The sequence below is a fragment of the Limanda limanda genome, chromosome 6 (assembly GCF_963576545.1).
Source record: "Limanda limanda chromosome 6, fLimLim1.1, whole genome shotgun sequence".
NCBI classification, from domain to species: domain Eukaryota; kingdom Metazoa; phylum Chordata; class Actinopteri; order Pleuronectiformes; family Pleuronectidae; genus Limanda; species Limanda limanda.
In genome coordinates, this window is record NC_083641.1 from 13,089,940 (window position 1) to 13,162,028 (window position 72,089).

At 41.7% G+C, this 72,089-nt stretch overlaps 3 protein-coding genes across 8 annotated transcripts in view; 2 read left to right on the forward strand and 1 right to left on the reverse strand.

The window, feature by feature from the left end:
- Window positions 1-5,011, forward strand: part of stard10 (StAR related lipid transfer domain containing 10) — a 17,471-nt gene extending 12,460 nt beyond the window's left edge. The window contains exons 4-6 of the mRNA XM_061073359.1: window positions 1,921-2,038; window positions 2,865-2,917; window positions 4,146-5,011. Coding sequence (XP_060929342.1) covers window positions 1,921-2,038; window positions 2,865-2,917; window positions 4,146-4,352 — 378 coding nt within the window. The 3' untranslated portion in view covers window positions 4,353-5,011. The remainder of the gene's footprint in view (window positions 1-1,920; window positions 2,039-2,864; window positions 2,918-4,145) is intronic.
- Window positions 5,012-9,232: 4,221 nt separating this feature from the next.
- Window positions 9,233-59,156, forward strand: LOC133002866 (arf-GAP with Rho-GAP domain, ANK repeat and PH domain-containing protein 1-like). 5 transcript variants are annotated; one of them, XM_061072447.1, is made up of 34 exons: window positions 9,233-9,294; window positions 16,751-17,873; window positions 23,027-23,181; window positions 24,922-25,010; window positions 25,095-25,186; window positions 25,771-25,911; window positions 26,531-26,600; window positions 26,708-26,828; window positions 26,962-27,146; window positions 27,398-27,504; window positions 28,348-28,547; window positions 28,644-28,729; window positions 29,186-29,368; window positions 40,818-40,992; window positions 41,297-41,431; window positions 41,526-41,661; window positions 41,766-41,868; window positions 42,402-42,594; window positions 42,795-42,840; window positions 42,997-43,160; window positions 44,286-44,498; window positions 45,542-45,647; window positions 45,741-45,888; window positions 46,640-46,723; window positions 47,240-47,317; window positions 47,490-47,607; window positions 48,292-48,405; window positions 48,494-48,639; window positions 48,735-48,817; window positions 49,474-49,533; window positions 52,896-52,959; window positions 53,491-53,649; window positions 55,617-55,654; window positions 57,092-59,156. In XM_061072447.1, exons 2-33 carry the CDS (start codon window positions 16,840-16,842, stop codon window positions 55,635-55,637), a joined length of 4,809 nt encoding a protein of 1,602 aa, XP_060928430.1. In that variant the 5' UTR covers window positions 9,233-9,294; window positions 16,751-16,839; the 3' UTR covers window positions 55,638-55,654; window positions 57,092-59,156. The 5 variants fall into 5 exon arrangements, with proteins under 5 accessions (XP_060928430.1, XP_060928431.1, XP_060928432.1 ...); XM_061072448.1 differs by having other exon boundaries at window positions 57,097-59,156; XM_061072449.1 differs by having other exon boundaries at window positions 53,491-53,566.
- On the reverse strand, window positions 33,921-36,915 carry LOC133002867 (uncharacterized). 2 transcript variants are annotated; one of them, XM_061072453.1, is made up of 2 exons: window positions 35,030-36,915; window positions 33,921-34,650 (listed from the first exon to the last, which is right to left on the reverse strand). In XM_061072453.1, the coding sequence occupies exons 1-2, from the start codon at window positions 35,528-35,530 to the stop codon at window positions 34,600-34,602; spliced, it is 552 nt and encodes a 183-aa protein (XP_060928436.1). In that variant the 5' UTR covers window positions 35,531-36,915; the 3' UTR covers window positions 33,921-34,599. Both variants share the same exon structure in this region; 1 of them encodes a protein (XP_060928436.1).
- Window positions 59,157-72,089: the final 12,933 nt, after the last annotated feature.

The following is a 72,089-nucleotide window of genomic DNA, read 5'->3' on the forward strand; positions in this document are numbered from 1 at the left end:
TTTCTTGGTTTTCCTTCTTTTTTTCCTCCTTTTCCGTCTCTGTTCCTCAATCCCATTTTCCTTCACTATTATCGTGTTTACAGAAGGATAAGACCTCTCATGTGACTGCTGGCTGTTGACTTCCGTCTCGCCTTCCGCATTCCTGCATCAATAAGTAGTTAGAAACATAATAGAGTGTGTGTGCGTGTGTGAGTGCGTATGTGTGTGTAAACTGGGTTCCATACGAGTGTGCATGACTGTGTGATTAGCCAAGGTCACTTTCGATAGTCAGTAGTATCTGAGAGCTTGACTTGTGAAGCGCAGCTTAAGGGGATACTCAGTGGAGTGTTGAGTTTGTGCATCCACTGCCAGGAGTCAGCCCACTTGTCCTGTATTGGACTTTACATTCTATAAGCTCTCGTCCAGGATTATTTATGTTTGACAGGTTCTAAAAAGCCCCTTTATGACCCAGCTGCCATTGTATCTGGTTACTTTAGTTTGCTCCACTGCTAAATCTCCCATTGGACAATGGGCATATTGTTATAGTCTAATTAATTCTTGCATGGGAGGCTTATATGTTTATGTAAGGGATACAGCTAACCACTGTTCTATCAGCTGATCTGTTGAGTACTTTTCTTTAAGCCACAGTGACAGCATGGCTACAGAGATGCAATGCCACCACTGGCCCACCACTTTGTTCCTTTCTCAAAGTATTACAACCACTAGTGGGTCGATAATTACATTTTGTATAGCCAATTATGGTCAGCAGAGGCCTGTTGACTTTGGTGAACTTTCCCTCTAGAGACAAAATCAAGTCTAAATTTAAGTAATTTTTGTATGATCAAATACTACAAAATACCTGCCAAAATGCATGCTAACATGCTTAACTATGTTGAAGATGGTAAACATAAGATTAAGTCAGCATGCTAACACTCTAATCAACGGGTTAAATATCATAACAGCTAAACAGCATCACGCTAGCAGTGTCGTTGTGAGCATCTTGGCATGTGAGCATGCTAAGCTATGGTAAACGGCATAAACATTACAAAACATCTTCATGCTAGCATTGTCATTCCCGCGCATGCTAGCATGACTTATACTTCAACTTTCCCTCAGTCATGCCGACAAACAAATCCTCTGCTTTAGCTCAGCCAAGTCAAATACAAAGTTTCCAGAAAGCCGCGAAAGATTTTACAAAAACTATCAGGAGAAATTCCTATAATGGAACCTATTGGTTAAGAAATGGACTGTACCTCATCTGTGAGTCAAATAGCAGGAAAAGATACGTTATCTGATGTTCTCCTCTGATAGCAGGTCGTTAGCTGACTGCTACTCTGTGGGATTTGTGCCTGTCCCAATTAGCACAGGCTAACCAGTACTGCAATTTACCATCATAAATAAAATTCTTAGATATGTAGTCAAATGAGCCGGCTGCTGGGAATAGAAGGCTAACGCTGGCCTGTGCTGCTGTGTAATTCACAGGGTTTAGGTTGGACTGGATTTGCATTAAAAATATGATTGTGAAGCAGAAAATCAGCTTGACCAGCAGCTTAAAAACAGCACCAAAAGCTCCCTTGAATTCCAGTGCTGACTCTGCACACCCTTTATATGTTATTTGATAAATGTTCACAAAGAGCTCAAGACAAAGTTCTGAAGATTGTGTCGGCTACATAAAGCAGATATTAAAATAAGGCTATTGTTATGCAGCAGGGGTTTCGTAGTATTTGTGCTTGAGGTTGAATATGTGTATTATTTGCATTAACTGATGGATTACTTTAGCTGTAGTGTATGAAAGCCAATAAATAAATTGAATAGGAAAATGTGCAGAAATGAAGATTTTCCAGTGTTCTTTGTTCCGATCGAGGACGCGTTTGAGAGATAACCAAGTTGCCGGTAGATGCAATGCGCAAGGATGATGAATTATGTGTGTTGTCTTTCCAGAAATACCCTTCGAAAAAGGACATGGTGCGAGCTGTGTCCATTCAGACTGGCTACATGATCCAGAGCCAGGGGCCCAAGGCCTGTACCCTTACGTACATGGCCAACATAGATCCACGAGGTAACGAATACACACACACACACACACACACACACACACAAACACACACACACTTTTCTCTCAATGGCATGATGCATTCCCCATCCCCTTATCCTAACCTTAATGATCACACCTACAGTAAATGACTAACCCTTCTCCTAAACCCCATTCTAACCAAAACCCTAACCCTTAAACCGAGTCCTCAAACAGCCCTTTGAATTTATGAAGACCAGCCAAAATATCCTCACAAAGTCACAATGTCCTCACAATGAATTGGCCCTCATAACTGTAGACACGCGCACACACACAGCAATCAGCACACAAGGACAAACTCAGACTACAATCACAGAAAGACCGAAACACACACATTCAGGTGCTTGACACATGATCAAACTTCTAATGAATGATTCATTCCCCTGCCTTTATGTCAAAATGAGTTGTCATAGTAACCATATGAAGGACTCTCTCGATCAGTCCCTTTTCCTCCTCTTCTCTCTCCCTTCTTTCTTTTTGGTCTCATTTTCTATTCATTACTCCATGTATCTGGTTCTCCCTTTAATTCACTTCTTCACTGTCATTCTTTTGCATGCGAGTGCTTATTGGGCAAATTTCCTTAATCACTATGAGGTGCGTGTATTATTGTGCGTTTCTGTGTGTGTTTGAGTGTGAAGTTTGTTCAGAGCTTCACTTTGATCCTGGATGACATGACATACAGTAAAGCAGCCTTTAAATCCTTTTTTTTTTATCTCCCCATCCTCCTCTTCCTTTTTTCTTCTTCCTGTCTTCTAATCTCTCTCAATTTGTCTCTCTCTCTCTCTTCTTCTGCTCACTCTGTCTCCTTTTGCAGGTTCATTACCCAAGTGGGTTGTCAACAAGTCTTCTCACTACCTTGCTCCTCGCGTAAGTAATTTGCAGATCGACGCAGATTCTGAGCCTTTTGTGTGTTTGTCGATGTGTTAATCCACAGACACTGCGTTGAGGTTAAACACAGCACAGAGGATGCTAAACATGCAGAGCTTATCTATATGTTAAATATGCACTCACACATTCCACACATACAGGTTATTGCAGTTGTTTGCTGTAACCTGTGTGTGCACATTTGTGGAAATAGGGCAAAGACTCTCCTGAGAAAGGCAGACGGCATCCTGGGAGAAATCCCTTTACGATGGAGTGAAAAATAGAAGCTCAGTGAGACGTATAAATCCCACTGAACATAACCGAGCTGATGACTTCAATACATAGACTGTATATTAGGACAAATTTAAACCCTGCCTCCTCCATGTCAGTGGAAATGACAAAGAAATCTAAGTACACGTAAAATAATTTTAAATAAAGATTGTTTTTGTCATAGGTAGTTCCTACGACACTGCTGTTGGTTCCAGTGTTCATTTTTAACTAGTACGTTTGGTTTTGATTAGCTATTTGATGCCCCCCCTCAAAAAACCACGGTGAAACGTCACGATTGACAGCTGAGTCTGACTTGTGATTGGTTGAGCCTGTGTATCGAGGGGACGTCCACACCAAGGACCCATCCCCCGATTGCTACTGTCCTGACTTTTGGTCCAAATGTGCAAAACGGCCGCATGCTTATACAGGATATTTATCTTCATTTCTGTATTGCGGGATGAAGTGGGATGCATCTTCCATCCTGATACAGAGTCTGTACTGGAATATAATAAATATTGGAAGAATTTTTTTTCTAGGTCTTTTTTTATTATTCACAATTCATATATAGTAATTGCTCCTGCACCTTTTATGCTATGATGAATATGTGAAGGGCTCTGTATGGCCATGTAGCTCTTCCCAATTTCCCAACCCAATATTTTATTCATTTTTCTATATGTGACATTTTATAACTTTAGGATTATGTAATTGTCCTTTTTATCTCCTGTGACCCTGTCGCCCATCCATCTCCTATCAACTATTAAGATTAAGATTAAGATACTATGTTGAGTTTTTAGTTCAATCCCCCTCAAGACAGTGTTGACCAAAAATGAAAATTCGAAAAACATTTAAGTACTAATTATTCCTGGTGATCCCTGACATTATTTATTTTTCTGTTTCTCTGTTGAACTTGTTAAAGATCATTGCAAATCTGTAATAAAATTTTAAAAAAATGTCATTCTAGGCAATGAAGAAGATCAACAAAGCCGGTTTGAAGTATTCGGAGTGGAAGCAGAAACACAACCCTGGGTATAAGCCGTGGCTCTACCCTGAGCAGACTACATTACCCAGCATCCCACTCTCTGAGCTCAGCATCCAGCGTGCAGAGAGCCTGGAGAATATTGATGAAAGCTCACTGGCCGAGACTCAGGAGAGAGACGACAGCGACTAACGCACACGCGCACACACACGCGCACACACACACACACACACACACACATATATTTGCATACGCCGATATACTGACAGTCACATGTATGTAAGCACTCATGCACACAAACCAAATCATACTTCACCTTCTTGATCCCATGCTTTCATACATAATATATAAACACACACATATACAGTCATGCATCATAGATGCACTTACATCTACAAACCCACCCACCCACTCAAAAGGGGCTGCAAGACTTATGTGATTTCTCTATCAACATTTTCTAATCACGGCCTATGAAGATTATAAGAGTAAAAGTACTGTATAGTATTTTCACTGAGAGTCACTGATATGAACTATGAACAATATGAAAAAATATGAACAATGGATTTCAAAATTCGACTTCTCTCCTGGGAAAACACTGGTGCAACCCCTAATGGTGATGTACACAGTTAGAACATACTCATATAGACAAATGGACACACACACAAGCACATACACACACTGTTCATTGAAACTACATTCATGCTCTCAGACATGCCCATGTTGCCTCCCTGGCACTCATGTTTCTCTGTCACATTTTGTAAGCACATGATAAATATGCAGGTGTGAAGAAGGCAGCTGGAACAACAAACCCTAACCTGCAACACCCCTATCTCACACACACACACGCTCACACACACACACACACACACACACACACACACACACACACACACACACACACACACACACACACACATATACAAATATACAGATTTTACACTCACAAGTACTGTCTGCTCCCCTATTTGAGAGATGTATGAATGTATGTAGAGTTTAAAAATTAAATACAGATTCCTACAAAAGTTTTCAAATTTCAGTGTTGGTCTGAGTATTTTTTTTCTGTTTGTGTGTGTTTCACTTGTGTGTCTGACGGACGGCAGGTTCGCATGGTTGTGATTTTGCTGATGCTAAAATAAGTGTGATGGTTACTCTACCTGATTAATGGTCAATCTCTCATTCACACACACATTCATGGATAGTGAGGTACAGCACAAAACCATTGAATTTAAATCCATACTGCAGAACAGCGAAAAACAACTATGACGTGCAACCTATTGATTGGATGGTTTTTCACTCCCTGGAACGTCTGCATGTGTGTTTGCTTGATTTAAGTTCATGCATATATGTATGCTTATCATATGCGCACATGCAGGGGCCAGAATTTGGAATCCCCCAAACTGCTGGCATGGCAAGTTTGGGATCGACTCAGCACGGAAGAGAGAGACACAGAAATGAGATTGTGCATTTCACAGCGGACGTGACCTAATGCAATGTTTCCTCCACTACCTCCATATGTAGAATAAGAGTGAGAGAACATATATAGTTAACGCAGCATGTGCACAGCGAAGCTTTCAGTCTGCCTCAGTAAGAGGAGCTCTGGACAAATAACCTTATTGCTTGAAATGATTTTTCCATGTTGTCCTCTCTGCCTTTTCACTTCCGCCCCTGCCTTTGCACCAGCTAATAAAGAATGAATGAGGCAGGTGAGTTTCTGTGAGAGGTGCACAAAGGCTCTGGGGCTTCTTCCAGCTGTATTGACCGTTTGCGTCTTTGTCTTTGGATATAACCATCAATCCGTCCTCAGAGTCTTAATGAGGCTTCACTCTCGGCCGTCATCATTATGTGCAAGTGTGTGTGTGAGTGTGTGTCCCAGCGGCATCCCTATATTGTCTCCCACCTGCCCCCCCGCAGCAGGAGGAGACATGTACGCCACATGATGGCCAACATCCCTCGGTATGGGTTTCCTGCTTATGTGTCACACTGCCGCCCCCACAGCAACCGGGCCCACCAGGGCTGAGAGCCTGGTGATGACTCATCACCACCCCCACCTCCTCCACGCTTTCCTCCCCCCTCCCTCCTTCTTCTGTGTTCTCCCCCGTCTCTCCTTTTGCCCCTTTATTATCTGCTCTTCATCCTATCCTCGCTTTCTCTGCCTGCCTTCTGTCTTTACTTCTTCCTGTTCCAATCTCTTCATCAACATCCATTCTTCATCTGCTCCTCATCCAGGACCCATCCTCCTCTGTGCTTAATTGCTCTCTTCCCTTCCCCTCCATCTCCTCTCTTCCTCCTTTCCACTCTTCATTTTCCCTACTCTCAATCTAAAAAATGTATACTCCTGTACTCATTTGTTTTCACCCCGTCTCGGTTTGGTCTCCTCAGCAGTCTCGGCCTTGCTCATTTATTGCTCCTTTTGTTTTTCTTTGCTTTTCCACCAACCTTCCTTTAAACCCCATTCTTTCAACTATACCTTCTTCCCTGTAATAACTTTTAGCTCTGACTCTGTTCCTCCAGCTCCTTTCCCCAAACGAATCTCTGCGGCCCAGTTCCTGATCTTTACTCTAGGTCAGAAGTAAAATGGCTAACAGCACTGCCAAGTCCCAGAGACAGAGTATTGTTTGTACAGGCAGGCTGCCCATTTATTTACAGGACCCTTGACTGCAGCATTGAATCACATATGTGACACATACATATATGTTTTTTTTCATTCAATTCAAACCATAGCCTCAGTATTACTCTGAGGCTATGGCTGCTCTGCCTTATATCGACCTCGCAGACTCTCTGATGGTGAACAGTGCTCTCTTCTGGTTTCAATGGGACTCTACAACTAAGAAATCAGCAGCCGCTTCGAGGTGCCACATCACTGCCACCACAACAGAGAGGAAATTATCTATATTCATAGTCACAGTGATGACTAGATTGTTCTCAAGATTATACTTGTTCATACCATCTGTTGGGCTCACGGACTTGACAGGAAGCCATTCATTTCTTATGCAGCTTATATACTCCACTATTAAGAGGGCAACAACATGAGATTTATGAATGAGATTTTGTGATTTTATACATTTAGTTACTAATAAATGTACCCAGGGAGCTTTAAAAACTCTGTTCAAATCATAGAATATAAGTAAAATATTACATAGTGTCAGTGCACATATAGGTTTACACTGCTGGCCCTCCATTGGAAATTATAGATACATTTGTACATGTAATGTATATATTCATCATATGTACAGATTTTGTTGTTTCCTCAGGGTATGTTTAGGGCTTAACAAAATATCACACTCCACAAAACAAAAGGCCTCGGAAGTGCTGATTTTTATGAGAGATATTTATTGAATGTTTTTCTATTTTTAGAGTAACATTATGTGGTTGAGAGATAAGACTAATAATGATAATAATAATAATGATAATAATAATAATAATGATAATAATACACTTTATTTGTATAGCATCTTTCATTTAAGTGTTTAAGATACAATACAGATACAAGTAAAAACATGTTTATAAAAATAAAAACATGTTTATAAAAATATCAGCATGTTAAAATGTAGGTAAGACAAAAACATGTTACAATGACATTTTAAATAAAAGGAAATAAAAAATAAAAATAAATTTAATTCATTTAAAAAAATGCATAAAAACAGAAAAAAAAGAAAGTGATACAAATCGTAGATGCGCGGTAGTGCGGACATGTGCAAGATACATTTAAAGTCTGTTTCTTAATGTTTTACGTTTTCTTTTAATTACATTTACTGAATAGCTTCGTCAGTCTTGGGAGGTTTGTAAAAAGTGCTTACAGTAATCCAGTTAGCTAGAAATTAAGACATGAATCTACTTTTCAGCATCTTTCTGATTTATAAACGCCCAAACCTTTGCTATGTTTCTAAGGTGAAAAAATGTGGTTTTGGTCACCTTGTTAATGTGGGCCTTGAAACTCTGATCAGAGTACATGCTAACAACTGTTTTGCCTCATTAATTTAGGAAAAGGATTACTCATCCATTTGTTTATTGATGAAAGACATTTAGAGATGTTATCACCGTTTGGCTCAGCAGCAATGTATAGGTGTGTATCATTTGCATAACAATGGATCCAAACATTGTGCTCCCTGATGATGTCAACCAGTGGCAGCATGCACAGTGAGAATAATAAATGTCAGAGGAAGGTCCCCTGTGCAACCCCCAAACAGCTGTCATAGAACTTCCTCCCTCGAAATCAGACAGACCAACCAACTTCTCTACACGATTAATACAGATCAAAAGCAGAACTAGAACTAGAATTTAAAACCTTGTTTTTATCAGAGTTGAGTCTGAGGTCACTGATTAATTAACTATATATATAACTATATATATATATATTATATATACACATTGTAGTGTGATGGGGCACAAAGTCTTTTCAGTTCCTTTTAGCAGCATTTCAATCTGTGAAATCACATGAGGCAAACACTGTCAAGTTTGCGTTTGACAAAAAAAGTATGAAACTTGAATGAATAATTCTTCAAGTCCACCCTTCAGACTATTTTGATTGATACATTTATTTAGAAATTATTGTTCTATAGATCTGATAAGTATATGACAAAATGTGTGATAAATGTCAACAAATTCAAGTGTGCCAATAGAGATTTAATACTTTTTTATTTTTCTGCCCTAACCCTAAACATTTTAAAACATGATGGGAATGGAAAGTTTCCCCAGGCACGTGTCCTTTAAAGCCTTGGTGTGATGTGTCAGTGAGTCGGAGGGATCAGTCAGAGGAATAACAGGCAGTTAAAGGGCATTTTCACCAAAACACTCCAGTCTTTGCAGGGGTCACATGACGGCCGCACGGAAGCTTTTGCAAATTTTTCTCGCAACACTTTGGCCGCAGTCAACAGAAAACATCCGAAAAATTGCTGCACAATAAAACACCACGCAACTCAATATATCAATATGTATTTACATTGAAAGTCCAAACCGGAAGTGGTACTTCTCATTGTCTCGACTTTACCGGTGAAGCCTCTCCTGGATTTCAGCCGTGAGAAAAATGCTCTCCTCTGCTCGGCGTCGCAGTTGTCGCCTTTAAATTCCGCCCACAAACTCTAACCCACAGCCTCTCTCAGGCACCGGACATCAGTGCACACCGGAACACGGCAAGGTACGTGAACCACAACCATTACAAACTTTTCATTCCCGTAGAACTGTGACTAAAAAGCGTTAAAAGCCCCGGAGTGCCTCACACAGAGAGTGTGTTGTCCTGGTTACATGTCCGTTAGCTGGACGGAGTAACGGTAGTTTAGCGTAAAACCAACGAGAACAGGAAAACCGCATCGAGAACTCCCTTCAACCTGCTCAGTCCACTTCTGCTTTTTTGTAAAAGTCCACTAGAGAGGAGGAAACCAGTCCTGCTCCTCAGTCCCTGTGAACTTGTTGGATTGTTCTTCTCTGTGGCCGTTCTCTCTCTCCCTCTCTCTCTCTCTCCGGGGCTTGTTGTTTATCCCCAAGTGGAATTCATTCGTTTTTAAGCGGTTAACATTGGATGGATCTGACCATGGAATCAAGTGGTTAAGGTAATCATGGGGGTCATCCAGATGTTTCTCCCCCCCTCAACATCTGTCTGGTCAGCAGGTGCCAACAGGTGGTGTTCCAGATCTTTACTCCGGTTCTCCTTCAATCTGCAGCTACAGCAGATTACACAGAAACACTTTGCTTATTTCTGCTTTTTAAGACGGTACACACCCATATGTGCTATATTCTATAGTACGCAAATAGATATGGTGTGATTAATAGTGAAACTGTGACATTGTAATGGTCCCTGTCAGGGGAAACTGTTGTGTGCACAATTTTTTCCTTTTACATGTGCAATAATTATTTTTTGCGACACCCTTGTGTTCTGTGTAATGTACAGAGGAAGACACTTTGTGTGGGGGTTAAAAAGCCTTAAAACAGACCAGTGCCTGATCTAGGATTTTTCTAAACCGGGGGCCACATTCATGCACCACTCCCGATTCAGTAAGGTGCACATTGAGGTACCTTTATTGTTTACTGTTACCTCAACAGCTTTGAGAAAAGCCACACATCAGTGAGTAGACTTGTTCCTTGTTCAAGCATGTAGAGCACTTCCTTTAATTCTTAACACATTTTCACATTCATCGTTAATAAGTGACTAGTTTATTTGAATCTTGTCCTGTGTTCTAAAATGGGACAGTGTTTAGTTTAAAAAAGGCATAGAGCCACATGGCTATCCAAGTACTGCCATACAATCCAGTAGCCAGTCAGATTAACCTTTAGCCTCAACGTTCTCAAGTTCAGCCTCTACTGTCATTATAAGACCAAAACACTTGATGACGCTAAGGCACACAACTGAAGTTAGGCCCCTAACATCTGCTGGTGGCAGCTAATACCTACTAACACCCACTGGTAGCTGGTAATTTAAAGTATGCAGAAGATCTTCAAACGTACAAGGGACAGTCCCCAATTTGTCCTATATTCTAAAAAAGAAAAAACAACTACTGAAAGAACATGGGCACTTCAGCGGTCAATATGACTTCAGCTGGGGTCAGTGCCTCCCGAGTCCCGCCCCTGTATCCGCCCACGAAATGGACAAACTTCTCTACAACTAGATTTCTCATGCTCTTAAAATACAAGATGTAGTAAAGAGTTCAGTGTTCCCTAAAAAACAGAACCTTTCAACCAGGAAATCCATAAATAGCTGCCCCGAACACACAACGGTCCTGCATGGGTAATGAAACAGAAATGTTTTTTATCACTTCTGTATTAGATAATTTGGGCAAACATATGACTTATGAGGGTTATAAATATATGAACAGATGTAAATGCAGTTAAGAAATGATGTACAGTATGTGCCTTTTGGAAAAGCATTGCCAGTCACATAAAACATTAGAATGGCATTCAGTAGAGAGCATCAAGACCCCAAAATCCCATTAAATTTAATCTAGCCGCACTCAATTTCACACGCTCACAGATATCAGCCTACCAAGATCCATGCAATATTTGCAAGGAAATTAGAGAAAATGTAAAAAAAACCACCCCCCATCTTGCAACGATAAAGAAAGTACCAAAAAATTCCAGAATCTGCCCCTTTTTCCAGATCCACCTAAAAATTAAATGGTTTCTATCTATCCTGGCCCACCGCCCATCCTTCCACCACGTTTCATAGAAATAAGATCATTAGTTTTAGAGTAGTCTAACAAACTCACAAAAGACCAAATTGCACATACTACATCAATGTCCTAAATATGCCCAATACTTCTCATCAACAAAGTATTCCTTGGAAAAATCCGTGAAAATGTTAAAAAACATCCTGTTGACCAATGTTAAAGAAAGTGGAAAAAAAACACTGGGTCCCCCTTTCCAGAACCACCCCCAAATTTAATGAGCCCTCTCTTGGCCCATGTCCCATCCGTCCACATAGTTTTATTGAAATCTGTACAGTAGTGTTTGTGTAATCCATGCTGACAAATAAAGAGAGGGAGGGAGGGCGAGGTAATGACCCACTTAATGTTGTTTATGGAGAATGTGAAAGTAGCTATCAAAGAGCATCATGGACATAGTGACTTTGTGGAACCTGGTGATCGAGGAGCTTGACTGTTTGTTTTTTGTGTGTACTGATAGCCACATAATGTAGTGTTACAGGTTTTTTTTTATTAAAGAACAGAATTAACCTTTCCTTTTGTGTCTGTATAGAAGCTAATATATGATAAATTGACCTAATTCACGTTCATAATCTTAATTTAGATTGATTTTACTTTGACAGAGAATGCACATTACAATTTTTAAGCTACAGCGGACAGCTTTGTCTGTCTCTTTATCCTCCGTCCGTCTTTCTCCCTGTCTTTGTCTCCCTCTCTATTGTCTCACACACTCACATGATTACTTGCCACTGAATCACTCTGTAATGAGGTGCATGGGAGAGAGGACATATGGAGCAGACTGACCGTAAAATAACACAGGCACAGGATGAAGGTTGCGCAAGAAGTGAGTAACCGGAGCCTGTGACTAAGATTATGCTAAGACTGTTGTGACTAAAAATCTCGTGTAAATTAGATTAGCTTTATTTTTTTTAAAGTGAGCAGTTTCTGGAAGTAGAACATTAAAGATGTAGAGTTTGGTTTCTGCTTTATATTGTGAGGTATATTCTGCACTCTGCTGGAATTTGTAAGGTAAACAAGCTCTGAATAAATCCGACCTTCGTAAAGATCATAGATTAAACATTATTTAAACTGCTTAATACAGGAGTTGGTGGATGTAGTTTGTACTGAAGTTGTTCAGCAGTCAACTGAGAGGTGTTAACAAAATTTTGTCCACTCAGTTTTTAACCTTAAAGTTAGACTAAATATTTGAAGCACCCCTCAGTGTAGCTCAGTTTCATTGGTTGACAGTTTTTAGGATTATTTGTAATCTTGTTAAAGATTCAGCATCTGAGGTTTGACCCAGAACTTCAGGACTTGTGGATGATGACAAGAAGCAATTGACTCATGTAGGTAAATGTGGTACTCTATGGCGTACTGCCTTGGGAAACATCCTTCTGAGAGATGTCGAAGCCCCGAGAGTTAGAGGCATGTTCGTTTGACTGAGTAATGTTTATGTGTGGACACACATCGGCTTGTTCACATTGTGTGAATGTGGTTCTTTACTGGCAGGACTGAGTCACTACTCAGTCCTTATTGAAAGTGGACTGAAAGCAGCAGTGTGTTCGGGGGGTGGGTATGAGTCAGGACCTCATGACCTCTGTGAGTATGCACTGGTACTTCAATCATTGTCAGGACCAGTTACAGGCTTTATGGAGGGGGGACATTTTTGGGAAAGTGGGGATATTGTTTCGTTTGGTTCTCATAACCTCAAGCGTTTGTGGGTCCAGACCTGGTTTTTGGGTTCAGGTCCGTAGGGTTTGAGTACAGCCCCGACATGTACATGCTACATGCTAGCTTACTGTATGTATGTCCCAAAGTAGGCACACAGAGAGGACGGGTAAAGAGACACACAGGGCGGATGCTATGTTCATGTACCTGCCATTGTGTTCAAGCAATGTATTTTTTTGTCATGTTTGCCTTACAGTATTTGTTAAACAACAGAGAGAGAGAAGGGAACATGAGGAAAGAGATTTGAGCTGAACAGTTCCTGTGTGCCTGAATAATTCTTGACCTGACTTGCAAGAAATGAAGAGGTAGTTAAGACCTAACCGGTTAATCAAGTGTTTTACAACTGCCAAGGAAAGTTTGTGAGACACATCCTTTTACCTGATTTTACATTGTCTGAGAAGTCACCTATAGACTGCATTTAAAGACGGATGACATGTCAGCCTCCCAATAGTGAAGCCAAATCATCATAGCTGCGGTATAGGTCATAAGCCCCTCCTCCATGTTAGTGGTAGGGGCATGGGCCAAACTAAAATGTCAAAGTTCACGTCAAATAAATTATTCTTAAAGATGGTTTGTGTCATTTCAGATAGTTGTTATCACACTGATGTTTGTTGTTTTCTTTTTTCTAGTAAATTTGGTATAAATTAGTTATTTGATGCTATAAAGACGGGGTAAAGCATCATGATTGACAGCTGAGACTGACTCGTGATTGGTCTAGCACATATAATGGTGGAACATTGTTACTGCAGCTTCACACAATAATCACAAATGCGCAGACTCTGATTCCAAATCGTGAAATGGTGCCCCCTGTATCCGGGATATTTTATCTTAATTTTTGTACAATGGGGAGGATTCTAACCTGACGTTGGCAGCACTGATAATTGTAAAAGAGAGAAAATTTAACATGGCATAATAAAAAAAGGAATATGATGCCGTAAAAAACTATTTCTATAGAACCCGAATCTTTACACACACAATATTATAAGTTGCGCACTTGTTTTAGAGTTTGTGACCAGTCTTGAACAGTGAGCCCCCACCTTGTGTTTTCTTCTTGTCTGTGTGTGTGTGTATGTTTGTGCCGTGTACGTACGTGTGCACGTGTGCACTTGCCTGGGCAACAGAATGACCCATTGTGCAGGCAGCACAGAGACCCTGTTATTGGCACTTTTCTGAGTGGGAGGGAGGGACGGACCGAGAAGGAGAGAGTGGAGAAAAATAAATTAAAATGACCAGAGAGCAAAATGCTAGTTTCTACCACTTTTGTTTCCCAATGCCACACTCACGCACAGCTACACACACTCACACACACACACACACACATGCACACATTCAACTAGCTGGTCTCTGGATATTTGACCAAACACAGTTTTTATTTTTATTCTCAGCACTTTGGACCAGAAAAGCCCTTAATCAGCCTTTTTGTGTGAGTGGATGTTTGTTTGGTATTACTGACGTTGTGGGGACCTTAATCTGTTTACACAGCTACATTAAGAGGACTCGTCCCAACAACATAAATCACTAATTACCAAAAAATGTCAAAGTGAAGACAAGTTTTAAGGTTAAGTTTAGGTTAGCGTAAGGGTTAGGCAGGTACTAATAATGGTAAAGGCCAGAGTAATGCTGCAGGTAATGTATGTTAATCTGTGAAATACCCTGTGAAGTCATGGATGAGAGTTGTGAGTCTACTATGAAGTGTGTGTGTGTGTGTGGCAGCTGAAGACCAGACAGTTTCTTAGTTTTCTTAGTTCCTCAATTCAAAAATAGGAAGTGCAACTACTTGATCAGAAAGATTAGAGCAACTTCACACTGACCTCAAGCCTCTGCGGCCTTGCTCGAGCAAGTGTTTGACAGGAAATACTCTCATTTTAACACACTCACATACTGCTGAACAGTGTTTTTGTGTCTGGACATTTTGGGTTATTCTGTGCTCCCTCACATCCAAGTAGCAACTGTCTGTATTTTTCTCTTTGCATGTGCTGCTGCTTGTCAGGTAGCTAATGTGCATGTACTGTGTTTGAAACAGCCTGTCAGGTACAGTTAATTGTATCATAACTAAATACAATTACAAAAAAGTAATTTAACCGTGATCTTATTTTATTTTTCATTTGAAAGGAAAATAAAGATGACGTTTATTCTTTTAACAAAAGGAAGGTCCCCTTTACACAGTGTAAGCAGAAAGTATTATCCTGCTTAGAAACAAACAAATATTTGGCAGATTTAATGAGACTATAGTTTTAGTAATTACCTTCAAAACAGACCAGCTCCTGTACCCTGTGATACTTGAATGCTATGGTTAAAAAACCTAATGTTAGAATAGTAGTCTTCCAGTCAGGTGAGGAATTGTACTAGGGGACCTGGCATTTAGCTGATATTAAGAAGTTGCAACATCATCTACATGGATTCAATTGCAAATTTTTGTTCTGGCACTGACCCAATGCTGTGTATTAACAAAGATAGCTGTGTAAACTGATAAGTGTGTTTGTGTTTTGAAAACACTGTATTTATGGCTATGTCTGGGCAAGCAGCAGCTAAAGGCAGAGGGATAAAACACAGTGACTGCAGTAGGTGTTTAAATATTGTTTTTGACATCAGCAAATTGCTTGGAGGTGCAGTATAGTCTAAAGTTATTGCAGTGTCAAAATTCATTCATGTGATGGCTTCAGTTATTCATGACAGCTGTCCTCACTGAGCTGTTGCTTACTGTCAGGCAGGCTATCGTCATGTGAAGGCTCCGAGCTGGTACTGTCTGCTATTTGTGAATTAAAGCCTTGAGAGGGAAAATCGAGAGACGAGGACAGTTTGAGCGCTATCATGATACATTATTCATGTCCTAAGACATTCTGGATTTGAGAAATAAAACCTTGAGTGGATGGTATGTGAAGAGTGTTGATGGAGAGGGATGGGTAGGCTTTGTGGGAAGCTGGCCTGGATTCCACTTATGCAGCATTCAAGAGTATAGTAGAAACAAATGTGAAAAGGCAGTGTGTGCCAATACTTGTCAATGATGGCTGCTTAAAAGACATGCTTGAAGTAAAGTAATTGTAAAAAATGTTTGATTCATATATGTCCAGCCAGAAAAGGTAAGACATGTCTTCTGTTGAAGCTGTTGAAAATGACAGGGCTGATCAAAATGACTCGACTGCTCTGGGATCTTACTATCAAGGGGTTAACTTCCTCTATTACTTAGGTGAGAATCATCACCCTTTTTTCTCACACCCACACAAAAACACCCACACTGCTGTTTGCCTCTCTGTAAATTAAAAAGATTACGCAAAAATGTTTGGAAGAATAAACAAGAAACTTGGTGGACGAATGCGTTGGGTCAGAAAGAACCCATTCAGTTTTGGTGGAGATCCAATGAAATGGGCAGATCCAGGAGTTTTGTTTCAGTTACTCTGCAGCGTTTCCCACATGATTCATTCAATCTCTGGTGGTAGAGGGGGTGCATGTGCAATGACAGGGACAACACTTTCTAAGTGAAACCTGCACAGTCTATAGAGTGAAAGAGAGGTTCTTGCCTGATAAAGACTACAGTACATTGCAATCCACATACGGGTACGCTCACAGCTGCCAATGAAACTATGAGTTGTCTGCATGGACACTAAAAAACTTTATGGGCGAAAGCATAAGCATGTGAGAAATAGAGCTGAGTTTACACTCTCAGTGCTTTTTCTGTTGTTCCTCTCGGAAACCTCTTCTTATGTTGATGTGTTGTTTCCCCCCCCCTTACAGGTTCTGTGAACCATGATCTAAATCGGCAAAGTCTGCCTTTTCTCTGCGGATGTGGACTTGCCCTCACGCCTGCTTCACTCACACACATCATGTCTCAGTCAGAGTGCTGTGCAGATGTGTGGGACTGGTTATGTTTTCTTCATCTGGAGCAATACTCTGAGGCCTTTCGGAACGCCGGGCTGGCAACATTGCGGCAGTGTCGCAACCTCACTCCAGATCACCTGGAGGGAATGGGCATCACCCTGCCGGGTCACCAGAGACGCATCCTGGCTAGCTTGAACAAAACACATGGTAATCGTGACTCGCAATTTGACACGCACAGTCCGCCTCTAACGTCTGAGAGGGATCAGCGATCTGAGGAAACAGGACATGCTAAAGTGCTACACAGAGAGAGACCTGTACCTCTCCCGGTGGAGGAAAAACCTATCTTTAAGCAAACGGAGAAAGAAGATGGGGAGACATCGGAACCTACTCCCAGAGAAAGAGAGAAACCAGTCCCAAAGGAGAGACAAGTGTCCAGAATGAAAGAGGAGAATGAAGGAGGAGAGAAGAAGTCGGTTACTGAACAAAGACAAACAGCACCTGGACAAAGCAAAGAAGAAGAGGGGGACGGAGGGGTAGATAGAGAAAGGGAGAAACCTGTGCCTAAAGAGAGGACTAAGTTTCGCTCTAGTGCTCCAGTGGACTGTCCCCCCGGCCCTCATGTCTCCCCAATGTCTGACACCCCTTTACCCCCTGTCCCCCCACGAAGCACCCCCAACTGCCCTCCACAGTGCTTTATGTCCGCCCTGAGCCCCTCACCTCCTGCCCGTGCCCCAGTCTCCCCTAAACTACCCAGACGTGATGTTAAAGCTCCAGTTGCACCGAGCGTGTCCCACTGTTTAACCCCCCCCAGAACCCCTGCCCATCCTTCTACACAAGCCCGCCCACAGACTTTAGCCATTCAGCCGGCTTCCCAACATCTGGTAATCGATGGAGGGAGAAACATTTCACCGGTTTCTCCCGTTGCTTCTCAAAGCCACGACAGAAATGCTCCTCCTCTCCCTCCAAAAGCGGGAGGAGTACCTAAAGGCCCTCCACCAATCCCGCAGAGGTTTCCTGGACAGTCTCCCCGAGCTCACAGGTAAGACTGTTTTCTTAAATGGATGTTCAAGCAGCTTTTCTGGAGTGTTTTGAGTTTTCTGTTTGGCTGTCTGTTAACGTATTACACATACAATGTTTCACTTGTGGATCTTGTGACATCACTAGGAGCAGGTGCAGAGTGAAGGGGTGTTACAGCTCTTTTCCTATTTTTGTGGGTCAAAACTACTTCTTCTTTCCTCTCACATTGATCATATCTGTCATTTATCCAATTAAAGCATTGTAGAGAAAACTGCACAACAGAAAAACTTGAGATAGCTTAAATTTGGTGATGTTAGTATAGTATAGAAGCTTTATTTGTCAATTACTTTACATGTACAGACATACAAAGAAATCGATATATCGTTTCCCACTCTCTCCCACGGTGAAACATAAAGTGCAGAGGCACAACGGATAAGACAACAAAACATTTCCTAATTCTAAGTAAACAAACAGATTAACGTACAGCAAGTATAGCAGCATAAGTTTATGTAAAGTAAAGTAAAATAAAGTACTAAAGTGATAAAAGTGCAAAAGACATTTTGTTTCAGAGTCCTGGGTGATTTGAGGAGGGGGGATTTCAGCGGAGAGAGTTCAGCTTCCTGACCGCTTGGTGAATGAAGCTGTTACTGAGTCTGGTTGTGCGGCACCGGAGGCTCCTGTACCTTCTGCCAGAGGGTAGGAGGCTGAAGAGACTGTGTGCAGGGTGGCTGGTGTCACTAGCAATCGATGTAGCTTTGCGGTTGAGGCGGGTGTTGTATGTGCCTTGCAGAGAAGGGAGTGAGGAACCAATGATCTTAGCAGCTGTGTTTATTATGCGTTGTAGTGCCTTCCTGCTGTCCCCCTCTGTCCTGGTGTAAATTAGACCAAACCTGTGCATGTGTGCTCCAACAGACTGAGGGTTCTCACCTCAGCAGTTTACTGGGTGCATTTACTTTTAAATGTATTGGTATTTAAAGAGTATCTCTAATATATACAAATATATTTTTAATTGAGGGTACAATATCTAAGCAACATGAAAGTGAGTAATGTGATTGATTGTCTGTAGTGTGTGTGTGTTTTACAATTTTTGAATCAAACCTTTTCCATTTCAGAGGATAGTGCTGCCCCCTATTGGTTAAGATGGTCAAATGCATCACTTCAAATTTAAGTTAAAGTTTTTTATAATAAATAATAATAAAACTTGATTTCTCTAGCACTTATATGAACAAGGTTACAGCATGCTTTACAAAATAAAACAAAACAATACAAAAAAAAGAAGATTGATAACATAAAAGAAAATATTATACCACCACAACACACAAAAAACAAAAGCCTGGTCATAATTACTAGCCCTGACTTAGGAACTATACTACCAAGTGTTGGTTGGAAGTTCTTAGAAACAGTTTAGACACAGATATTGTTATTAGTGACTTTTAAACACTTCCTGAAATCAAAAGTACACTTCCTGATACTGCAATACTGAATCACACTGACTGACTGAGTGGACCTAAAACTCAGTGGCCTAGTTGTAAATAGAAATATATATGAACGTGCTTGTAAGACTGAATGCAGTTTGTGTTGTAGTTGTGTATGTCTGACCACTTGAGGGTGTGCACGTGTGTATTTTTTCCACAGGCTTTGTTGTACCCTTCTCTTAACAATTGTGTAGGCACTTTTAGTATGTCACACCGGAGCATTGTGTCACCAGCGTTGCCTCAGGGGTTTGAATTCTGTTATGAGTAACATGAGCATGCGCTGTGCCTTCTTTTTTGAAGAGAAGCTGGCTGTAGAAAGAAGGGAAGTTACAATGGAGAACACAGGGTGGTTTAAAACCCCTCCTCCTCATCAGCCTCTGTGACACAGCCGATACAAGAGAGTAAGAGATAAAGAAAAACAGTGATTTATTAGCAGGAACTACCTTCAGATTATTTGTGACCAGCAAATAATCACATTCACTTGTTGCTGTTGTGTTTCCTCGCCTTTGCACTTGGTTGCCTCCTCCCATTTCTTGTTTAGCCTGTCATTTCCTCCTACCTCTTTTTTCTTTCTCCCCTCTCCCCTCTCTTCTGCGATGTGTGTCTGATCTATCATCACTGAAGTGGACTCCTTTTTGAATATGTTGAGACAGGTAATGCTGATAGAAAACATATCTCTACACGTCTCTTGCCTGTCTGTACTTGTTTTTTAGCAGGTGCTCCTCTTTCCCTCCTCACTCTGTTCTCTCCGTCAGTGTTTCAAAACAGGAAGCTTTGTTTTATCTGCTGTGATCATGATTTGTGCTCTTGCGGTGTGCTGCCCCAGTTTTCTATTCTCTGTGCCTTGTAGTGGGACTTGTGTTATGTTTACATGAGTTTATTTTACTTTTATCAGAGTAAGTGTAAGTTTGTTTTGTCCTGGGGCTGTACATGCTGGAGAACTGCCACCGGTATTGACATTGGTGAGTTATCTGTCTGTCTGTGAAGAATACTAAAGCAAGAGAATAAGATATGGTAAAGGCATCCTCGGTATGTTTAGTTGTCATGAAGGTCTTTACTGCTCTTTACTTTATTATTATATTTCCCTTTTGTTAATTACATACTGACTGTTTCTATAGACAAAAGTTATTAATTATGTGGACTAAATTGGTGTTTCTCTGACTTAGCAAACTGCAAACTCTAAACACATGGATGCTTTTGCAAGAAACACTCATGTGCCTCTTCGTGAATTAACACCATTGCTCATGGGAAGCTGTTGTCTGGTGATCTTGGGTTATAATGTCTTATATTTCCCCAGACTTTTAAGTTTACGTACACGTTGTGTGTGGGAGAGAAAGGAATAGTCATTGTTTCTTCAGCCTATACTGTCATCTGTTAGCTAGCAAGTTAAATATAGCATACCGCTCGCTCTCTTCCTCTGACAAGAAGGAACTGTGTCAATAGGTCAGTTTCCTGCCTTTGTGGGTTTTCTGTATCATTTTATAATGTATTATTGAACAGAACTAAGAAATAACTCGTATTTATTCATAAATTACAGTCTAAATTAGTCTACATCAGTCCTCAGTTTATTTCATATGGTGGAGCCTCATTTGAAAAGATTTGTTTGAATGCTGCTTTACAGCCAGTATGTCAAATCTAGGCAATCTACAACCGGCTACAACAATAACAACTTCATTAGGTTATTAAAGTCATGAAGTAAAGTACTTTAATGGACTGAACTGCCTTCGTGAGGGATTCCACATACACTCTGAATTGTATAAAATAAAATAATATTTTTTCAACTACAATTGACTCCGAATTGGCGCATATAATAACTCTCACATTTTGTCAAGCTAAAAAGACTGTTAAGCATTGTTCTGTTACCGATATCTTTTATTTTCAAAATGTAAACGGTTTTAATGAGAAAGAAAAAAACATAGGAAGAAGGAATTAAGAGGAAGTTTCTCAATTCTGGATGGGCGGGAACCGGTTTGCTCACTCTGGACTTTCCCGTCAACTATGGTTATCCTGTCGTCCATCTTTCTCATTCTGATCAATGCGTTATCTCGGGAGCGCTTCAGAGGAATTCCTTCAAATTTACCACAAATGTTTACTTGGCCTGTTCAACAGAAAATCTCAGGAAAACCAAAGGGAATTCCTTAAAATTTGCTCCATGGATGTTTTATCCTCTATATGTGAGACGTTAGGATCCTATGTGAGGGTGTTGCATTGAGGAAGACCTGATCATACTGTTGAATGTTAGTGTGCAGCAGGTTTGATTCATTGTTTATCCATGTACTGAGATTAACCGAACTTCCTCGCTACTATCAAATGTTAGGCCTCGCCTCCTTCACGCTCACCTGGTAACATTTAATTCACCCCCTGCGGTGTGTGTGCATCTTGAATAGCACTTGAACTTGAATAGCATGACCTAATTATTACCTATGTGCAGGCTGACTAGGGAGGTTATGGATCACTCACACTTTTCAGCCTAATTCCTGACTGCTTCCACCCAAAAGCCCATGAAACATGGCATGGTCGGTTCGGCGTCCCCTCTAGCCATGCCTGGGGATGCGGAAGAGTCCCCATGCATAGTGAAGTAGAGAAAAGTGGGTTAGGGTTAGGGTTACTTTACCCGCCATCAGCATCCGTTGCACTCCTTGGTCAAAGCCACCACTAAGTGTTTCAAGTTGTACACGAAAAAGGGAGTTAACCCCACCCCCCTGTGTGGAGAGTCAGTGTTTCCCTATCAACTCGCTCTACACCTCAACCCAGAAATAAACCATCACCTCAATCGCGTTTCAGTCTGACTCTCTTGAGTGCGAGAACTTTATAGTAAGTGTTACCTTTTCAGTGTTAACTTCTGAAATGGGTTCACTTGACAATAAATCATACAAGTTTTGCTCTTTCACTCTAAATGTTATGACTTTGAAACCACAAACCAACACATAATAAGTAGGATTTAATTAAACGTATTGGCAAGCGTAGTTAGATGTTAGATAATTACTCTGTAAAACCGGTTCCCATAAGGCCTAGCCTGTCCCTCTACTGTGAAAGCTCTTCTGTCTTGGCATGGTGATCATCCCAGTCATAAAGATTCTTGGCACTCTCGCCAACAGAATATTTCTGCACAGAATATTGTATGATTGGTATGCTGTAACACCTGTAGTGCACCCACTGTGTGTGTGTGTGTGTTCATGGGGGAACCAGAGGTATGCTGTGTTTACATGGGGATGGTATCTTACAAAGTGGTGCAGGTTCAGACTTGCTGCTGGAGCCATAGGTTTAGAGAGAACAGTCCGGAGAGGAGCAGAGGGACGCCAGTTTGCCACATTTCTGGGATCAATTCTCGGACCAATGACGAAAGTTCAGGCTCCGAACCACCAGTCAATAATGTGAACTCTGGTTACTGGAAATGATAACCAGAATGATTCAATTATTCTATTTTTATTCATGCATTTCATAGAGAGATGATCTATTTGTAACTGTGCTGCTTGCTCATGGATTTTTTTGGATGCCTCAAGTAGTAGTTTTTACCTTGGAATGAGAGAAAAGACGGGCTGGTGGTGTGTTGAAGGGGCTGTCCGCCCAGCAGAGGATTGTATAGAATTACTCGTCTGTGTGGAATTTTCACCAGAACTTCAATCGACATGCTGTCTGAGGACTCGTCTCCTGATGTCCAGATCTCTGCTGACCTGTCTTCTACGCCTTTATCCCTCAGTGCGTCTCCTACCAAGACAGTTACAGATGAGATGCAGAAAGACCAATCTCCACAGGTCCCCCCTCGAATAAGGACACCCCAAACTCAAGAAAACGCACAGCATTCAACTCAACCTGACGCTCAGCTGAGTGTCTCCAGACCTTCCTGTGAATTCAGTAAGTAGAATAATCAGCATTAAGTTATTTTTTAGTCTTATTTTTGGTATTTTATCTTTAAGAAATGGACAATAACACACTTATACGACTGAATTACATTCCAGGTCATACTGTACTTAAACGCCCCTAATTCCTTATATATACACAGGCAACTGTACAAAAGAAGCTTATCAATACATTAGCTATATACAGAAGGGAACACAAACACAAACAACTGTCTCTCAAGACATAACTACACTTATACTGCTTTGATTACATTCAGCGTTTCTCTGCGAAAAACGCACAGTGTTTCCAACCTAACCTTTTGAATTTTTTTACCTGCTGCTGAGGATATTTCATAAAATCAATTGATGTAAAGCAGTTTTAAATAAGACTCAAGTTCCTATGCAAACCCGGCCTTCTAGATGAGATTGTTAACAATCATTTCTAAGCTTTGTCAACTTAACAGTTCATCCTTAACTCCGGTAAACGAATAGGTAGTTAGTTGGGTATTACTAAGTCTGTGCTAGCCTCACAGTGAAAAAACCTTTTTCATTTAAAATGAAAGAGCAACAGACAAAATCTTTCTCTAAAACTAGAAGCGGGACAGACAACCAGAGGTATTTAAAAGGTATTTAAACCATAATGTCCCTTGACTTAATGTTTCCTGTCAGTTTTTCAAGATCATGAATATGGATTTATTTAACAAGAATTAGATGAGTGTGATTATGTTGGCTCGATGTTAGCATTATGCAACAGGTGGTACAGTGTTTAAGCTCATTGAAAAGTAGATTTTCACGATAAGTTACTATGCATTTATACATTTCATATTCATATCAGCCTCTTTAATTTGAAAATGTGATACTCTATTATGTTTCGTATCATTCACAGGCAGTTTCTTTCTGTATTCATGTCAGCTTGAAATTATCTATTTAATAGTATATTTATCTATTATCTGGTAAACCTATAGCAACTACTCAGGTCTGATAATGTCACATATAGGGAAAGGTTGAATTATAGAGACATGCATAGTTGCACCAGCCACACTGCATATACCTGAAAACATTAAGCACAAAAATATTTTTAACCCTTCCCACTTGCCAGTGGAAATACTGACGATTGACATTGACTGATACCACACTGACAAACTAATACTTATATATGCCCATTAACATGTGCAAAGACACAGATCAACTATTAAGGCCATTTTATTATGTTTCGAACTTATGCTAGAACACTCTAAATTAATAGATTTGATAATTAAAATTTCGTAATTAAAACTAAACTAAAAAGGTTTGTTGCTTTATTAGAACAAAAACTGAAAAATGCCATCGTTTGGCCGAGCAGCAAACTCCAGGAAGACTATTTTTTCCCAGACTCTTTCATGGAATAACTTTTCAGCGGAATTGTTTGTAGCCTCTAATCAGTCCTGTGTCTATGCTCTGTAGTTCCTTTGTCATCATAGCTTGGTTTGGCTCTGATCATGTCCAACCAGTTGACTGGACTGCAATTAAATTGTAGACAATTCTAAAAGATGTATTGCTGGTTATGATTAATTAATTATGATTAGATGAAGCAATTGCCACTGAAAAATGTTGTCTCAGCTCCTCACTTAAGTCTAAATGGGATTTTTGACAGCAGGAACATAATTACATGATTAAAAATATTCATCATTCAATTCTTGGATCATTGTGCAGGTTTACTGGAAAACCAAGCTCAAACTGCACAGCTTACTTCTCATCTTTTACTCCTTTCCCTTAGGTCAGAGCTCACTTGATGATAACTCTGATGACTATGAGGATCCAGACTTCATTAACCCCAGTGTTCATAGCATGAAAACACCAGGCAGGGTAAGAGTGTGAGAATATTTCTGCTTTTACACTTATCCTCCTCTTCTTCTGCGAAATGTGCCTGACATCTGTCTCCTCCAATAGGATATGTCCCTGCAAGTACCTGGTGGAATAAAGGGGCGGTACAATTCTTTTTGCAGTGATGATGATGAATTGGATGATGATAATGATGATGAGTGAGTAATGCATGATCACACCGAGAGAAAAAGGCATTAACACAAACACAGAAACACAAAATACTTGTTCACTAGTTAAACAAAAGAGCAACCTCAGAGACTTGTGACTCTTGGTCATCAGAACACCACTGACCTTTATTGTGCAACAGACTATTATATTATAAGGTTTTTGACGTCACAAACCCTTTCTGTCTGAAACAGTTTTTTTGACTGGCAAATATTTACTGCAGTTTTCGGTCACGGTCAGACATACACTACTCTGAGAGAAGCAAACCTCAGTTACCTTCCAATCTTTGTGAGCAAGGTGTGAATAGAACATTCACTTCCTATGGCAAAAGAAGTCCGCAGGGTGGCTTTGTATGGAGCTCAATTTTGGTGAAGTTTGATCAGCGACATCTGCCTGCTTCCACCGATGTGTGACTGTGCCCTTAATGTTGAAATACTTAGCCATGGCAATGACAGCTTGTTTCACGAGAAATCTATCATATAAGAGGCTCAATGTGACATATTTCAAACTGTTGATTTTTAACATTGGATGACTTTAATAGTGTTTAAGACTGTGTGCAATGTTTGTTCTTCCAAAGTCCTACCAGTGGCCTCAGCACCGTACAAGGCAGTGTTTACCTGCCTGCAACTGGCAGACTGTCTTCAGCCTCTAAAGAAGACAGCTCCCAGCACGCTGCCGTCATCAAGATGGGCTGGCTGGACAAGAATCCACCTCAGGGGTATGAATGGCAACAAATACACACACGAACTGACGTTCTGCTAATGTTTAAGAGGTCAACTGCTATGCAGGCTTTTCACAGACCATAAACCCTTCAATTATGAATAACAATGAAACAATACTTTAACGAAAATGATGACCTACATTCACATACTACCTACTACCTATTAGCAGTGCTGCTATTCCAGTTCTGGTCTAACCAGTTTATTTAAAGAGCACATTTCAAAGCAACAAATATTTCGCATGGAAAATGTATTGTGCAATTATAAAGTAAACTGCAGACCGTTAAACCTGAAGTTAGCAAAACACCTAAATTTAAGTCCACACCACTGACACATTCTTCAAACAAAATCAGTCTTATGAACCTTTCATTGGGATGTCAGCAAAGCATTCAGCCATTTGCAAGAACCATTTTTAGATGTACATTTTCACCATGACTGATAAGTGTGACAAGTTTTGTGAGTTTACAAGTACATTTAGTCCCATTTGGGAGAAAAAAAGAGAACAATTATAATTGCATCACAATCAGATTATGTGCTAAAGTAAATGTGATATCCCAAAAATTATTTTGTGCTTTTTTCATGCATTTGTTTGTCTGTCCTCACATACATCCTATACAGAGCCCTTTATTACCAGCGACGATGGGTAAGACTGGATGTTGACTACCTGAGATACTTTGAAAATGACAAGGTAACAACACACACACACACGCAAATGCACACTCATTTCATGCTGAATGGTCGATATGGATCTGTTTAACAAAAAAATGCTGTTGCTGTGGGTATGGTGTGTTGTAGGATGTTTATTCCAAGGGGATCATCTCAACAGCCTACATTACTAATGTGACCAGTGTGGGAGAGCTCAAGTTTGAGGTCGCCACAAACAACCGAACATTTATCTTCAGGGCTGAAAGCGAAGGTCTGTCAGTTTTGTCTGATTTATTTACATCGTAATATATCATGTTCCTGTCTTTTACACATACAAATATACACGTTTCTAGGTCATATACGTTTTTGCATGTTTATTTTACAAACCGTGTTACTCCATTCAGCTGATAGAAACGACTGGGTGACTATACTACAGGACTGCAACAGGGGGCGCCATCCCCGCAGCACCATGAGCCCTGGCTTGCTTTTGAACCCAGACTATCATGGCTATTTGGAGCTCAAAGGGTTGCGCTCCAAACTTTACACTGTCGTCGCCTCAGATAAGGTCTACCTCTACAAAAACATGGATGTAAGGATCCCGCTGCGTTTTCTGTGTGCAGAAATGAGATGTGTGATCAAATCACAGTTTATTTTGTGATTTGATCTTTATTTAACTAAATAAAACACTTTTGATAAAAAAACCTTCAAATATCAAAGTTTTTAAGGAAAATCTTACTTTCTATAAAGATATAGGAAAAATTGTATACTTAAAATGTGTATGTTGATACATAATGGAAGACAACAACATAGTTGAAATGATGCACCTTGTTTTTCTTTCAGGACTATCGTATTGGAGTTGGTATCACATCCATTGAGATGAATGTAGGAAATGTTAAAGACTCTGAACGTCGTAACTTTGATCTCACGACACCCTACCGCATATTCAGGTACTATACACACAAATGCAACACACCCAAACACCTCAAACACTCGCACACTCACTCTGCTGTGTGTAAGCAGTAGACTCAAACTCTCATCCTAGATGTGTGTATCTCCCAGTTTTATGTGAACACTCCTCATGTTCAAAGAGCAACATTGTTCAATGCAAGTCAGTGGCTGAGTTGCTCTCGTTGCTTGTATAGTCATGGGAAATTAGATCATGATGTTTTACTGAGAATTCCCACCGTCCATCTGTCCTTAGAGACCTCAGCTGGACATGTTGGGAGAATGTGAAAAGCCCTTTGTATGAGTGTGTGTGTGTTTGTCTGTGAAGAAGAGCGAGGTTTGTGTGTTTGCACAAGTGCATGGGTTGTTGTGGTGTGTGTGGTCTCTTGGCCGACCACGCACAGCCTGCAGTGCAGTGGCTCAGCTTGACAGGATGGAGCAATCTGAAAAGGCTTGTGTGTTTGTATTTAGCTGGAACGTGTGTCAGTTAGTGTCTTGGTCGCGTGCGTGTCTGCGTGCGTGTGTGTGTGTGTCTGTGTGTGTCTGTATTTTAAGCACAAAGAGAAGCAAGGACGAGAAGAGGAAGGATTCAGACATGAGTGTCTGCGTCAAGCCACAAATCCGTCTCTGTGTGTGTGTATATGTGTGTATGTGCTTGTGTAGTTTCCAGTCTTTGACTCAAGTATATTTTTCAAAAGAGGAGCAGAGTGGAGCCTGTTCTCAGGGGACTCCTAAGGAAACGCTCACACACGGCTGGCACAGGCCTTCGCCTTTCTGTCTCTTGTTGGCTGGGACACCGTCATGTCGGCACTAACACTCGACCGTGTGTTTGTCTCTGTTCGTAGTTTCATAGCAGAGTCCGATCAGCTGAGGGAGCAGTGGGTGGACGCCATGCGAAATGCCATAGGTGAGGCGTTGTCCAATAGCGAGGTGGCGGACCGGATCTGGGCGGAGTCAAGCAACAGTGCCTGCGCTGACTGTGGGGCTCCCAAGCCGGAATGGGCTGCCATCAACTTGTGCGTGGTGATCTGCAAACGATGCGCAGGTTTGTGTGTTTGGATTTTTTGTTTTCATGTAGAATAGTAGTTTTACAAGGAGAGGATGTAATTGGTGTGCATGTGTGTTGATGTGTGTATTTCAGGAGAGCACAGAGGATTGGGTCCTAGCATCTCCAAGGTCCGTAGTCTAAAGATGGACAGGAAAGTCTGGACAGAGGAGCTTATACAGGTACACACACACACACACACACACACACGTACACACATCCAGGCACACTCAAATCCTAAAACCTGAAGGACCTGGTTAATGGGTTATTGCAGTTAGACTTCTTTTTCATATGACTACTTATTCATTTAGCTGTTTAAACTCTCATAGAGCTGCAGGCTAATTCATTAAGAGCTTCCTTTTAATGAGGATCACTTACACAACATAATACATAAATCCTGTAATATCAAGTTTTTGTTGACAATGTGTCACAGGTTTGGCTTCATCTGCGTGGTGTTATCTGAGGCAGTAGTTAGAGGTGGTGGCTTATTGATTTACACACAAGAGTGGAGGATATTATTGATTACACATACTTAATAAACTGCTCTGTGTATATTATTAGAACGTGCTACCGACCACACATGTCTCCTCCCATTCATAATGTGGAAGTACGCATCCTAAACCCTTCTTGTGATGCAGGTGTTCCTTTTGATTGGCAACGAGCGGGTGAACAGTTTCTGGGCAGCCAACATCCCACCGAGCGAGGCCTTGATGCCCTCGAGCTGCAGTGGAGAAAGGCGACGTTTCATCACCAACAAATACCGCCAGGGAAAATACAGAAAGTACCATCCCCTGTATGGAAACCAGAGAGAGCTCAACAATGTAAGTTGAAATCCGTTTTCGATTATTTGTTTCGGTCTGTATTTCTCTGGATATCTTTTTTTCGAAGATAAGAGTTAGTCATTTCTTGTATTAGATAGGCGTTAGTGCACAGGGAGGATTTAGAGCCAGATGAGATGTTGCCTTAACCATCCACTATGACAAAACTGTTTTATGTTGGTTTTATTCATTTAGTCGTTGCTGAAGATCACAGGCTGAGCTATGTCCGGATTTTGCATGTGCAGAGACACAAACACCATGTATATACACACTCACTCCTCATACTATGACTAAGATGTCAGGATTTTAAATAAATGGCAAAACATTCAGTATATTTTGTACTTTCAGTGTCACTCTTGTATTGAGATCTGATTATCTGATTTGTAACATAGAACAGATGACTGACAGAGAAACACAATGACTCCTATGAAACTAAATAAAAACAACATAGAACAAGATACTGTTAGTGAGGCTCCTGTTTAAATACAACTTTTAGAGTCTAGCGGTGAAGACCAATGCATATTACAGAAGCAGTACAGTAAAGAACATTTTACCTTTTTTTACTGTTTGCATATGTATCCTCCTTTGAATAAACACACATAGATTGATATATGTGTTTTAAATATAGTTTGGGGCATGTTTGCCTTTTTCGATAGGACACTGTAAGCGTGAAATGGGAAGAGAACCAAGCTCACCGCCGCTGCAGGAGGAGTTAAGCCTCAGCCTTAAGCCTTAAGTTATATTTTAAAATGGAATAGTAGAATCAGCTAAAGCTCCTTTAACGGAGACATTACAACATAGTCCGAGACTAAGAGTACCTGTCTATTCATCCCTCCTTGTGTCCTCATCCGTGTCTGAGTCTGCTTCATGTTAATTCACTATTTGGTGAGTAAAAGTCACACAAGACTATTGGGAACAGTTTGTGAACGGTAAACAATTGAGGTTTGTTTTAATTGTGCCTTTGCTCTGCTCCACTGAGTGCAATTAATGTCTTAGCTGCTTAACCCACTTACTGTTTACTGTTACTTGACTGTTCACGGACGCACACAGTGTGTGCGAGTGAGTCACATTCAGCAGCTGACTGTGACTTCTATTTTCTCTACTTAACCATTTGAGCTGGTCCGTCTGTGTGTCTACATGTGGGTGACTGAGTCACTGTGTTTAGGAAGTGTAGAGGGAGATGAAGGAAGTTTTTTTACTACACACACACACACACCCACACATGCACACACAAACACATGCACACCGGTCGATGCTTGTTTGTGCTCGATTGCTGGTCCTCCTTCATTCACTCCTCCTCCATGATTGCTATCTTCCTTCCCTGTTACTACTTTCTCACCATGTTGCTCTTCTCGTTGTCTTTGGGAAATTACATTTCTTGGAGTTTTGTGAAATTGTGTTGTACCTTTTGGACACAGGGTTTCCTCTGTTTTAAGAGATCAAAATAATCTGAACGCTTTTATACCTCTTTTTCTCTTTTCTTGGTCAAAATACTATGATAAATAATAGATTGTGAGATACGTCTGGTATGCATTCATCACATGTGGTCTCCATCCAGGTTTGTTTATCTAATCCTGGCTTTTTTGTCTCCACTTCTCTGTTTCCTTTCTTCTTTGTTTTTCCTTTTTTTTCCTGAATGTGACATCATTACACACTGCATAGCTGGAATGTGCCGTAACTCCGCCTCTACTCCTCCTCCTCCTCCTACTCCTCCTGTCCTCCTCATTGTTTGTCTGGGACTGCCGAAGAAAGTTGATCTCTTCAGTCCTGACTCTTTTTCTTATTTCTTGTCAGACTGAAGCATCACAAGCTCTTTCCTTTAACACTGGTTGCTTTTGTTTGCGTGTCTTTGTCTGCTGCCATTAAAACAGAGGAGTGACTGAACGGAACTGGAAACTTTCAGGTAAGGTTTTGTGTGTGTGTGTGTGTGTGTTTGTGTCTGTGGGAGCTGATCTGTAGGACAGTGTAGTGAAAGAATATTGTGAGTCTGCCTGTGTGCTTTCTTTTCGATGAACTCTGTGAAGAATGTGAGCGTGAATGTGTGTTTTTCTGGGGGGAAGGTGTGTGCCAACGCAGGAATCTGTGTCAATGGACTTTGAGTCTGTGACAGCTTGGGATCTCAGTGGAGTTAAACAAACCCATGTATGAGTGTGTGGATGTCATGAGACTGTAGCTCTGTTAGTGGGTGCACATTAGAGTTATTGTTCGTCAGCTTATTTGGTTTTCACTGGAGGAGGCTGATATGTTAATTTGCATATTAATGTGTGTCTGTGTGTGTAGGCATGTAATGTGTATTCTGGCCTGTGTGGCTGTAGATGTAAATACAGACTCACCTCTTTCAATGAACATCATTGTTTTTTTCTTCTCTGTCCCTTTGCTGCCTTTCTTTCCTCTTTTGAAACTACTGATACTACTGATTCATTAATTGGCTCTTATATATTTTTTATGAAACAACACCGTCATTACCTTTTGAACTCAACTTGGATTTTAATTTTGGGAGGATCTAAACTCTGATTGTTTTGTCACTGTGTGATAGGAAGAAAAATGGGCCTTCTTCCTTCTTTCTCCATTGATTTATTACATCACACTGATATTTGAAGCCTTTTTCTTGACATCTGCAAGTGCTTGAAGTGTTTTTATGTTATAAGAGGGAGACATAACCAAAGCCCACTGGGTGGAGGATAAGAAATGCTTGGGAGAGAACTGACAGTTGACCGTGCGTTATTTCACACAGTTTGACAGTATGAGAGTATGTGTGCCAAGTGTGAGTTAAGGACAATGTCACAACTCGTGTTACAATGCACCTATGTTGCAAGTGTTGAAACAAAAGTCCACACACCCATTTTTGTTATTAGGATAAAAAAATGGCAGTGGATCAGTTAAATATGTTCCCACTTGGTTGAGGTTGTGTTTACCGAGTCTGTGTTGGCTGCATGCGGGGGACAATTAGCATGTTATTGGTGCTTAATATAGGAAAGTGAAATGACGTGGCTATAGTAAAACCTCTTTTATGGGCTTGTTTTTATGCATTTAGAGTTTTGGAAAGTGGCCTCTGTAGACAAATTCATCTATTTTTCTATTTTTTTTTTCATTCCCTGCTGTTACTCGTTCTTTTGTCCCGTCTGTCTTCCCCTTTCCAGCCGAGTCCTCTCATTTCCCCATTCACGCTGTGGGATTGTATGTCATGAATGCTTTTCATGTCAACAGGTAGATCTGCTCGAGATTGGTTCTGCTTTCTTGTGCTTTTCTTTTACCCCTCTTTGTCTGTCTGTCTGTTTTCCATGTCATATTCATTCCTCTCTTTCCCCCTCCTTCATCTGTCTGGATTTTCATGTCCATCTTTTTCTCCATCCTTCTCACAGTAAACCATGCCTAGTGAGGTAATGACAGAACATAATGCAGCTAACATCTGGGTTTAAATATGAACATATGTAAGGGTATAAATGTAGTTTTGGCTGGACATTTAACACACTGTAATATCAAAGTGAACAAAGCAGAATGGGCCGCATGTGTTCACGTCTGTGCAACATGCTGAGTTTGTAGCCAAGTGCAATCAGTCTCTGATTAATGTCCTTCACTGAAATGCTTTCATCTTCCTATCACAATATTTTTCTTTCTCCTGTTTCTCTCATCTCTCTCTTTTCCCTCCAGTCGGGTCCAGTGTAACTGCTGAGGCCAGATGTAGGCCTGTGATTTTTAGACACACCCAGATAATATCTCTCTGTCTCTTTCCCTCTATCCCTCTCTCTGGGGAAATTGGGTAAGATTCTTGAATTCCCTTTGCCTCTCTCTCTCTTTGTTATTACATTACTCCCTGTTTCATAGGCAGCAGATGTTGGAGGGCGTGAGGCCTTCAGACACTCAAACAACCCATTTCCTCATTGTGCTTTCCCCTGATTGGTTCACTTGGTCAGAGGAATGGCTTTGATAAATTGCAGTTCACTGACGTCACATGTATGTCCACAATGAAACAAACCCATATGCATTTATTTGCAATGTGTCATCCCATCAGGAGGACATACTGAGCCACACTGGTTGGAGATAACTACATTACACTGTGTCTTTCACCAAACTTAAGTGTAGCACGCTATGGTATAGCATGATGGCTAATGTGGACCCATAGGCACCGATGTTAAGTTCTGATTTCGCTGGCTTGAAGTTTGAGACAGTTAACATGGTGGGCATGAATCTGGCACGAGTGAATTCATCGTGGGGGGGCGTGGTAGTGCAGTCATTAGTGCTGTCACTTTACTGGAGGCAGATTTTTTGTTAGAATCCTGATTTGGCCAGGAGTTTGGAGCAGAGTAGACTTTGAAGTTATTTGGAGACCTTAAGTGTGTGTGTGTGTGTGTGAATGTTTCAATACAAAATCTACACACCTCAGCTCTGTGATAAATTGGTAATCCCTCCTGCAACCTTTGAAAGAAGAACGTGTTTGATAATGGATGGATGTGTGATTGTTAACATTTTGAATGAACATAGGTTTATTACCTGTGCCAGGTGTGACGCAGCCTGACTCTGAGCTTTGTCAACAAAGAGGGAGACGGACGAGGGATGAACAAAATAACAAGTATTTATTGTAACACTAAGTTTTAACAAGCCAAAGTCAACAACCAAGTAGAGTACAGCCGTCTGCAACCGGGAAGGGGAATTTCCCCCGAACTGGAGTTGTCCTGATATAACCAGCCCGGGCACAGCTGTGGCTCATCAGCCTGATGACCCATCACTCCACCAGGACACCTGAAAGAGAGAAGACCCCTAGTGGAGTGGAGGGTCGTCACACCCCCACCCATAAAAAAACGTTCCCACCTGGAACTGCCAGCCTTCGTCAACCCCGCCACCTAGTAACTCCGGTCCCCAGAGAGAAAAGCAGAGAGACAGAGCAGGTAAAACAAAGACAAAATTAATACAGAACTTAAGAGCAAGTTGCTCTCGACAAGGCATCTGCCACAATATTTTCAGAGCCTTTGATGTAACGGATGTCCAAACAGTAGGCTTGCAAAAACAAAATCCAACGCATCAACCTGCGGTTTGGACAAAGCACCGAGTGCAAAAAGGTGATCGGGTTGTGGTCTGTGTAGACCACTCAAAATGTTGCAATGGCCAGATGAGTGACAATGTCTCTTTTTCCATAACAGAATAATTTAACTGAAAAGAATTAAATTTCTTTGAGTAAAAACTCACGGGACGTTCAACACCCTGGGTGTCACTTTGAAACAAAACAGCACCTGTGCTTACATCACCTGCATCCACATGAAGTTGGAAAGGTTGATCCATGCATGGAGCTGCAAGAACAGGGGGTGAGCAAAGAACAGACTTCACATTATCAAATGCTTGCTGACAGGACAATGACCAGATGTATTTTACTTTACCCTTGAGTAGGTCAGTCAGAGGAGCGACAACCGTAGAAAAGTTCTTACAAAAACTGCGGTAGTAACCCACAAGCCCAAGGAACTGCTGGAGCTCCTTTTTAGTGGTGGGCACTGGGTAGTGCTCAATGGCAGTCACTTTAGCCTGAAGGGGCCGCGCAATCCCCTGCCCCACTACCTTGCCCAGGTATCTAACTGTGGCCTTAAGGATAGCCATTAACAAGAGCAGACAGCTCAGCACCCCTCTCCTCAGACAGGTGACCAAACATAGACTCCAGACCACACAGTGTCTCACCAGCAACTTGTCCTGAAGCAAGTACCCACTAGCAGCACTCCTTCCTTCCTCCGTGGTGAGAACCAAGTCAAACAGTTGGCTCAGCGAGGAATCAGCTCTCTGCTCCGCCACTAAGCCACTGCGAGAAACGGACAAAAGAGAGTTAGGAATAGGCACCCTCTCTTCTGCCCCCTCCTGCTCAGATGCAGGTTCAGGCCCCGACTCTGCACGGCCCATAGCCCGTGTCACTGCACAGGCAGTAAACACCCCAGGAAAGCGCTGAGCACTCTCATCGGGTTCTCCTGTAACACAGGGTGAGGATGTCACTATTGGAGGAATGGGATTTGGCTGAGTTCCCGCCCACACACTGCTACCTGCCAGGTCATTTCCCACTATGACCTCCACGCCCTCAATGGGCAATGCCGGCCGCACGCCCATGACCACCTCACCTTTGACCAACCCACAGTTGAACACCATCTTATGCAGTGGGACAGGGAACACACTCAAACCCATACCTCGCATCTAAACCAGGTCCCCTGTATCAGAATCTCCAGAAAAGGGTAAGACAGAGCTCACTATGTATGAATTAAAAGCCCCAGTGTCCCTCAGAATCTTTACCGGTACAGTGATGTCACTCCCCACAAGTGACACGAAGCCGTCCGACAAGAACGCAGAGAAATCAGACCCCAAGCTGCCTTTCACTCCAGATTGCACATGTTGACAGGGAGAAACAGAATTGGTTGAGTCAACAGAACCAGCAAACAGTGCTGGTGTAACCTGTCCCCTACCGCTTCCACGTTTAGTTTTTGGACACTCCCCTTTCCAATGGCCCTTGCCCCCACAGTAATGGCATGTGTTTGAGTCAAACTCCATCTGACCACGTGTAGCAAATTCTGACCTACCTGAGCGAGGACTAAATGCTTCCCTTCCTGTACCTGCACGAAACACCCTGCTTCCCCCTCTGTGCCCAACATCACGAGAACAGAGCTCCCGGTTTTCCCTGTGGGTAAGCACATACTCGTCTGCCAGTACAGCAGCCTCTGCAGCAGTCATCACTCTACGCTCAGTGATATGAACAGCAATGTGGCTAGGGATGGAGATCTTGAACTGTTCCAGCACAATCAAGTCACACAAAGCTTCATACGTGTCAACTTTCAGGGCAGCACCCCACCGAGTGAAATGAGAAGCCAGCTCCCTGGCAAACTCCACATGCGTCTGTTTAACCGATTTCTCCCATGTACGGAACTTCTGGCGATACGCCTCAGGCACTAACTCATACGCCCTTAACACTGCAGCCTTGACATTAAGATAAACTCTACTGTCCGCGACAGTGAGAGCAGAGTAGGCTTCCTGTGCTTTACCTATTAAAACACACTGTAAAAGTAATGTGCTGTCAGCGTCTGACCAGTTTCTACTTTCGCTTACCCGCTCAAAAAGCAAGAAAAAAGTCTCGAGGTCCTGTTCATTAAACTGAGGAACCAAACGCAGATCCTTGGCAACATCAAACCCATGACCAGGGGCAGGATGACCACGCTGGCCTACACCCATAGCTACAGCAGGCAACCTACGCACCTCCAGCTCAAGTCTTTTACCCTCAACCTCTTGTTTTACTCTCTCAAGAGCCACTCTCTCTCTCTCCATCTGCAACAAAAGCAACTCCTTGTTCTGGTCAAAAGAAAACCTAGCTTCCATAGCAACAGGTAAATCAGCAGCAGCATAAGTTTCTGTGATAATCCCTGCTTCTACCAAATGCGTTTTTATGCTAAACCTAATGCCCTCTTTTGACCTCTTATCCCCGACCTGCGCATGATAATGCTCTGCGATTTTCAACAGCTGGTCTCTAGAACAGCTGTTCAACAACTCCTCCGAAGGAGCTCTGAGAAAATCCTCCACACTGGCCATCAGAACAATCTGTCAACACAATCAGAAAACCACAACGCCACTGAGCTCACAGCCTTGCCAGTCAACCGGCGCTACCGAGGCCTGTCCCTCTAACTGCCTACCCAAAATCTAAATAAGCTCCCCCCCCTAGTCTTCAGGCGCTTCTGTGGCGGGCTCCTTAAAACACCAAGCCCGATAGTCCGGTAAGGCAACCAGAAACTGGCGACCTCACGCCGCAACTACGGAGTGTCCCCGAGCAAATGCTACTAACCACTCCACGCCACATTAACCACCCCCCAAACGAATTCCAAAGGGAAGACGCTCTTCTCCTACCAGGGACAGAACACGGCAACTTACCCCTGAGGTGACTACAAGACAACAGCGGCACACAACCGATATCAAGATAGCCCTTCCCCCAGCACAACTGCCCGTCTACACAATACACGATACACAATGCTTATTCAAATACCAAAACTACTCACCACACTCGTCGCTCTCCCAAACAACCACCACTCACAGCCACTGCTGCTACCACTACTAACACTAACCTCTGACGTCACACTCAAAAGGTTAAACACAATTGGACGAGCCCCCATGTGACGCAGCCTGACTCTGAGCTTTGTCAACAAAGAGGGAGACGGACGAGGGATGAACAAAATAACAAGTATTTATTGTAACACTAAGTTTTAACAAGCCAAAGTCAACAACCAAGTAGAGTACAGCCGTCTGCAACCGGGAAGGGGAATTTCCCCCGAACTGGAGTTGTCCTGATATAACCAGCCCGGGCACAGCTGTGGCTCATCAGCCTGATGACCCATCACTCCACCAGGACACCTGAAAGAGAGAAGACCCCTAGTGGAGTGGAGGGTCGTCACAGTGTAATGTGTTCATTAGGGTTTGTTAATTAGTGAGCAGGATTACAGAAAAAGTACTAAAAAGTAGTAACAAATGGGTTTGATTTATAGATAAACGGAAGCTAAAGAAGAGGAGAGGTAAATTATTCAAGTAAGGTATAGTCAATTGTTTTTCAGGCAAAGGAAAAGAAGAAGCATTCAAACTCAAGCAGAGAAAGGTTCAAATGAAAAATGAACCAAACTCCCTCCAGTGGTTTTTCACATGGTTTCTCATTGATTCACAAGACCACACTCACTTCTCCTTCTGTTCTCTCAGGTTGTATTGTTCAGACTCTGATTTAATTATTTTGAACTCTTTCACTCTTGTGATTCTACTCTTTTTCTCTCTCTCTCTCTCTCTCTCTCTATCTCTTGTTGGACTCGCTTCACCTTCTGAGCCCTGATTACAGGTGTCCTTTTCCAACCTTCTGAAAGGAACAGTGTTTCCCCCCCCCCTTCTTTTCTGCTCCTTTCTCTTCAGCGTGATCAACTGTATTGAAACACAAAAGCATTCACAGAGTCGTCATAACAAAAATAACTCTGGCCTCTTAAGATTAAGCAGTTGTTTGTAAACGCTGTTCAATATCTGATGCAAGTCAGTTTTGTTATTGCCTCCACTACTTCAACAGTTGTTGCTGGAGGCTGGGGAGTTGTATGTGTTATTCTTGTGAATTTGTTACCTCAGAAATGCTATGATGAAATTTCCACCATCAAATGTTAATTTTAACTAAAAGAAGAACTGATTCGATTTTGGTGGTCAAAGGATGGACTGTGTGATGATAGAAAAATACGGAACATTTCATATTACGCCTACAGTTTAGTACATTGTGTCACAATCCCATTCCTAATGGTGATATTTTGGGTTTATTCAACACAGCAGAAATTTACATGAAGGCAGCACAAACAATCATGGTGGAGAGTGAACATGACACAGTGTGGAAATTCCCCAAAAGGAGAAGGGCTCTGACCAGCCAAGACAGAACAAACAGCTTGCACCTCCACTTTTAGAGCTCTTAATGGTCACGGGCTAAATCTCTGATCATCTCAGGCTTCTATGCTCTGGAATAAATTGCCTGAGGAAATGTGAGATGATGTCATCCTTAAAATCTCTGCTAGAAATAGATTAAGATTAATATAATATTTAATATTTTTTTCTGAATTTATTGGGGGTGCCACCGTGCCAGGCTATTTTGGTCTTTAATCTCCATTATTGTTATCATCATTATAATTCATGTACTTTTCCGCAGTTTAACCATTTATTTTCTTGTTGTGCAGCACTTTGTTTTGAAAAGTATTTGAAAAATAACTTTATTATTATTATTGTTATTATTATTCTACCTAAAAAGATAAGGAGACTTCTTCTGTCATATGGACGAGGTTTGGGTTTAAATACTCAACCTAAAACCAGAAGACCAAAAAACTAGACTTGGCAAATTATTCTGCAAACCAAATCCCACAGTGTACTCAAACATCACAAACCTGCTTTACCACCTACACAAGAATCATGCCAAAGCCGAGAGCCAGATACTGTAATGATGAAATGAGATAACAGCTGCTTTAGTAACCTACACCTGTAAAGATATGACCCAGATGCATATGGTCAAGAAGCAGGAGATTTATGAGTCGGTGCTGATACTCGACCCAAGTTCATCTTTACTGTTACTGTTCCAATAAACCAGCTCTATTGTTGCATTCACACCGTCTCTACAACACCTGCATGTGGAGTTGTGTCTGTGTGTGTGTGTGTGTGCATTTCGGCGGGGGGGGGGGGGGGGGTCTTGTGCAATTTTAGTCTGTTAATTGGTTTGTTTGTCTGCATGTGTGTGCAGAGGCTCTGATGTGTTTAAATAGAGGAGGGGTTCTGTCTGAATGTGTGACAGAGAGCTGTGGAATTTCTCAATCAGATCCAAAAGAGCTTATTGGTTTAACCGAAGACAGACTGGTGTGTGAGCCTGTGTGTGTGTGTGTGTGTGGGGGGGGGGGGGGGGGGGGGGTGCGCAGGCGTGTGTATGTGTGAACATTTGCATAAGTAGGAGTTCCTCAGCTGTAAAAACACTGCATTCCCCTCTTCTCAGACATTACATCTTTCCGTTTATCCTCCCCCTCCTTCCTCTTTCTTTAAATTTATGGACATAATCTGGTACTTTATTGCTTTGAGGCAAAGCTACAGTCCAAATATAACTCCCTCTTTCTCCCTCCACTGACCCTTTTCAACCCACCTCTCTTCTCTCTCCAATTTTTCTCCAGTCACCCTCATTTCTGCTTGTAAAAAAACTACACTGTTATTGGTTCTGGATCAAGAGGCTATTGTGCAAGTGTTGAATCCCAAACAGACAAACACACTCAACGTTTGCATCTTTTTGGGTTGTTTTAATTTTGGGTTGACACAGCTGTGTTTTTGGAAACAAAGAAGCTGACACAGAATCTCATGATACAGTTACAGCCTGGTCAGCAGCAGCTGTGGGGCCACAGTGCAAAAGTCATCAGTTTATTATCAGTTTGTGATTGTTACACTTTCTTTCCTTCCCTGTCTCACTGTAACTGATTCCTGCCTTGCCCACTCTAGTCCTCTTTCCTGTATCTCCCTGAGTCATTCCCCCTTTATGCTTTTTTCCCCTTCCTTTTTCTATCCTCTTTCAGTATCTCACTTTCAAATCTCATATCTGACTATAGCTGTTTTGAAATAGTATTAAAAAATATTAGTATTACACTGTTTGGATCTATTTCATTTGACCAGATTGGCATACTATACTGTTTTGGTCACTTTGATTCATGTCCCTATAAATATATATATATATATATTAGTTTTGTACTGTATCTGAAACACAGTATTTCCACAGCACACAGCAAGACATTTGGTGTCTTTATATATGTATAATATCTGGTTTATGCTGAATTCCAGCACTGATTACACTACAGGCCATTGTTATTGATGCCAACAAGCAACCCAGATATTCTTTTTCTATATGTTAATTTCCTCTTGAGTGTCTTTATGTACTGATTGTCCCCTCCTCTCTCCTCCTCCTCCTCCTCAGGCTCTGTGTATAAATGTGCAGTGCACTGATGTGCTCGAGACATTAAGCCTGATCTTCTGTGGGGCCGATGTAAATTGTTCAACTGGTGTGGCAAGTTGGCCCTCTCCTCTCTCGCTGGCCATCGCACACTCACAACTCCTACAGGCTGAGTTACTCAGCCACAATCTCAACACAGGTACAGTCTAACTGTTTGCATGGACAGGGTCACATGACTATATCTATATGAACACCAATGTACAGGCTATTGACCTTGTTAAGAATAATTTCAATTATGAGTTCCTTATAGAATATTCTATTCATATTCCTGTTTACATGTTACAGAGCATAGTTTCATGTCATTATGTCCACTACGCCATTACATTATTTAGTTAATTTCAACTCTGGATGTTTCACTATTAGACTATGCTGCATAATCAAACGACTTCCGGTGGGTTTTTGCTAAATTTAATATTGAACTTTTTTGTTTATTCCCCCTGCAGAGCTGCCACAATCCCATGTGGGCGGGGCCATGGAGGCGGTACACTACTCAGCACCACCCTGTGTGTCTCACAATGGCTTCCTATTCAAAACTGCATCCATGGCTCGGGCTATCTCGGAACGAAAGGGAAAAGAAGGTTTTCACACACGCTATGCACCACTAACGCACTCTACTTACACTTAACACAGTCTGTTTATAAAGCTATTGTCTTTATTTGTTCTTGCATGTAGAGTTCAGTCGCCGATGGTGTGTGTTGAATGATGGCACCTTCAGCTACTATGAGAGTGACAAGAACTCGAACCCCAACGGAGCTCTGAAAGCTTCAGAGATTGTCTGCTTGGCTGTCGACGCACCTGACAAACACGGGTAAACAGACACTAGTTCATGGGCTGATAGTCTCCCAGGCATGGATAGCAACAACTGAAATAATACATGGCTAAAACTAAATATCCTAACCTGCCTTTCAATAGGTATGAAAATACCTTTGAACTCTACTCTGAGTCAGAGCGTCTCTATCTGTTTGGCACTGATGATCCAGAAGGCCACAGAGAATGGGTCAAGTCTATTGCCAAGGTGAGTACCAATTATATGCTGAGGTCTTATACTACAAACACAAACTCTCCTACTTTCTCCTGAAGGTTCCACCTGTGTTAAGCTTGGAAATTATCTTTCTGAATTATCTATCTGATAGAAAGGACAGGGTGAAGTAATGCAGCCCATTTTTCTGTTTCACTTATTTTTCTTCAGAGCTGCACTCCAGATAACCAACATACGTTTCCTTTGTATAATAGATGCAGCAAAGTGTGTATTGTTAGAATTGTTATAAAAATCATTAGATGTGTCAAAGTTTTGCACAAGGTCATGCATTTCTAGCTACAAAAACAATATGACTCGATGCTAAGTTTTGTTTCTAAGAGGTTGCTGACCTCATCACTGATACTTTTTTAATTATTCCCTGAGCTTTGGGCTGAGCGTTCCTTCTAAGAATTTAATTAGTATCAGTTTTGGAGCAGGGCTTCAGCAATACACAGACTAAAGTGGTTAATTCATCATCAGAAGAGAAGGCAAATGATTAATAATGTGCAATGTCCTCCTTTTTTTTGTAGAACTTTATCCCAGCCTCTGCAGAGCCCTTGCTGAGGCTTGGCTTTGTGCGGATTGGGCGGCTGAAGTGTAAAGACGGCTTGAACCTGCAAACGTCAAAAGTTGGTTGGTTTGCTCTGGTGGGCTCCACACTCCACGCCCATCTGGAGAACGGCCAGGGGGAGGAGATCCACCTCCGTAAACTTAATGAACTCTGTGAGTGAAGACACAAACACATGGAGACACACACAAACAGCAGTGTTACCACATACTGTACATACTCCAAGCGCCGTAGACATAATATTTAAGATATGCAGTAATACCCTAACCCTAACCACATAGATTTTGTGAATGCAGTTCAATTAAGAAACGGCTCTGATGGAATAATACGATGACAACGTGTTTGTGTGTTACAGCCATCCAACAAGACAACGAAGTGCTGGTACTGGTGGAGAAAGGCAGGTGAGAAGACCGAGTAATTCCTGTTTCTTATATTTATTCATCCTAATTGTACTACATTTACAACTAATTATTTAACAGATAAATATGACTAAACGTGTTTACTTTTACTGTCTCTATCTGCTCTCCTCACCTCCCTCTTTCTTTTTCTTTTTGCAGAACTCTGTACATAGAGGGAGAGAGGAAGTTGGATTTCAGCGGCTGGTGCGCGGCCATCCAGAGGGCAGCGGGGAGCGGGGGGGACACGCTTGGCCAGCAGCAGCTCACAGAGACGGACATACCGGTCATCGTTCACAGCTGCATCGGCTACATCACTCAGTGCGGTGAGAGCCTGCAGAGACAGCATCTTTGTACACAGACAAAGGCACACATTTTGCATATATTAAGGAAGTTAGTCTCCATATCTCTGCCTTGCAAATGCATGTTTACACATCGCTTTATACTCTCTACATTGTTGGATGCATTTTTGGAATTTCAAATTTTCACTTGAATGTCAACACTTGAAACTGTGGTTTTCCCTTGGTTGGCTTTGTAGGAAACCAGGACAGGATCCTTGTCATTTTCCATGACGCAGTTTCTGATTTGTGAAGAGTTTTTAAAACCTTTTTGACATAGTATAGTGACTTCTTCTAGACACTTGATGTTTGACGCCATATGAAGAATTGTTACGGGATTTTTTGTCTCGATAAAAAGATCAAGTTTGTCTTAATGGAACTACATTGTGATCTGGTGTGAGCCAGGGCCGGGTCTAGACAGGCATGTATGAGGGGGCAGCCACAAATCTTGAGGGGGCATTGTGCTTTATTATATTATTATTATTATAAATTGGGATTTAGTTTGAGGGGGCCAGGCCCCCTCTTGCCCCTGCCTAGACCCGGCCCTGGTGTGAGCTATGGTTAAAAATGACTTTCAATTATATCACAATGCTACAAAAGACAGCTTATAAAGGAAAAGGACAAAAGAAAGCAAGCAATAATATTAAAGAAACCCACTAGTGGACATAACTGGCACTGATAGTTATTGACTTTTTTGATTGATATGTGGTCAAAGGAGCAACATATTTGCATGCTTTACCCTTTAGAGAATGGTGTATCTACAAAATCTATAAGAACTAAATGAAATATCCACACATCTTCATAAGCAAGCTAAACATTTTTCATCATTATCATAAACCCCATCTCAAAAATGTTTTTTCTTAAAAGTAAGACAAGATTTTAGCTGGAATATCATGTGTTTTTCACTCTATACAGTTAAAATTTTAAGGTCTTGTGACAATTTGGAATCTCTGCTGGACTATATGACCCTTCGATTGAGTTGAATGACCAAGGTATTTTTCATCTAACTATGGCATCACAGTATGTGATTGTCCAAGTGTTACAATAAGAACTGTACATTGCCTCTGTTCATAACTGTTTTGGGGTTTGTTCCTGTTCAATATCTTTGTCTAGGCTTGACATCTGAGGGAATCTATCGTAAGAGCGGTGTGAACTCGCGAGTGGCCGCGCAGTGTGAGAAATTTCGCAGTGATGCTCGCAGTGTTCATCTCAGGGAAGGAGAGCACCAGGTGGACGACGTCTCCAACACACTCAAGCGTTTCTTCAGGGAGTTAGAAGAAGGACTGTTCACCTCGGAGGACGCCAGCAGCTGGCTCAGTGCAGCTGGTAACATTCACAACACTGTTAGACTTCAGCACAATCCACTGACCTTGGTGTAGACAGTTTGAACAGATTAGTGACTTTTTAGATTTTCTACAGAAGAAGTCCCTCTAGACTTGTGTTGTATTGTTATAAGACGTCTTAAGGGCTAAAAACCTTTAAAGGGCAATTAAGGTGGGGGAGACTGGAAAAGGTGTTCTGCCGTATTTTCCTTTTTAAGTCCGACTACAGCGACTTATTACAGCCCCTGAAACTCTTATTTGTTCCTCTAAATTACATATTCAATAGGTTGGTCATGAAAAATCTCCCCTAATGGCCCTGAAATGGCTTAAACACAACCTCATTTCACGACTGAGATCTTTGACTATGCTCGATCCCGCCCCTGCTCATTGTCTCACCTCCCTCACAGCTCACTTGCAGCTGAGGAGCCTTTTCCAGCTACCAAGCCCCTCCCACAAGTTGACAGGATTGGTTTCTTACGTTTATGACATCACAAATCCTGGCTGTTTGCATCAGTTCTTTTTTTAAGATTGGCATTTGTTTACTGCAATGTTAAAGTTTAAATGCTCAGCCATGTCGCCGCTTATTTCGCGCGAGATATGTCTTTTATCATGTATGTGGTACAAGAGGGTCATACATTTTCCCTTTAAGTTTAAAGGATCTAATCAAACTCCGAAGGCGTTTTTAACTATGAAACTAGACTAAAAATATGATTGAGTTGTCAGATCAGTTGCTCCAGCCTTGTGTCAGGGGATATGTTTTTGCTGTTGAGGTCAAAGCAAAATAAATCCTTTATGTCACAGCACTACAGTAAATATTGTTAAGGAGCTTGTCACTTTGAACTCCTTTTTATGTGTTTTTCCTTCTCTCTCTTACTGCATTTGTTTGTATTTGTATATTGTTATCCCTCTTTTCACTGATCCCTTTCTCTCTTTTGTGCTTTTCCTCTTCCCCTCTCACATACCCTGACACTCTCTGTGATCTCTCTTTCTCTTCATTCTTTATTAAAAACGTTCTCCTTTCCTTCCTCTTCCTTTCTCCTCTTACAGCCATACAGGATGAAAGTATGAAAATCTCCCAGTACCAGCTGTTGTTGAACAGACTGCCTCGTGTTAACAAGGCTACACTACAAGCTCTTATCAACCACCTCTACTGGTGAGAAAGTCACTCAAGCAAAATAATCCTCTTGTATCTCTACTTACGTCTGTGTGCGCATACTAATGTGTGTTCTCCCTGTACTTGTCTCAGCGTGCAACGCTTTTCTGATCTGAACCAAATGAACCTCCACAACCTGGCCATAGTGTTTGGTCCCACACTGTTCCAGACGGATGGGAAGGACTACACTGCTGGCCGTGCCGTAGAGGAGCTTATAGAGCACTACACCCTCATCTTCGAGGTCAGACTCATTGCCTGCCGTAGACAGAGGAATGATGGGAGGGCAAAACATTTTGTTATGTAACCTGATTCATAAATCTTGAGTGGTGACATCAGGAAATGGCAAACCGCATAGAGTGCATGGCTCTGAAAGGCTGAGATGTCAAAAGACATGGCATCTTCAATTGGCTGCAACATGAAGCCTGTTGAAGATGAAACAGATTCCTGTCAGATCTAGTTTATTTCCAGTAGCATTTAAATGCTCATCAGTATCGTTCTATGAATAGAAACTGATCTTATCTAGTGGAATGTTTTAATTATGTGGTAATAAGATTATGTTCTTACAGCACTTTGTGTTTATTTCCTGAAAATTAATCAGTGAGTGTGATGGGGAAAATCAGAAGGAGGCTAGGGAGGGAGGAAGGAAACGCATGAGGGTGATGGTGGGATTTCCTCTCTTGAGCTCTAAATGAAATCCCTCCAGTCTTTGTCAAAATTCACTCCTCATGAAAAACAACGTCCAAACTATGTTATCTTAACTGCATTATTTTGTTTTGAAGAGTTAAAAATACAACCTCATGCTAATGACATTAGCTTAACATGGAGCTCTGATTTCCTGCTGGTTTTCCAGCAACAAACCGGTTCACAGAGCCACTGGGGCTTTCAGACTGAGATCGGAAAGATTATTATGCTGTAATTAAAGTATTAAGCCAGCTGTTGACTGATACATTGTTTTTGTGTGTATGAATGAATGTGTGCGTCCTTGTTTACAGGTGGATGAGCAGCAGCTAAAGAAGCAGCTAGAGGAGATCACTGCTATCATCCAAATGCGAGAGAAACTAAGCACAAAGTTTCCAGTGAGTCACACACATGATCACACAAAACACTAAAGTGATCTTGCTTTATACAAAGTAAAGTAGGAGTCAGTTAAAAAATTTTCAATGAACTTAACTGCCCCTTAGATAATTTTTTTATAAGAATGTGATGTAATAGCTTCATAGCTCCACATGATTTATTTCGTAGTTGTTCAGTTCATGTCTGAGAGTAACTGGTGTTCACCATTTTAAATTTTAATGCAAATTTGCATGTACAGCAGTTCAGACATTAGCTCTTTGTTGGTGTTGTGTGCATGCAGAAGACCATTTGCATATATTCATGATGTTATTTGTTATCCTAATGTTGTATTTCTGTCTTCCTTTTTCCATGTGTGTGTGTGTGTGTGTGTGTGTGTGTGTGTGTGTGTGTGTGTGTGTGTGTGTGTGTGTGTGTGTGTGTGTGTGTGTGTGTGTGTGTGTGTGTGTGTGTGTGTGTGTGTGTGTGTGTGTGTGTGTGTGTGTGTGTGTGTGTGTGTGTGCGCGCACTGGTCACTTCAGAGCACTGAGCCTGGAGGACATTTCATCTGCACAGTGTACCTGGAGGAAATAAAGAACACAGCAGAGCAACATGTTAAGGTGACCTGAACTTTATTCAATTAACCATAATACTTCACATTTTTGATGTCCACTTCCTTTTTTTTCTTCAAGTTTCACAAAAACAAACTGGCCCGATTAATATTGGCCCCACGTTCGCCCTGTGCTGATGGAAGTCTGAACTCTGGAGTAACCGCGTTCCTTTTTTTCTCAGATCCCTGGTGCTATGACGGCAGCAGAGTTGACATGTGAGGTTCTTGACCGGCGCAACATCCTCGTTAAAGACAAGGAGTATTGGAGCTGCTGGGAGGTCAGCAACAAGGAGGAAATGGGTGAGAAATGGAGAGAAAGAAGGAACAATAGTATGTAATACAATAGTATGTATTAATTTTGTAGTTGTCTCCTTTTACCACTTTCTTTTTTAATCTCCAGTTTTTATGTCTGTGTACAGCTATATAATTATTTTCCTTTTGGTTTTGAAAGCAGTTTGGGCTCACATGACTAAACACAAGCTGTGACACAGTAGCATGAAAAACATAATCTCCTGTGGCAAAAACAAAGCCTGTGAAGTGCTCTTCACTCAACCTGCTACCAGAGCAAACCACAATGACACAAACTCCAGAGGCATAATGATCCCTGTCAGTGCGGTGACTGTGTATCGTGGTTTGTTTTGAGCCTGGTATGTGGGACATCTGGTTCCCCTCTGGGAGAAGCCTCTGTTTGCCTTATCAAATGCCAACTACACTCGATTGGCAGATTTCCAATCACCGTTCAGAGAACCATACCATCAGATATGACAGTAAGGCAGGAAATAAAAAAGGGTATGAGTGATGGAAAACAGCTGAAGGGAATATAACATCATTTTATTAGAAATGTTGAACGCTAACAATCAATAGTGCTTTTATTGGTCTGAGTGGGACATTTTAGTTTTCTCTCTTAATAATAATGATAAATGAATGATTTTAAATAACTTCACATTCTCTCTTCCCCCTGTGTTCACTGGTTTCCCACCTCAGAGCGTCCTCTGCACTATCTGGAGCGAGTCTTACCCATCCTTCACGCCTTTGGCACCGACTCCCATCTGCTCATTAAGAAGCACCTTGCTATGGAAGCCATGATCCTCTACCTGAGTAAACACGCGATCTGCCAACAAAGAATAAAATCTCTCTGAATCGTTTGGCTTCCTCCTAACTTCATTCTTATTAATCTGCCCTCTAGCAAGTAAAGCGGACGCATCCAAACACGGGAACATGAAATTCAGAGAGGAGCGAAGCATCCTGGGATTGGGACTGACCTCTGGAAGTTTCCATGACCGATATTTCATCCTCAACTCCAGCTCGCTCAGGATGTACAAGGAAATCCGGGTAAGACCGACCAACAGTGCAAACTCCTTCACTCTCTCTGCTTTTGGAGTCGTACATTTATTGACTCTGTCCCCTTCACTCTCTCCGACTGTCAGAGTAACCGCCCAGAACGTGACTGGCCTGTGAAGAATCTCAAGGTTTACTTAGGCATCAAGAAGAAAGTCCGTCCTCCCAATTGGTGAGTGTTGCACATGCAGTGCAGGGTACATGTTTCCAGAACGTCATGGATGTCATGATACTGAGTGGCAATGCTACAGGTGGCTGCTCTGAATGGCGAGTGTTAGATACTGTACCAGAGGGAAGACAGGACAAATGAAGTACTATCTAATTGACAATGATCTATAACTCACTTCTCTCTTTAGTACTTGTGTTTGTGTCTGTGACTTTAAAACTAGAAAAACATCTGTCTCTTAAGCTTATAGAAGAGTCATGAGTTGTTACTGTGAACGTTCTATATAGACCCAATGGTACTGGTAATAAACTATACTTATGTAGGAGCAAATATACTTGTATAAGGCTTGGGTTGAGTCAAAGGACAATTAATTAAATTTTTTTTAGCAAGTATGTATTTTTAATTGACTTAAACATTATACACACAATCTACACAAATTGAGAGACAATTCTGTCACTACATTTTCAGCATAATAGTTTTGAAGGATAATAAATTGCTACATTTATTGCTAATAATGATAATGACTATCTGTAGTAAACAGCTCATGGGGGCATGTAAAGACAGTGACCACTAGGGGGCAGGTTATGTCCAAGAATGATGAGCACTGTTGCAGCTGAACTGCTGTTGAACTAATTTCGGTCTCTTCATCTGTCTGTTTCCAGTTGGGGCCTAACAGTGGTGTGTGAGAGTGTGAAACAAGAGAGGCCGGAGAGGCAGCAGTGGTGAGTACCTGTCCAGAAGCTGTAATTTCAGGATGTTCATCTTTCATACACGATACATGGCCGTCTGCCCACAGCCCAGCTCAGGCCTGCTCACACTGTCAGATTTAACAAGCATACATTGTTTATTCTAATGCTCAGTTCCCTGTAACAAGACCTCAGCTCAAGACATATTTGTAATATTTATTAGAGATTGTTTCAGATGACTTTATTAGTTTGGACTTGTGTGTGGCTCACTTGAAGATACACTCTGCTTTGTCTGTCTGCATGTGTGTGTGTTTGTGTATTTATAATCAGCTCTCCATTCTTGTCATGTCCTATTCTAGGGCTCTACTTAACTCTCAGATCTCAGTGAATTCTCTAAAGTGCATGGTGCATGTAGATTTGAGGGATGGTTCAAATGGGTTCTTGATCTGTTATGATTAATATGAATATTGATGATGATTAATGTTGTGTGTCTTGTCTCGTGTGTTTTGGATGTAGCATATAATAAATAGATTAGAGTGCCATCGATCATTCCCTTTAAAAGTCAGGTGTGCTTTTCTTTTGGCCTGTGTGCATTCACATTACGGTCTTCACAGTGCACCTGCTTTAGATAACATTGAAATGCTGTGCCAGTGCATTTGCAAATTAAATGTGGCCACTGGACATGAAAATGTAAATTGTGTCGAGATGGACGACATAACAGTTTCCCAAAAGTGAAGCCAAAGCGTCGGAATTGCCCCCTGGTGGATGGCTGCAGTATAGGTCATAAATCCCACCTCTGCCATGTTAGTGGATGGGACATGGAAAAAACAAAAAAGTCAAAATCGAATACATTTTCTCAACGATCGTGTCTGTTTGTTAGTTTTAGTTTTTGTCAGGCTGATAAATATTCATAGTTCTTCATATTTCCTGTAAGTTTGGTTTTCTCTAGTCATTTGATGCTATAAACAAGGGGTGAAACTTCATGACTGACAGCTGAGACTGACTTAGAGTTGGTTGAGCACTTCTGTAGCAGGACTTCGTAACTGCGGCTCCATGGCAGCATTCCTATCTGGAATATTAGGCTTCATTTCTGGATAGACCGAGGAAGTGGAAACATGTCGACCATCTTTATATACCGTTTATTGTCTGAAACCAGGCATTTGCACCATGCTGTGTAAGACATGGTAAGCTAACCTTCTGCAGTTTGACCTTTTACTGTAATACAACGTTCCTGTAGCTTTATATCTCTCTGCAGCCTTTAGTTCAAAGATATTCAGTTGCTCTGACATTCCTGATGTCCTTGTGTTCAGCAGGTAGTGGCACTTTTCTCTTGATGGCAGTGTGATCACGTCTTTGATGTACATGTCAACATGGCCAGTGTTGGATAAAGCTGGCAGTTAACTCTGTAGGTGGGAAAAACAGGTCAGATCACGGTGTGAGAGTTTTGAGGAGGACGCATAGAAAGGGTCATCTCCACCCAGGAGGGAAACAAACAAGAGCCCCCCCCCTCCCGCAGTCACGTCTCTATTCTCCACCACCTCTGTCCACATATACATCCATCTGTGTGTATATGTGTACACCCATTGCTCATGTGTTCGTGTTACATTAGGCACTACAGTGTCAACAGCATTAGACATCAGCACAGTTGAAACAGTTGTGATGTTTTCATCAGGCCGTGGGCAGTATCATCTCCTGGTTATACTCACATTGTCACATCCCTCACGGCGAAAAAAAAGCTACCTGAGAGAGGGAGCGCGTGTGGAGGAAAGATAAAGAAGGAAGGTGTAAGGTAGATTGTCACACTGAAGAGGAGACACTGTATACCAAGTCAGAAATTTACCTTTTTTGCAACTAAAAGAAAAGTTAGAGAGAGGGAGAGTGGTGAAAAATAAGAAAGAAAATGCAAATACGAAGAAGTAAATGGATGAGGAGGTGCCGTGTTGCAGACACTACTGAACTTATCTCCAAACCTTACTTCACCCCCCTGCACCCTCCTGTTAGTACTTCTATTCCAGCAAAGCACTTAGCCCCTATTAATTTACCCAGCGTGTGGCACTACTTCTTCAGCACACTCTTGTGATCACTGCTTTTAAGCTCAAAGAGAACTGGTTCATTTTGATTATGTAAATTACATTTTATTCTGTAGTTTCATGGAAATCCATAGTAATAAATGAACAGAAAAAAATATTCTGCAGTTGATGATGATCTACAATGGCATATAAAGTAAATGTATTATTTCTACTCGGGAGGCCTTTTAAACCAAAATGACAAAACTCATCCCCCTTGATAACCTGTCAATTCTGACATCCCCTCTTAGCCATTCATCATTAGTTGGATGAGAAGGTGGATACCTGGATAAAATGGAAACTTTATAAAAAGATAAAATATAAAAGAAGGGAAAAATATATATTTTGAAATGTCACATTTACGATTACGGAGTCCTGCAGGTTCCTGTCCCTCTTGCACATGTGCGCTGAGGACATTTTGACTTTGTGCCAACATTTTGGCTAGTCCTCAAAAATTCTAAGAGTTCTTTTAGGGTTAAGATTTGGTTGTAGTGTTAGAGTTAGAATTAGGTTAGGTTTAGGTTAGGGTCAGGCATTTAGTTGAGATTGTTAGGATAAGGTCATTATGTCAAGTCAGAAGGTCAGCGGTTCGATCCCAGTCTCCCCCAACTGCAGGCCATGAAAGGCCCCTCGTTTTTCTAGAGCTAGAAAAAGTGCTGCACATAGATGCAATTGAATGTGTGGGTGAATTGCAAACTGTACTGTAAAGTGCTTTGGGTGGTCATCAATATTAGAAAAGCTTTATATAAATTCAGACTATTTACCTGTTACCACTATAGACAGGTGTTTGTGTGCACGTGTGCGAACTGTCCTCATTGTATTTAAATTTCTCTCTGTGTTGTTTGCATCAGAGTCTTGTTGTGTCTCGGTGGATTGCACTTGAATAAGAGTTGAATTTGTGCTCATAACAATTATGAATAAAGCTTATTTATTCGGAACCACAGCATCACTGATGACTCTTGGGGCTGTATGACTGCAACCTGAGTAGCAGGAAATATTCACGTTCACATACAGAAATGAGAGAGACACAGACACACTTCACTGAGAGGGGACACAAGTTCTACACTTGAGGTTCTGATCAATGTTTCTTTCTGTGGAGTATTTAAGTTAGGAATCATACTCCATGTTTATGGTGCTGCTATCCAGCGTCATAGGAGACTGTGTCACTTTCAGTTTTTCACACTTTCGACTCTATCCCCTTTAACAAAAATGAACCAAACTTACCCTCTGAATGCCTCTGAGCCTTGTCTTCTCTCCCATCTCACACACATACACACCCTACCTCCTGATTTGTATCATGCTGTCTCTTCATCACCCTCTATTTATTTGCAGGTATCTCTGCTGTGACACCCAGACAGAAATGAGGGAGTGGTTCGCTACTTTTCTCAGTATTCAGGTGTGATCTTATGCACATACACACACACACACACACACTTTTCTATAAACAAATTCTCAATGTCTGTCGCCTGTACGGATTGCCGGCGAAGTCAGAGCAACAAATTATGACATTTAGTGACTTAGTGATGTCTATTCCTTTACCTGTATAAATGTTTTTAATACTCAATGGTTATGTTAAATCAGATTGGATATTGTTAGACGATTGTCTTTACTGACTTGTTTTTATATGAATATGTTGTGCCACAGTGGAACACTACTGCTTTTGTCCACAGAGGCGCCACAATCAACGAAAGTGAAAAGTTCCTTGTAGGACCTTTTAAGAAAATTATCCAATAGTTTTTGAAGTGGTCTTAAGGATTACACACTATTCAATATAATATATTCATGCCATTTGGTAATCTGTCATCAGAGAAATGTTTAAAATCTTTTAATCCTGATGATACTAATTTATTGCATCTTTTTTTTTTCTTTTTTATAAAATCCCCTCCCCTCATCTTTCCCTCTGTCCTTGTCCACTCCTCATTTAAAGTACGAGGGCAACGTGTGGCCTCAGGACGGACTCAAGCTGACGCGGGTGAGCCGCGTGGTGCCGGACACGCGTCATGGTAACGTGTCACTCATACCGCTGCGTGGCAGTGAGAATGAGATGCGGAACAGCGTAGCAGCTTTCAGCCAAGACCCGCTTGCTGTGAGTCACTGACCAATCACTGTGAATAATCTAGGAAAAACCCTTCAGCTGAATTTAAAGCTGTGGGCTTATCAGAGACATTCATGCTGAACAGGTGGTCCACACCCTCAACCTTGATCCTCAGAAGAGCAGAACCAATTGGCGTTCATCTTGTACAAACATGTTATCACCTTTTGATTACTGCAGGCGTAAGAGGGTGCACGAGGAGCTCTGCACATTCATTTTCTTTTTCATATTCACTCCTGCCAAAAAGAGACAGATGTTGAGGGTTGCACCTGGGCAGGATCAATACTCTGTTCAATGATTCATCCATGATTTAATCATTATGACAGGATCTGGGTTCTTGAACAATTTTGACCAAAAATAGACTACAGGGCTCTTTCCTTCATGAAACACAAGTGTGTGTTTTCAGGAGCCTGGATCTCAGGGCCAGAAAAAAATGTATTATTTGAGTCAAGGTCTATAAATGTCTAAGAATCCAGATGATGTGAAGAGGAGCAGACAGCAGCAGCTTCATATTGTAGGAGGTTTGGACTGAGAACTAACGAGACAGAATTATTCTGGTGATGCTTTGGCTTCAAAGGAAACTACAGAAAAACCAACCCAACACATTTGAAAAAACTGAATTTGGCTGGAAACAGCGTTGCAGCTAAATCCAATACGATTTAAGTAAATGTTGACCATGTTTTCAAACTGAAAAAAGCCCACACTAAATGCCTCCCTACTGTTCTTGGTTCATTCTGTGTTGTCATCCAAGTGTTTGTCAGTCATTCAAAATTGACTCAAAACGGGGTCATTTAAACCAAAATGTTTGGTTCTCATGAGAACTTGTCAGTATTGCAAGAACTTGGATGACACCACAGGAGCACTATAGAGTGTTGTTTTTTTTAACGTTTGAAGTGGTTGCCCAGTTACTTCAATTGTATTGGATTTGACTGAAACACTGTTTACCCCTGAAACTCATCTTTTGGGGGAACTATCCTTTTAACAATGCTCCACAGCACTGCTGCCATATCAGCTCATAGAGTTGTAAGCTCGGCAAAGATTAGACAAACATCATCACTCTGGGTTTGTTGGACTATATTTGAAGCACACTGACATAAAACCAGACCTGTTCAACAACATCAATATCACCCACTCCATCTGTTCTTACATTTTCATTTAGAATTGAGTGCAGCCATCCAGAATAATTCACTCAGCGTTTCGTCTCAACCCTATGAGACCAAATATCCACAATCTGATGTGCAGTTGTCTCCTCCTGCTGTATGCAGTCATCACACACCTCTCATTAGTTTGCTGCAGAATGCAGCAACACATAAGACTGTCAACGTAAGTCTGCTGTTACATCCACCGGCATCGAGGAGATCCCAGGGTCGGCGTGTTGCTGCCTTCCAGATATTTTGTATTGATTAACATCTCGTCAATGGATTCACTTGATAAAATGTCTTTGTTGCCAGTGTGTGATTGCTTTGGTGATGGGATGGCAGCAGAGGCTGGATGTACGCAGGATGTTTGGGTGAAGAAGGTGGAGGAGGGATTCACTGCATATTCACTGCACGTAGAGGATGTCAAATTCCCTATGTGGATCATGTACACGTACATGGTACACTGACCATGTGTCAGTGTGTGTCTGTCTGCATTAGACTCACTGACAGCTCACATGAGACCTGTCTGTGTGTGTTCGTGTGTGTATGTGAGTGAAAGGGAGGATGTTCTCTCACTCTTGTCTTGAATTTTGATATTACTTGATGTCTACATCTGTTTTTCTCACGCTGTAACACTTCTCCTTCACACTTTTTTTCCTGGAGGAACAACATTTTTAAGTAACCCATTGTAGTCAGAGTAAAGTCACTGTTCAGATCATCTTGTATCATTAATGAAATCCGGTTTATTCTTATTCTTCTGTCCTCAGTCCATCACTGTCTCCAGCTCCTTGTGTCCTAACCCCTCTGTTGTTTATCTTTCAGCTCTTTAGAGATGTTCGATAATCTTTGCTGCAAGACAGGTGAGACAATTTCACACTTGGGTTAGTTATTATGTGGAAAATGACGGGAAAGATGCATCCTAACACTCAAAACTGTATCACATATATTTTAAAACCAGGCTTCGAATTCAAGCAGCATCTCAAGAGGCCACCTAACAACACGTGATTCACCCGAGTGCAGGACACCTGTCAATCAGCTTGGCCTGTGTGACTACAGGCATCAAGGGAATTGTAGTCTCAGTTTGAATGAACTACAAATTAAAGACAGTGTCCACAGATACAACCAGGGAGCACTCAGCACCTCCAACAACATCAAAATTAGTATAGCACTCACTAGAGCACAAACCTCTGCCAAAGCCCCACAGTCCCTTTAATTTCAATCATACATATCACTCCTCTAAAATTTTTTTTTCATTAATATTAACTCTACTACTACACTAAATTAAATGGAAATCGGAGCAGTAGTTTTTGTCTAATCCTGCTTAGAAAGAAACAGTAATGAAAACAGAACTTTCAGCGTATACGTTAATATTATCTATGTACAACAGAATGGAAAACAATAGAGATAAATACTATGTCAACATCAGGCATCATAAAACATAAAGCCGAGTCTACGATAAGAGAACCCTCATATCTTCAGCCAATCCTGATACTGGATGAGCGCTGAGTTTTTTACTTAGGAGGTGGATAGCACATAAATTCAGAGTATTTTCTGATTAAATACGTTTTGGTTCTTGTGTGGTTAATAGCCTGAGTTGATGTAAATATGTTTTTGATGATAAAACTAAAACTTGTAGCTGTGAGGATGTTACAGTGGATCAGAGTTTACTCTGTTTTCTCTCTATAATTACATTTTTTACTATTATAGCTCCAGCTTTAATGAATTCATTAATGGCACAATCAATCAAGTGTATAAATGAACAAAGCTTTAGAATAATTTCCACCTGAATAAAATGTGTCTCTCAGCTGACAGTCATGTAAATCTTACTGCAGCTTATGACTGGAGTAAAAAGCTCAGATTCTAATTATAATAAACAAATGAATCAATTGTAAAAATAATCATTAAGCTGTAAGCATTAAGCAGCCATGATATTAATTTAGCCTGTACTATAATTCCAGGCTTCACTGAAATTGACATATCGCAGAGTCTAAGTGGAAGATCAGAGGTGATGGGTTGATATATTTGTTGGACTGAGTATTTGCCGTGGATCTGCTCTCTTGACCGCTGCTCATCGAGTCCACGTCATATCGGCAGCCTCATGTCTGGTTGCCATGGCTCCGAGACATTTTGAGCATGATCCCTAGATGCTGCTGCGAAGTTGATTTCAGGGTTTAACGATAAAAAGCTAGACGTTTGTTTCACCAAGTAGATTTAAAAAGCATTTATAGTATTTATGAAAGAAAAAGTTGTAAACGCTGAATTTAATCACTGTGCATCTGGATGTTTGTTCTTCAAAGGGCAGATGGTCGGCCTCATCACGAACTTTAAACATCCCAATTACATCATCCTTCTGTGACTGTACAGAGCAGTAGTGGACTCGCAAACTGGGTCGGGATTATGGCCTCGGACCTCCGTCTGATCCTCGTCTGCTGGAAATTAAACGGACCAAAAACATTGTGGACGACAGGATCATGTGTAAAATAGAACCCAAAAGACTTGAACTGGATGTATAGTAGAAGCAGCGGTGGCATTAAAGTGACATTTTGACGGACAACAATCTCTCTGACGGTTTGCTGAATCAGCTCGACGTGGAGCAAGTCTGCGCTCGATGTTTCCACTGGTCAGTGTCAGGAAATCACTGAAATGTTTTACAGGACAGTGTAAATGCCTTAGTCGGGTCAGTGTAGGCACAAGCATTGAGTGCTCAGTTTTTAAATAGAAAATAAAAGTTTATAGATCATAGACACATTTCTAATTCTGTGACGTTTTAGCTTTTTCTGTGTCACTGCTCGACGAGCTGTTGGAATCACCCTGCAGCCCAACAGCTCAAACAAATGCTATTGTAAGTAAATTAGTAAGTTTGATATCTGACAGCTGGTCTGAGTGGAGACTGGGCCTGAGAGAAAGCTGAGAAATAAGTGATAACTCTGTGTCTGTTCTGCCGCAGAGCAAACGCCTTCGTCAGGCTTCCACTAATATGTGCTTGTGTCGATTTGTCCATGTGTGAATATGTGTATTTGTGAGGGGTGAAGGAAAGAGAAGCATGTGCTGAGAAGTACATTAGTAAAGATTTAAGTAAGAAGGTCACAGGTGAGAGCTAAACATTTTTTAAACATGAGCTTAAACAAGAGAAGAGTACTTTGACCCACGTTGTCCCTTATTCTCTATTCAAATCAATTCAGTGCACCTTATGTAAGACACATTTCAAAACATATTTACTCCTCAAAGCCATGTTTTTTCCCCCCCGGCCTGATCAGATCAGAATTTTGTCTGTACCGGTGCAGAGCCCTCTGTCCTTCTGTGTGCAGGTCCTGCTCTGAAGCAATGCTCGGTGGCAGTGTATAGAACTTGTGCAGTTTTGATATTAACCAGCGGTTTTTAAGGTTTAGGCTATAAATCAATCACAATCAATCACCATATGATAGTTTTTTAAACGATACAACCATGCACAAAGGACAAGAAGCAAATGTCAGTCCATCATCGTCTTCGATCATTCCTTTTTCTTGGACCTAAACTTGTATATATATATATTTTTTCTAAGGCATTAACCTGCTCACAGTTGCCTTACGAGATGCTTTGAATGTTGCCTGGATGCCACCTGTAGCGTCTCCTAGTTGTGAAGATCTTTTATTTATTTGGACAGCAGAGGAGGCTGGACTGTAGATTTGTTGTTTGGCTGAGGCGTCTGTTCTGCTAAATGTTAGTTTTAAAAACCTTTTTATAATGACAGTGATAATGTGTATATACAGTACAGATTATTTGTGTATTTGTTAATAGGCGTCGTCAAGCTCGGACTTCGGGAGAAGATGACTCCAGTCCGCTTGTGAATGAACCGTTTTAAATTCCTGTTACAAGATCCGGTGGTAATGTCTTGTCTAATCTGCTTCAGTTATCTGAGGCTTCTGCATAGACATGCATACACACGGAAGTTACAGCGCCACCACCAGGTTTCATTTTGAGGATGTGATGTGATCTCAACTCAGTTTCTCTGTATCCTCCCTCTGAATGGTACTAATCAGCCATTAATGAAGTGATTAGTTTTCAGCAGCCAAAGGTCAAAGGTCACGGGGACGTCTTGAATCTGGTATGAGAAAGTACACAGACTGAGATTTAACTTGTTGGCCGAGGCATAAAAATGCAGGGCGGGGACTCTAGTCATGGGATGTTCAGTTTGTGCAAATCATTTTAAATTGATCATTTGAACATGTCAGTGTTTTAAAACAAAGTCTAAAGGTCCTGCAGGTGGAAATGAATACTTTAGTTGTGCAGGGTTTATCCTCAGTTTCCATTTTCTAATTCTGTAACTCTGACTTTGAGTGATTTAGCATATTAAGAATCTAATAAACACATTCAGATAGATAACGTGTGTGTCGTGTCGTTTCCTTTTAATGAAAAAAATAAAAACGTGTTTCACCACAAGGTTGTTGCCCTTTCAGCTCTGGCCCTCCTTCATGCTAATCCACTTGTTTTTTTTTTTCTCATGCGCTTTTATGAAATGACTGTACATACACACACGTGCACTGTCAAATTATAGTCTGCCCTTCAGGGCGCCTGTGAAGAGGCAAGCTGCGCAACAAACGTGTACACAACACACCACACGTGTGCATAATGTAAACACAAATATATAGGGACAGAAACTTCCATAAGGCCTGCGGGGTTCATGGTAATGTCATGCTGCACGACAGCCATAAAGTAGAAGCCTATAGATGTGCTTCAAGGAAGAATATGTGTGTGTGGTGGTGGGGTACAGTGATCATAGAGAGAGCCCTGAGGAAGTTTCCTGTGTGTGTGTGTGTGTGTGTGTGTGTGTGTGTGTGTGTGTGTGTGTGTGTGTGTGTGTGTGTGTGTGTGTGTGTGTGTGTGTGTGTGTGTGTGTGTGTGTGTGTGTGTGTGTGTGTGTGTGTGTGTGTGTGTGTGTGTGTGTGTGTGTGTGTGTGTGTGTGTGTGTGTGTGTGTGTGTGTGTGTGTGTGAGAGAGAGTCACGGTGGTCCACCAGCTCTATGTTCGTTCTTCTAAGCCCATGTGACACATCAGGGTCACTCTGTACCTCGAGACACACACCGACAGCGCCCCGTGAGGGACTCGCACACAGGAGACCATCCCTCTACTGTTCACACGCACAGGAGACCCACCGGGAGGGACACACACACATATACACACAGGAGGATGCTTAAACATACACACACTAAAATGGCCTTTACTATATAGGTCATAGCAGCGGTTGCATAAAGCAGAGGGGTGAGGATGAGGATGAAAGGGCCGCAAATGGAAGACGAAGATAAAGTCAAGACTGGGGAAGCAAGCTTGAGGGGCTGGGCCAGCAGGGCGGCAGCTGCCAGGACCTGCCAGCCCACCTGCCAGCTCCCAGAAATAATATGCAAATTCAATGAAAGCACAGTGGGGCCATAAGTCCCAAGATAGACCAACAATAGGAGGGACAACAGCAGCCGCGGGTCTGGCAGAAACCTGGACATCCACCTGTGGGAGCCCGAGTTCTTCATCTCCACTCAGAGCCCGCAGCCTTGAGTGCAGCTCGAGGGAGTGACACGTAAATTGGATTTCACTGCATCGTCAGACGGGAAAGCTGCTTCCTTTATGTGAAGTTCGGCCTTAACTGAGTCAGCTCCAGGAAGCCAGTGTGAGTCCATAACGACACACTGACTGTGGTCATTGTTTGCACACAGACACGGAACAAAGTCCTGAAGCAGACCAACAAAACCCTGATGCACCAACCCCCACACACAGCCCATGTGTCACATTTCATAAATTCTTGTTATAGGAGTCAGCTATAATGACACAACAAATGTAAAATTCATTCATTATACATATAGTATAATTAAAAATGTAATACCTAATATGGTTAGTTGCCTGTACAATGTAATGATCGTCATTGTTACACCATTAACACAACAGAGCACAGAGCGCTGTTTGTCTGTGAGGTTTTTCTTCTGTTCCTTTTGACTTGCCAATCTTCTGTTTATCTTTTATTGAAGCAGGTGAGTGTTTTTTGTAATAAAAGCATCTTATCTTGGCTGCTCCTCTCTGACTCTTATTTATGTTCGACCACTTATGGACAAGCAGCATATCCACCAAGGCCCAGCAATTACAAGTAGTTTAAATCTACACATGATTGCCCAGTTCTTGTAGAAGATAAATGAAAGAAGACAATTAAATGACTGAGAACCTACATGATACATTTGTCTTTCAGTTAAAGAAAGAAAATGTCCTGCCTTTGCCCCTTGATCTTCAGCTGCACTGAAATGTAACAATAGAACAACACAACAGACAATTAAAAAGGCTCTTTCATTTTCTTAGCCCATGTCCCATCCTTCAATTAGGTTGGTTGGAATATGTAATAGTTCTTGTGTTATCCTGCTGACAAATAGATAAAAAAAAAACGACAGACAGGAGAGAAACCAGAAACCTCCTTGGTGGAAATAATTAACTTAGTTACTTAAAATTGATGTTGATGATGTGACCATGACTGTGTAAGAACAAGACTGAGGATATTTTCCAGCTGTATTTCCAGCAGATACAGGTATTGTGGATAATCAGTCATCAGAGGGTCGTGTGGCTCAGTTTAAATCATAAAACTGAAATTCATTTGCAATTTAACCGAACAGTCGGTGAACCACGCAAGATTTTTCCCAAACGTATCTTGAGACAGATTTACCCAAATCCAAATCAGGCCTCAGTGAATCTGACAAAGTTTTGCACTGCGATTAGATATAAAATCACTTGTGGCCGATAACAAATCCCTGAGTTCCCCTCAGATTACAGAAGAGGAGATGAGCTTTTCTTTTCGAACACAGTGAGTAATGAGTGGAGGAAAAGTCACCTAATGATGTTGCTCTTCTATGTGATGCGGTTCTGTCCGGTTTGAATCCTCATCTGATACAAATACATGTGCTTATACAGAGGATTGTTAATGGTTAAGATATATGCACAGTTTACAATAGAATGTATATGTATATGTGTATATCAAGAGAACTGATACCTGAACTGATAGCGGTAGAGACTCGACGGAGGCATGTGCCATTCTAGTTTGTACGGCCACTTTTATGGTGGTAGTGTGTGAGTCTGTTTATGTAACACACACACACACTCTCGAGGGGCACCGCACAGAGCGTACTGACCGGCTGCATCTCCATCTGGTGGGAGACTGTAGGTCTCAGACCGGACGTCCCTGCAGAAAGTGGTCGGGACAGCTGAGAGGATCATCGGGACTTCACTCCCATCATTCCATGACATTTCTATCAAACAGCGTCTGACCAAGAGCATCAACCCTGTCGTCATGGACTGTACACGCCCCTCTACCTTCCGGTCAAACATGTCACAGCATGAGGAGCAGAACTGTCAGCTTCTGCAAAAGCTTCTTGCCTCAAGACTCCTCAATTCCATTTAACTCTGCCACCCCCTTCTACACAAACACACACACACACACACATGCGTACTACTTACGACACCACAACGCTCTACTGAACGTTGGTGAGATAGATGAAATGAATACAATGTGACAAAATGTTTGGATTGTCTAAACACGGCCCCCCCCTGTGACCCTCAGTGTGCTACCTGCAGTGAGACACATCACTCCACATTTGGATAATCACTCCTCCACCTGCCACAACCTGCCAACACCTTCTAGCTGAGGAGCTTTTCACACATTTTTACGAAATAGAACTGACTGTGCAGTTCCTATTCCTCACATATTTTTCCTCTGCCTTTTTTGGTCAGACGCAAAATTATTTTAGCCTCACAAACCCTGGTCTTTCTGCTTTGTTGTCAAGGAAACCAGCCAAGCGAGCGCTGATCACATCAAAAGGTGTTGATCCTTGCTGCGGTTTGACTGTACAAAGCTTTTCTGTCAGACGCCGTGCTGCATTTCATTTGATGTTCTTCGGTGGGGCTGAGCTTGCCGTGTCCAGCTGCATTAGGAGGTTCACACTGAAGCGGCACGAGCCTTTCCCCCCCCCCGGTGTCCGACATGTCAGGAGCAGGCGGTGATATAAGCATCTGTCAGGCAGATTGAAGAGGTGTGAAGAGATGCGTGCAGGTGAGAGGGAGGGAAGTGTACGTCGGCCTTCTGCCAAGTGTTTAAGATAAGATCAGATAAGATAATGCTTTGTAAGTCCAACAAAGGGGGAAAATTGTATAAAAGTGTAAGGGGATATTCCAACTATAGAGAAATATGAATGGAATAAAAACTAATACAAACAGTGTAAAAACAAGAAAAATACGTGCAGAGTGAAAGGACAGTGAATGGATTTCAAATGAACAACTGTATTGCACAGACAGAAGGAATATTGCACAGCTAAGAGAGTTAAACCAGAATTAAAGTGCAGAAGTCCATAATGGGTGCCTGTAGTTCTACTGGGAGCAGAGCTGGTTGTACAGTGTTCCTGCTGCAGGAAGGAACCACCTGTGACACCTTGGTGCCCAGTGCTGTGATGGTGTCCTGCAGGGGGGGAAGGGACTAATTGTCCAGTTCTGTTCCCTAAAGAACTGGAGCCATGAATAACATTGTCTTTTATGCTAAGTTAATGAGACGAGAGGTTAAAGAGTCGGTGGCAACTTTGTAGTTTAATCACATGTAAAATCTCCTCTGCAGGCATTCATTTACATAAATGTGTGAAGTTGTGATGGTACATTGAGCTCATGTGGTAATTATACTCACTGACTGTTGGATAAAACATGTTGTATCGCTTTCCTGTACAGACTTTCAATTGAGTCTGAGCTGTGGCAACATTTTCACCTGAATTAAAGATTTGTTGAACGTCTGATATCGCACAGCGAGAACAGAGTTCCTCTCCAGAGTCGTCATGGCGACTGAGCAGAGTGCAGAAGCAAAATGAGGAAAGCCATGTTTACATGACACCTTAATTCAGTTATTGCAGGAAAACATCCATCAGCTCCTTCAGGTCTGCAGCCATATTGATTTGAATGTAAAATGTTTACCCCGTTAAACAAACAGGAGGCCTGCAGCCAATCCAGACAGAACTGTTAGAGGGAAGATTCAAATGAAATGTCAACAAAAGAATTGAAAGGTAAATATGAATGAAGGTGATTGTAATTCCGGTTCTATTAAAGTTACTCCCACTGACAATTGTTATTTCTTTCTCTCAGGAGAGTTGAGCATGTGGAGGTTTCTGGCTCAGTGTGGTATCAGCTTGTCGGAGAAGAGCCGCTGATGCTCGACGCTGCAACACTCACTGTCTGATCTCACCTGCCTCTGACATCTGCTGAAATTAGAACAGTGCAAATATTATGTTCACAATTTCAAACGGGTAATGTAACTGGTTTGCATAAACCTGCATAAAACATCAGGATGTGAAGACTGTATGTGTTCATGTAAAAACTAAAAGACTACAGGCAGCTGTGAACCAGGAGGCAGAACGGATCGTCCACTAACCAGAAGGTTGGGGGTTTGATACCCGGCTCCTCCAGTTTCTGCTTTAACCAGACAAATTGTCCTTGGGCACTTAGCCATAAACTGTTTTGGGTATAGCTGTGTAGAAAGGGCTTTATGAATTGTGTGTAAATGGGTGAATTTACACACTTCATGCCTCCACCAGGACTAAAAATTCTCCTTAAATTCAATCTATCTGCACCAAATTTCACACAATCATAGATAGTAGTTGCCAAAACTAAGAATAATATGAATTTTTATATAACAGAACGAGAATTGTGTAAAAATATGTTTGTTTTAGCACAACATTCACATTCAGATACTGTGTCTGGTTCTATAAGAATAAAATAAGAATAAAAAGTTGTTTCCAATAATCGTCAAGTTTTTAAGCTGCACTCCGAACCGCTGCACAAGATAAACACATACACACACTCCCTGTCTATTCTGCTCTCTGACCTTTACGCTGAAAAAATACATGCTCTCTCTGAGGGCTACAAGAAAACCCACAGCTTCAGTGTAGAGGGCATGAATTAAGTAAATAAAGTGAATCCGAGCTGTTCTCCTCCTTCGATTCTATACCCTCTGATGTTTTATCCTGACTCCCAGGTGTGTGTGTGTGTGTGTGTTTGTGTGTAGTCGTCCTTCTTAACCCTGAAACCACTCCTGCAGGCTGCAGCTGCAAATGGAAACAGAGCCGGAGCGAAGTTGTGTGATCCAGAGGGAGTTCGATTGTGTGCGGAGACACAGGGGGTGCATCTCTCAGCTGGAAACACTTCATCTGAACAATTTCCTTTAAAACATATCATTAACACCTCCACTTCAGTCACCTCCAGCTGACTGTATTGAAATGTACCGGGCCACTCTCACACACACAAACACACACACACATATTCTCTTTTATCGCACACACACACACAGTGATGTTCTTACTCTAACATAATATATACATTCACAAACACACTCACACTTGCCGAGTCCCGCAGCACTTCTCCAGTCCTGCGAAAGCTTTCGTGCTTGGCTGCGTCTGCTCCCACCCTCCAGCCCCTCCCTTCAAGCTTATCACCAATTACTGGTCCTCGAGAAAAAACAGGAAGAAAAAAAAAAAGATGGGAAAGAGGCCCTTCTCCTTGTCCCCATGGCAACCGCTCTCCTCTTCTCCTTTTCCTGCACAATCAATCAGACAACGACTGTCTCGCTGTCCTGCCCCGGCCGGGCTAAAGGGGAGAGGTGCAGCGCAGAAAGCAAACACCACATCCAGAGGTTTGTTGTAGCAGCTATTTTAGTCTCTGTCAGTCCTCCATCTTTGTCTCATGTCTCACCTCTAATTCATCAAATATACTTCAGAGCGGGGGGTCACCAACCTTTTTGAGATTGAGAGCTACTTCGAAGGTACTGAGTGGTAGGAAGGGCTACTTGTTTGACACCTTTTAATATTAATAATAATAGATGTGAAGAGACTGTCTGATCACGTCAATGTTAATTATTCCTCACAATAATAATAAACAATGATTTACACAACAATGATGGTAGGAAACAGATATATTAAAACATGCAACATTCATTTCTGTTAATCTCTTTAAATTTTGCATAAATTCAACTGAATTGAAGTACTTTTGGTGACATTTATCACTATATTCCTCCATAAGTCTGTACTTTTTCAAAAATAGAGAAAAAATTAATTAAATTATAATCACTTTGTTACACAGTGATAAAGCTCAACCAAAAATAACACATGCGTGTGACTGGGGTGTAATGTTTGTAAATGTCTTCTTAATTTGTTGGGTCTCATTCTGTCAGTTTTTGCTAATAAAATGAAAAAAATAACTATTATATAATCACATATGATAATAGAAATTATCATATAATAATAATACATAGTTAGATAATAATAGCAGTAAATATATTTTATTTCATCAGGCCTTTCTAAATACCTTACAATGCATCATGAATAAACACATTAATAATCAAAGCCACACGTTAGACACAGATCAGGAGATCTGAGTCTAACCAGCAGGTGATCAAGACTCTTTGGTTTAAGGAGCAGTCTCCGCGTCCATATCTATATACAGTCTATATGCCATACTGATGATATATAAATACTTACGAAGAGTGTGTAGCCTCCTCTTATTTTGATTGTTGCATCTTGCAATATTGAGTGTTTTAAGAGATGTCACCTGCCGAAGGTTAAATGTTTGTACTGCAGTGTTTATATTGTTGTTTTATGTCCGATTGTTGTTTTATGTACAATGCACCAACCACTCCAAGGCAATTTCCTGTATGTGTAAATATACTTATATATAAAAAATAATTCTGATTCTGATTCTGATTAAGTTACTCAGCTCAAAGACTAGAAACAGGTGGAAATGGCCAAAGGAAACAATACCAGCCCACAGAGTAAAAATGTTATTCTAAATTAAGGCATAAAAGTAAATGGCATAAAAGTACAGTAAATTAATAAACAATTATAAACATGAAAAGTTGTAATCTGTAAATTATTTGGTTTGTTTAAGATTAAGATTTGTTCACAGGATTATTCAATTGCTTAATGAAAGTTAAATAAAAAATACCAATAATTCACATCCTTCTCATCTGGAAAAAACAACAACTAGAATGTCGGCTAGTTCCTGAAATGAGCTTTTCCTTCAGTCTCACTGTTACTCAGTTCAAATCAGATCCGGATGAGCGATGGCTAATGGCATAAAATATAAATGCCTCTCTTCTTCCATATGCTCGTCCCATTTCTGCCTCCGTCTTCCCCTCCACCAGCCTCCTTTTGTTACACTCTTTTCCCACTTCCCACCTCGCCTTCGTCTTTTCTTTAACTTTATCTTTCAGCAGCTGATTTCTCACCAGCAGCCGACACAGAGAAATTGGGGAACATTTCGTGTCTGACACCCGACTTATCTCCCAGATACAATCACCATGGAGGAACTAAGGAGGAGGAGGAAGAGAAGGAGGGGAAAGAGGCTGACTGGAGGGAGGAAGAGAAGAAAAGAAAGGGGGAAAGGTGGATAGAGAGAGAGAGAATGGAAAGGTGTAGATGTTTAAATGGGACAAGAGATGGTACTAGAGGCAGACGAGGAAGATGAAGATGGAAGAGGAAAGAATAGGTACAGGGGGGGGGGGAAGTGGAAAATTCGAAATGAATGCTTACTGAAAGAAAGGAGAGAAACTGGAGGTTATGAAGATAGGGGAGTGAAAGGCGACAACTGTGGAAAGACAGGAAATAGGGGGATGATAGATGAAGAGGAGAAGGAAAGAAGATAGGCGGGATAGGAAGCAGCATATCCAAACAATTTATTAAGATTCTGTCATCTCATAATCACCACTTGTTTTTTCTTCCAAAGATGCTGAACACCGTGACAATCAGGAAACGCACAGGGCTGAGCTCAATGAAGGAGGGGCAGAAGAGTGGAAGAGGAAGGGAGCGGTGATGGGAAGGATGGAGGAGGAGAAGGAGGAAGGAGGAAGGAGAAAGGAGGAAGGGAGGGCCTGGGAGAAGAGTGCTATTAGTAGGTTAGTCAGTCTTGTAAAGACGCTGTGGGCGAGTGCACCACTAGTCACTGTGTGTCTGTGTGTGTGTGTGTGTGTGTGTGTGTGTGTGTGTGTGTGTGTGTGTGTGTGTGTGTGTGTGTGCGTGTGTGTGTGTGATGTGCACAGGCCAACAGGCTGAGGAATCTGCCTGTTAATCACTGTACAGTTTAATTAAAGTTGATTGGCCTGATGTGCCGCAGGGCAGATGATATCAGCGTATCATATTGTAAATGCAGCTGCGGCAGCGGTGGCGGCGTGTGTGTGTGTGTGTGTGTGTGTGCTGGCAAACACACTCCTCTGCGGACAAAGTGGCATAAATAAGCACGTTGACAGAGAGTATATATATTTTCCTTTATCTCCTTTTTTCTAAGTCTCCCTCGCTCACACAGATGATCACAGTGTTGTGTATAGATTTCCTTCCCGAGGTCTTAATCGCCTCCTGTCTCGGAGGACGGCTACTGTCATTACAAACCATTGTTGTGCAGACACGCTGTGTTGAAAATGAACAAAATATGAGGAGGTACACGGCACATTTCAGAGACTCACTGAACACCAAATATTCTCCTGAAATGATCCCGAGGGGCTGCGAGTGAGAACGCAAACAAACATGAGTGAATTTGTGCGTCATGTGCTACCTCCTGCCGGCCCTGTACCCAGACACCCCCCCTCACGTCAATGTCCTGGAAATATTCCTGTTGTTGTCAAAGCGACTGACCCGGAAAATCTCCTGCGTTCTTCACGTGTGAAAGACAAACTCTGCAAAAACTGGGTCCGTTAAAGAGGAACCTTCAAACTGTGAGGTGACAGGAACTAGGAATACTTTCTGTGGGTATAGGAATTTGTTCTAAAGTTATGACATGCTAAGCAGCATTTCAAAGACGGCCCAGACTGAAAACACCCTGATGAACAATACAGTGTTCATCCCAGGAGATAGATGATGATGATAAATGGCTGCGAGGGGATCTTGTGATGAACGTTCAGAGCATAAGCATCCGTTTAAACGCTCACACACACAGGAATCTGTCTTCATCAGCAGATCCAAAGTTAATAGAGAATGCAAAGTTCAAACTCCCTGCACACTGTTTATACAGAGTTTAAACTGAGGGTGAAAGTAGACTGACACTCTTGCCAGTTTTTCTGCCCCGACCATCAGGGCTTATATGCTCCTCCTGCACACACACATTAAATGACATCTATAAAGTTTGGTTAGGTGATGAAAAAAAATATCTTTTCACACCCTCAGAATCACATGTGATTGTTTAGGAAGTGAATTTGCGCACATTTCTCATGTCAGAGTCACAGAATAACAAGTGTAGCTTATTGTTTTCTCTCCGTATTCTTGGAAAGAAACTGGGCTACAAGAGACATGAAGATTTATTTTGTCATTTTCCCTCGGAGATTTTAGCAGAAAACAACTTCCTGACAAAAAAAATCATGATATGAAACAGTGAACTTAGCAGAATATGACGTCAGCATCAGCAGCAACAGGCATGAGACAAACATACTGGAACTGTGAGTGTGTATGTGTGTGTGTGTGTGAGAGTGTGGTTGGGATTTTTTCTTGACTTGAGCAGTATCACCATCTCAAGTATATACGGAACTGATATTAAGTGTGTGCACAAGTTATAATGGTTTGATCCAGAAGCAGCTGGAGACGTACACAAACTGACAAATACAGATTTAAGAGGCCATGCAATCAGTTTCCGGTGGACGACCACTTTTTTACACAACTCCGGCTTACTTTCACCCGCAACCGTAGCTCATCCCTTATTCATACTGCCTATCTAATCCGAGCTGACATTGGGCGAGTAGTCTGGTTCCGCCTAAACATATCCCCAGCAAATCACAGGGACCAACACACAGGGACAAAGAAATATTCATGCTCACATTCACGCCTACGGCCAATTTAGAGTCTTCAATTAACCTAACCCCAATCTGTATGTCTGTGGACTGTGGGAGGAAGCTGGAGTATCTGGAGAAAACCCACCTAGACACCAGCAGAAGATGAGAACCCAGGTACAGTGCTAACCACCGTGCCAGCCACTGTGTTGATGTACCTATCTTAACAAATATCTTCATGCACACCTGCGTTTACATAATATTATATCCAGCGATGACGTGATAAAAATGTCTGTGCCCGAGAGCAGACGGATAGAAAAAAAAGATGGTCACTCCAGAGACATAGGAGGCCTTCATGCATCATATGTCTGCGGTCAGGATCAGCCCTCTGAGCACAAAGCAGCACGGGTGCTGTTCAGGGAGCAAGAGGGAAAATAGAGACTGTGCAGATGATGTAGCCACAGGGCCGTGTGTGTGTGTGTGTGTGTGTGTGTGTGTGTGTGTGTGTGTGTGTGTGTGTGTGTGTGTCTGTAGTCCTGGGTTATGCCATCACAGTTACGTAAGCTATTTTGGAAAAGGGCTAAACTCTGCACACAGTAAAGCGGGTTTGGGTGGGGGGGTTGCTTATCAAGAAAAATATATTTTCCAAAAAACTGTAAATTACACAGATTGTATCCCAAATTAGACGGACACACACACACACTTACACACACACACACACACACACACACACACACACACACACACACACACACACACACACACACACACACACACACACACACACACACACACACACACACACATAGAAGAGGTGCAGTAATTTGCAGTCTGTTGAGTCACAACTGTCCAAACTCCTGTCACGTTTTTGTGAGCAGAACTTTTGACATTGCACCATAATCCTCTTTTCTCTCTCCTCATGTCTCTCTTCTCGCAAAATCCCCGCCGCCACCCCTCTCTCCTTCATACTGCATTATTTGTTCTGCTGCGTGTGTCTCAGCTGCGTGACTCCACACACGACCCTACGACGTACGTTCCTGCGTGAAACACCGGGGCCGCGGCTAAGTCGCGAAAAACCTATCAGCTCTCTCCAACAAATGCCACCATCTGCGTGAGAGTCTGTGTGTTTACGCATGTCTCTTTGCACTTAAGGGATAATCCCTGCTCCCATTATTTGATACGGATGAAACTCAAATTCTGTAATGAATTGGTTTTCTGGTGTTTACATAAATGCAAACAAAGTAGGTTTAGGGTTAGATTTGGGCTCCGGTAACAGGAATTGCTTCTCAGAGCTCAGTTAGGGCTGCCTTGTTTTTTCCTTAGTTTCGAGGCAGCCTGAGCTGTGTGTCAGATTAACAGCTCCAACCCCTCCGATGAGACGCAGTGCAACTCAGGAGTTGTCCCCTGTCATGGCCGATATGAATCAAACGTGGCTGTACAGGTATGTTCAACATTTTGGGGAAATAAACTTTCTTTCAGAGAGTTCATTGAAAAGTTAGTTTAAAAATTGAATTTCCCCGGGGAACTTGAACATTCAAGTAGTGATCAATTAGCTCAGTTTAGCATAAAGACTGTAAACAGCTGCTGTCAGATAAGCATTGAACTTTATGTGAGGACGCAAATGTCTGAGTCCATTGCTCCGTTAATTTTAAGCTGAATTTTGTCAGACTCTCAGTAAAATAGGCATGGTGATGACGTTTCGTTTTTTGCTGAGGAGTAGTTACAGCATGTATAGTAACTCCCTGTTTTCAGTTTCATTGCTAAACTTAGCTTAGCAATGAGACAGAGTATAGAAGAGTGTAGAAGTAAAGTAGTATAGCATAAGAATTATAGACTGGATATAAAAAGATATGAGATGAAGAGATGATCGCTAAATCAGCGCTTCCTGGTGGTTGGCTGCATTGTATGTCATGAACTCGGCCTTCTCCATGTTAGTGGATGGGACATGGAAGTCTCGGTAAACATTTAGGTTATTCTTATCACACCGGTATATGTTCAAGTGTTAATTTAATTAGTCATTCGATGCTGTACAAACGGAATGAAAAGTTGAGAATGGCTTGTGATTGTGTATCAATAAGAAGAAAGGTCCCCTGCGGTTCCAACATGTTCATTAAACCACAGCAGCTGACGGAGCCACAGGTGAGGTGAAATAAGAGATAGACTGTGGATAGATGAGCTGGATCATGTTTCTGAGGAGCAGCCAGACAGGCCCACCATGGCCCAAATGCATTGAGGGTTTTTTTCTTGGAACACCTTTCATATCCCTGCCGGCTGAATGAAACCGAGTTGATATGGACCCAGTTCAAAACCTCCATCACAGACGCAGCTGCATCACACTGTGGCCAGGAGGTGGTCGCTGCTTTTCATTGGTGGCAGCCAAAGAGCTGAAGGAGACGCCGACTGAAGACAGAGACCTTCCAAGCTCAGTTGGCATAAATTCAGTGAAACTGACAGGCCAGAAAGGCTGCAGCTGATGCACAGCAGAGGATGGCGACTTCTGGGCCATTACATACCAG

Coding starts and splice junctions, on each gene's coding strand:
- LOC133002866 (XM_061072447.1), top strand. CDS start 16,840: ATGTCTCAGTCAGAGTGCTGTGCAGATGTGTGGGACTGGTTATGTTTT. Junction 27,505..28,347: donor ACACCCTACCGCATATTCAG/GTACTATACACA, acceptor CTCTGTTCGTAG/TTTCATAGCAGAGTCCGATC. Junction 53,650..55,616: donor TCAGCCAAGACCCGCTTGCT/GTGAGTCACTGA, acceptor TTTATCTTTCAG/CTCTTTAGAGATGTTCGATA.
- LOC133002867 (XM_061072453.1), bottom strand. CDS start 35,530: ATGCGAGGTATGGGTTTGAGTGTGTTCCCTGTCCCACTGCATAAGATG. Junction 34,651..35,029: donor TGCTTCAGGACAAGTTGCTG/GTGAGACACTGT, acceptor CTGTTCTTGCAG/CTCCATGCATGGATCAACCT.